We start from the raw sequence: 72089 nt of genomic DNA, 5'->3' as shown, positions 1-72089 counted from the left end.
GAAAGACAGAACTTTGTGCCCAAAGCAGAAAAATGCACATTCTTTTCAAGTGAATAAGAACATTCTCTAGAATAGATCACATGTCAGGTAAAAAAGTAAGTCTTAACAAACTTAAGTGGATTGATATTATACCAGTATCTTCTCTGACTACAATAGAATGAAACTAGAAATTAATAACAGTAAGAAAATGGGAAGATTCACAAATAAATATAAAATAAACATATTCTTGAATAAGCATTGAGTCAAAGAGGAAATCAAAAGGAAACGAAAGTATCTCAAGAAAAGCTAAAATGAAAACATAATACATTGGAGAGGAAAATGGTGGAGTAGTGATCAGCAGCAAAATACAGCCTCTCTGAGATCTGGAATTCTGACGATGGAAAATGAGAACTTGGCAAAGAGAAAAAGAGACATAGATTGCTGGAAATCAGGAAGGAGCTGACAGGAAAAGTTAGAAGCTACAGACAAGTTGGAAAAATGGTCCACATGGCAGAAAGATTGAAACAATCTGTACTCACTCTCAGCTTGCAGATTAATGGGGAGGGGAACCTGGCTCTCCTAAAGCAAAGTGCCCATGGCTGGGAGATACAGGAAGAAATGGTAACAGAGTCCCTGGTTGTTGTGAACTGCAAAAACAGCCTGGATTTTGCTCCGAGGGTTCTCCTTTCACATGGGAAGCAAGGGCTGGAGAGGGAAGCCAGCACAGGTGCCAGCCATATCGCTAGAGAGTGCTTAATCACGCTCCGTTTCTGAAGGGCGTTGATTATTTAATTCTGAGATTCAGAACAACTGAAAAGCAACTTCACTACCGGCCTCCCAGTGTTGCCAGTTTACAGTGACTGGGTGAGAGACAGCTACAGGAGACAGCTGTGGATACGAAGTGGGCTAGCAAGAGAGAGTTTAGAAGAAGTTTAAACTCAGGCCAGGACACAAGGCCCATCCTTTGCAGTAAGAAGCCAGGGTCTGCTTGAGTTGTGCTCAGAAATGACGGAGTCTGAAAATTCTCGCATTGAGTACTTGAATGCTTTTCCAGCTGCCTACATCTAGCACGGAGCTAAGATATGATTCCCTTCCCTACCTACCAATGTGAGCAAGGACACATTTTGCCACAGACACAGCCACAGTCTGAGATAAACAGAAGGGCCTCTGGAATGGGGTGCACCTCACAAACCCACAGGCTATAAGGTGAGGTGGAGAAAATCATGACTTGCCAGACTCCAAAACTGCAGATCTTAGAAGGAAACTACTCGTTCAAAACTAGAGAATGTTTTTCCTGTTTTTGGATTCTTTTTTCTTTTTTTAAATTCTTTACTAGGTTTTAGGGTTTGGGAAATTTTATTTTCTCTTTTTTCTTTTTCTTATTTCTTACTCCTTTTTCTTTTTTTCTCTTAAATTTTTATTCTCTATATTATTTATTTTCTACATTTTTTTCTTTTGTAGTTCTCATGTTTGTTCCTTTATCTAATTCTATAACTATCCTTCTGCTCCTTTATAGGCTCCTTTGTATCACTTTTCTCTCCTCCTCATCTACCATTGTTTAATTTTTCCAATTTTTTCTTGCATTCTCCCATTCCCAACCCCCTATATATTTAGTAATATAACCATTAAATTTTAGTAATCTTTAGGTAGTTATTGAACTCTGTTACTACTATTGAATTCTTTCTATCATTAGTAAAGATATAGTTGTTGAATTTAGTAGATACATGCTATATGTCAATATTGGGTTTGTCTTAGTGTTTTCATGATTATAGATTTTTTCCTATGTTGAGGGTGACACATTAATGCTTCTTGTGGTATGTCAATATCCAGTTTGTTTTGGACAATATCACTCTTGCTGATTTACTGATATTGCCAGGGTTACATAGTTGTTGCTATCAATAGGTTTTGACTGCCAATACCTGGATTACCTTTGTGACATTAACAATACTGTGGTCTAGTCCTTGAGAACAGGATGTTGGGCCAATTAAACTTCATCCTCTCTTCCCAAATTATCAGAGGTGGTTGGATCTTGGACAGAGGCAAGGGGCTATTGTTAGCCATACCTTGGGTGCATTACTGAAAAACAGACTAAAGACATTGCTACACTAGTTACAAAGTCTTTTACTGTAAGTGTCCATGAACCTAAGTACAAAACATAACAAGACAAAACAAACAAACAACAATGGAAACATCAGAAGACAAGGCAACAAAACACCTCCTAAAACTTCTAACTCCCCCAAAACCAACCCATGGGACATCAAGGGGGAGGAAAGCAAAAGCCACACAACTGAATTATTTGAAAAGAAAACAGAAGCAATTATAAACAGATCAATAAGATGTTTGGCAGGCTCACAGAAGATATAACTAAACAGATAATGGCTGTAAAAAACAAAATGAAAAATGATCAGGAATCTTACAGAAGACACTAATAAAAATCTAGGTGAGCTGAACAAAATGATACAAATCATGAAAGATGAGTTAGCAAAGAATTAGAGTCCACAAAAAGGGTCCAAATAGAAATACAGGATAATAATGTAGGGGCAGCTGAAACAAGCAGTGTGAGGCCAGAATATCAGACTTAGAAGACAGGGATGCTTTCAAAGACCAATTACCCAGGGATAACTTAAGAGCAATAAGAGAACATGAAAAATGGATCCAATGGCTATTAGACGATTCAAAGAAGACTAATCTCAGATAAATTGTATAAGTAAAATATCAGAAGACAGCACAAAGGGCATAAAAAACCTATTTATAGAAACAATAGTCGAAATCTTTCCAAATATAGGGAAAGAATTAAACGTATAAGTTAATAAGGAATATAGAAGGCCAAATAGCCATGACAGAAGAGAAACTCTCCATGTCACATCTTAGTCAAAATCCAGAATTCCAACAGAGGGACAAAAATCATAAAAACTGTTGGAAAAAAGCAATAAATCACTTATGAAAGTAAAACCATTGGAATTTCAGCAGAGTTTACAACACAAACCTTAAAAGCCACAAGAGTTTGGAGTAAAGCATTTCAAACCCTAAAAGATAACAACTTCCAACCTCAATTCATATATTCTGAAAAACTTTGCTCAAAACTGATGGAGAAATAAGATATTTTTATGACAAAGAGAACCCTAAGAAATTCATGACCACCAAACCAACAAAACAAAAAAATTCTCAAGGATATCCTAAAAGGAGACAATGAAGCCAAAAATCCCCCTCCCCCCCCAAAAAAAACCTAACAGGAGGAATATATTAGGGAGAGTGAGCAGTGAAGCAGAAAGGAGGAAAAAAAAAGAAATCAGCAATAGGAAAATAATTCAATGGCAGGAATAAGTCAGTACCTTTCATTAATAACTCTCAATGTGAATGGTCTCAATTCCCCAATCAAAAGATGCAGATTGGCAGAATGGATCAAGAAACAAAACCCAAATGTGATTTAATTTAAAAAGATATATAGATTAAAAAGCAAAGGATGAAAACCAATATTCCGTGCAATAGAAAGCCAGAAAAATCTGGAGTAGCTATCCCAATTTCAGACAAAGTGAATTTAAGCCAAAACTGATCATAAGAGGCAAAGAAGGTTAGTACATACTGGATAAAGGAAGATTCAACCTGAAGAGTTTATAATTATAAACATATATGCACCAAACACTGGTGCACCCAATTTCATGAAACAAACACTACTGACATAAAAAAAATCAGACAATCATGAACACAATTATAATGAGGGACCTAAATACTTCACTGTCACAAATAGATTAGCTAGATAAAAATCAACAAACCAATGTCATAGTTAAATCAAACCTTCAAGCAAATGGACTTAATAAATATGTAGAGTGTTCCATGTACTAAGCTAAAATCATAATGGATCACAGCTATACATATTAAAACAAAAACACGCTTCTGGAAGATGAAATAGGTAAAATTCTTGAAGACATAGTCATAGGCAAGGACTTTCTGAACAGAACTTCAGTTACACAAGAAGTAACACCAAGAATGGACAAATGAGATCATATCAAATTAAAAGTCTTCTGCACAGCAAAAAACAAAAACAAAACAACCAACAGAGTTCAGAGATAACATACAAAATGGAAAAATTTTGCCAGTCCCTTGGACAGAGAACTAATATGTAGAATATATAAAGAACTCAAAAAATTAGCCCCCCAGTAAAAGACTCAGTCAAAAAGTGAGCCACTGAAATGAACAGACACTTCTCAGAAGAATAAATTCAAATGGCCAATAAATATATGAAAACATTCAATATCTCTGGTCATTGAAGAAATGCAAATTAAGACAACAGTGAGATTCTTTCTTACTCCAGAAAGAATGGCTATCATCAAGAAATCATAGAACAACAAATACTGGCAAGGCTGTGGGGGAAAAAGGAACTCTTCTATATTGTTGGTGGGAATGTAAATAGCATAGTCATTATGGAAATCAGTATTGAGATTTCTTAGAAAACTAAAACAAAAAATTCCATTTGACCTAGCTATTCTCCTTCTTGTTATTTTCCCAAAAGGGTTAGAGATATCATACTATCCATTTCCATGTTTATAGCAGCACAATTCATAGTAGCTAAATCTTGGAAGCAGCCTATATGTCCTTCAACAGATAAATGGGTTTAAATATGGTATTTATACATAGTGGAGTCCTACTGTGCCATAAAGACAGATATGCTTGAGTTATTTATAGCAAAATGGATGCACCTGGAAAATATAATGATGAGTTAAATAAATCAGATACACAGGTTTAAACATCATATGGTTTCTCTTACATGAAAATCCAAAATATAAATTAGGAGCAGAATAGAAGATAGATAGTAGAAAAGAAATAGTGAGATAGGTCTTTTTGGATATGGGAAGCAGACCAGGAGATGGAGGGAAGGGAGGGGATTTAAAGGGAATAAAAAAATGAATTAAGATGTGTTTGCACACATACCCCTTCCCAAAGAGGAATGTGATAATTATTTACTCTATATGTGTACCAATAAAAAAAATTAGAAAAAAGAAAGCAGCATATTAAAACTCAAGGGATGCACAAAACTAATGCTAAGAAGAATAGTTATACTGATAAATGCTTCCATTAAAAAGGAGAAAGAATTCAACTAATCAAGTGAATCAAGAATACAAGTAAAATCTGAACATAACAATAACAAGCTAGGATATTAGTCAATTATATGTAAAAAAAACCTTTCCAACAAAGAAAATTCTAAAACCAGATGGCTTCATGGTGGAATTCTATAAAACATTCTCAATTAGGATCAGTTTTTCTTAAATGCTTCCTGAAAAAGATGGAATATTTCTAAATTTATTTCATGAAACCAGCATTATATTGATACAAAGCTAAATAAATAAACCATGAGAAGAGAAACTATAGCCCAATATATATGGTAAATATAGATGCAAAAATTACCGATAAAATACTAATAAAGTGAATTTGGTAGCACATGAGAAGGATCATATATGAAGTAGGATTTATGTCAGGGATGCTGGGATGTTTCAATATAAGCAAATTTATCAATATGATATGTCAGATTGATAAAATGAAAGATAAAAATCATGATCATCTCAGTAGATTTAGAAAAAAATTGAACAGAATTCAACATTCATTCATGACAAATCTCAAGAAAATAGGTACACAAATAACACAATAACTAACATCTCACAGCTAATAATATACTCAATGTTAAAAATTTGAATGCTTTTCTTGTGATGTACAGTTGAAGCCAAGCATGCTCTCTCTTGCTGCTTCTGTTGAACATAGTACTGAAAGTTCTAACAAGAGTAACTAGACCAAAAAGAAAGAAAGGAAGAAGAAAAAGAAAGGATGAAGGAAGAAAGATACTCAAATTAAAAAGATGTAAAATACTCTCATTCGCAGGTGTCAACCAACACAGACTCCAACAAAAAAATGTATACACACTGCAGGAAAAGAAAAACTTGCGTAGATATTTTAATTCTAAATTTATCGAGACATCATGAGATTAATACAAGTTACTTTTGGCCTCTACAGTTACAGGAGGTGCTCAAAGTGGTGGCCATTAGCTTCCAGATGTTTATTAGTATAGCAAACTGCTGCTTGTTTAACCTTGGTCATTGAGATTGCTGCACATGTGTTCTCAATTTCTTCTCTAAAGGCCATTAATGTAGTGGATTTTCTGTGATATACAACATCCTCTATGGTCACGTACATGAGAGTAACACCATCTACTGAAAAACATCATACTATTTTTCTTTTCCTGAAGTGTGTATACATTTTCATGGCAGATGCTGTATACGTAGGAAACTAAACATTTAAGAAAGATCATTAAAACTAATACTTCCTCTAAAGCTACAGGATAGAAAATCAGCAAAGGAAAATTCGTTTCGGGGTAAGTAAGGTGGCACATGGCAGTAATCCCGCACTCTGGAATTTGTGGCCTGAGGATAGTGAGTTTGAGCTCACTTAATGATGAGTGAGACCCTGACTCAAAAAATAAGAAAGGACTGGGGCTGTAGCTCAGAGCCAAGGCCCTAGGTTCAGTCCCAAGTACGGAAAAAAAGAAACTATTTTGATTTCTATATACTAATTGTAAATTATCAGAAATACAAATTAAGAAAATCATTCCATTCAACATTGCATAAAAAATTTGGGAGTGTGACCTGCTTGAAAGTAATCACCCCATCATTCTTGGCCCAAACAATGCCAATCTGCCCAAAATATTCAGTATAATTGCAGAAGGAGAAATGCATGAGGCCATTAAACATGAAGACCCTTGTGTCAAATGTCTGGCTAATGTAGTTCACCAGGTACAGACTTCTGGAGGACTGTGGACTGAATGCATATCGTAGGTCAGTCTTGCGGAGCCGGCAGCCATACAGGAGCTCCTGAACTCTGCTTGAAGGGCCTTAAAACTACCCACCAGAAAACTAACTCTAATAAGCATTTACCCTTAAAAAATTTTTTTAGGAATAAGTTAAAGTGGTAAAGGCTTGTTCAACTAAACTTATGAAGTGTTAATGAAGAAGACATAGATGAATTGAAAGATAGTCAATGTCCATGGAGAGGATAAATTAATATTATTATAATGTTCATACTACATGAAGCAGTTTACAGATTCAACATGATTCCTATCAAAATCACAATGACATTCTTTACAGAAATAGAAAATTAATACTAAAATTCACGTGGAACCAGGAAAGACCTCATATAGCCCAAACAATCTTGAACAAGAACAATGCTAATAGAAGCAACATACTTCCTGATTTCAAAATCCATTATAAAGCGATAGTACTGGCATCAAAATAATAATAGAGACATAAAAATAGTGATACAGACCAATGTAATTGGTTAAAGTGCCCAGAAATAAGTCCTTGCGTTTACTCAGTTGATCTTCCAAAAGGGTGTCAAGAACATGTAATAAAGTGCTGTTCAGAAAAAACTTGATATTCACATGCAGCATAATGAAATTATGTCTTATAAAATAGGCACATAACAACTCAAAATGGAGTAAAGACTTAAATGTTAGACCTGAAAACAAAATAAAACAAAAAGTACTATAAAATGACATAAGTGGAAAAGCTGTTTGACTTTGGTATTGGCAATGATTCTCTTGTATGTGTCACCAAAATTGCTGGCAACAAAATTAAATATGGGCAAATGGGATTATGTCAAGAGAAAATGCTTCTGTGCAGTAAGAGAAAATATATATTCGTAGAGAAGAAAGGAAACATATAAAGGAAGAAAAAGTGTGCAAAACATGTATTTGATAAGGGGTTAATATCCAAAATATACAAGGAACTCACTTATACAATTCAACAGCACCTGCACCCAAACAAAACCAAAAGAAAAACCCAGGAAAAAATAGATAAAAGACCCAAGTAAAAATACTTCAAAAGAAGGCATACAAACAGTCAACAGAAATATGAAAACGTGGTTGTTATGCTTTAAGTATGAAGTGTGCTCCAAAGCCTCAAGTATTAGGGCTTGATCCCCCATGCAGCAATGTTTAGAGGTCAGGCTTTGGGAAGGTGGTTCTGTCATGAGGGTGCTAACTTCATCAATGCATTAATACACTAATGAGTTCCTAGGTGAATGTGCTGTTAGGAGATGGAGACTGCTTGGAGGAAGTAGGGCTCTGGGGTGTATTCTTATCTCCAGCCCCTTCCTTTCTCTCTGACTCTTCCTTGCTCTCTATGTCCTGGCTGCTATGACTTGAGCAGCTTTCTTCCACCATATCCTTTCCCATGATATTTCTGTTGTGAAGCCAACTAATGATGGACTGAAACATCTGAAACCATAACCTAAAATAAACCTTTTCCCTCAAAGTTGCATATATAAAGTATTTTGTCCTAGCAGTGGAACAGTTGACCAATACAGTGGTCAACATCACTAATTATCAAGAAAATACAAGTCAAATCTGTTGGTGCCACCTGTGAGGATGGTAATTTTCAAAAAGTCAAGAGATAGCGAGTGTTGCTAAGGATGTGGAGAAAAGGGAATCCTGCTCTTAGGAATATAAATTGATACATCTGATATGGAAAAAATTATTGAGCTTTCCAATAAATTAAAAATACACTATCATATGATTCAGCAATCCTACTTCTGGGTATATATGATAAACAAACTGAAATCAGGATCTTGAAGAGATATAGAGATATTTGCACTTCTGGATTTGTAGCAGCATTATTCACAACTGTCAGATATGGTGAAACTTCAATTGTGGATGGGTAAGAAAACATGAATATAGAATATTAGTCTTAAAAAGAAGGAAATCTTCTCAATTTTGACAACATGGAACAGAGAAGGTATTGTCATGCCCGGCGACGTGACATAGCCTGGTCATCATCCACCAGAGTGGCTCTGGCAGGAAGAAGCATTACAGGGCCCCATCTGGGAGAGCCTCCTTGTGCACTGGCAGATTGCATGCTGTGGGAAGAGCTACTACACCTCCCTCAGTTCCAGGAAACATCTGTATCCCTCCCTGGCCGAGGAGCACAGTCCACCCTATCTCTGCCCCCAGACTCCTTACTCCAGACCAATGCCTAGCAACCATTTCCTTACTGAAGTCTTTGCTCTCCCATTGCTCTCTGCTGACTTCCTTTTCAGATTCAGCCTGCTCTCCAGGGTCCAAGAGTTACATAAATGGCCATGTGCTAAAGCAAAGCCTGCCATGGGTGGTCTCTTAGTTCCCCTCTTGCCCCCAATACAGGTATTAAGTAAAATAAGCAAGGCATGAAAAGAGAAACACTGCAGGATCTCATTTGTCAAACAAGAAATAGCCAATTTCACAGTGGAAGACAGTAGTAGAATGGACATTTTCAACAGGTGTGGGGAAGGTAAATATAGTGATGTTAATCAAATGGTATAAAATTTCAGCTATATAAGATGAACAATTTAGTACTTGAAATTTGTTAAGAGTATGGATATATGTTTTTAGCATACACATGCAGGAAGAAAGTACTAACTCAGTGAGGTGCTGAATATGTTAATTAGCTTGATTTTGATGATTATTTCACAGTGTTTGCATATTTGAAAACATCAACTCATAAGTCTTAAATATATGCAATTTGTATTTATCAAACATGACTTAAAGCTATTTAAAAAAACAGTATGAGTTATTTTGGAAGACTTTTGGGAACAGGGACTTTGATAGCGTGATGCTCTGTTCTATTTATTCTTCTCCAAAATTCATATATTTGATTGCTAACCCCCAGGGTGATGGTACTGGGAAGTGGGTCTTTTGAGAGGTGATAATGTCACAAGGGCAGAGGCCTTAAGAATAGAATGAGTGCTTTTATAAGAGGCCTGAGAAGAATCATTCAAGTGAGAAAATAGGCCCTTCTCAGACACCAAATCTGTTGGTGCCTGGAACTTGGACTTTCCCACCCCCCAGAACTGTGATTTCATAATCCACCCAGTCTTTAGTGTTTGGTTATAGGAACTCAAATGGACTAAGATAAATGAGTTAATGGGGACTAGTTGCTGTTTTTCAGGTATAAATGTGATTGCCACTGTTGATGCACCTGCTTACCTGCTCTGAATATTCCTGCTGTCTCCCTAAATCACTCATCTGTGATTTCAAATATCATCAAGATTTCCATGGTAAATTAGTTTCCAATTATTCTTGGTCTGTCTGCAGCCACAGCATGCCTGCTCAAACAAGACTACCAGCACTTGTTGATGAGACAAGATGAAAAGAAATCACTGAGAGGAGTCCGTCTTTGTCCTTCTTTAAAAAAAACTCACACTCACAAAGATGGCAGAGGCTGCACATGTTTACCGGACTATTCATGGCATGTGCCCTACAGGGCACTGCGAGGTGATGCTCTTGATTATATTGAGCGTTGCTGGGCTTGAGACCCCAACAGTGAAGTCATATTTTGATCTATTGTAGTTCAGAGCCCACACTATTTTGTGAAGAAAGGGCTGTAAGATGTTCAGGGCCAGTGTCCTTGTCAGTTTTCTCTGGTTTCTTCAAAGTAAACTCAGTGTAGCTTCATGCATAAAGCAAAAGGATTCATCAGTGAATTCAAGATTGTTTCATGGGTAACAGCATGGAGTCATCACAACACTCAACAAAGGCAGCTGCATTGATCTGCGTCATTTCACTCAGATTTCCCACAATGCTATGGAACATTTAGAAAGCTGAGCTGCAGGAAACCTGCTTCAACTGTTGCTCCTTGCTTTTTTTTTTTTAACTGAAAGAAAGAAAAAGTAGTCTAGGATTGCTCCATGTTGAGCTGGCCCAGATTTTTGTATTTTATCATAATTTTGTGTGTTCCAGAGAATGAACAAATATGAATATATCATTGATAATAAACTATATTATCACAAGCAAGAAAAATGAAAGAAAAAGGAAATGAATATAGCAAGAAAAGAGGAAAGCACAAGAGAAACATGTCAGTCTAAAATAGAAATAAATACTATTAGTATAAAAGATTGTAAACCTGCCCCAACAAGTTTACTGTTAATGTCTTTTCAACCTTGAACTTGACATTTTGTACAAAATGTTTACTAGAATTTGATGATTGCATTTAGTATTAAAATGGAATATGTTCTTTTACCACATTCTCAAAAATGTATGTATACTTTGGAATATACATTTACATACTCAGAATTTGTCATGAGTTAGACAGGTGTTGATCTACATTTTTTTCCCTGTAAAGGATAAACAGATCCTATATTCTGTGTATCTGCTCTCAAATTATGTTTTCCCACAGACTCAAATCACTACCATAGTTCAAGGAAGTGGATGTATGTGTGGCTGAGTTACAGTGAATGATCCATCCTTCAGTGTCTTATGTAAGGCTTGCCAGAAGAGATATGGAGGAAATAAGACAAACCCCACAGAAGAGGACAGAGTTTCTGGGCACTAGCTATTAGAGGCAGTTGTCATAGGAAGCAGTGAGACATTCTGACCTGTTTGGATCATTTAGGATATAGTGTGTGGGGTTATTGGTTCCAGACAGAGGAGAAAGAAAACTAATTATTGAGGTTTATTACAGTCAGACTGCTTGTGTGTATCTTCTCACATTATCATCTGGCCATGAAAAACGATATTTTTTAAAATCTTATTTTGTAGAAGAAGAAATAAACTGTGAGATTACCTTTCCAGGAGTTGCATAATTAAGAAGGAAAAGCCGTAGCATTTGGACCCATGTTTGTACAATTTGATCTCTTGTTCTCAAAAAATTAAAATAGAAATTCTAGATATCTTCCTAAAAGAGTTAAAATAAGCATATTACAGCCATACATGCATACTCATGTTTATAGCAGCACAATTTATAATAGCTAGATCTTGGAAACAGCATATATGTCCATCAACAGATGAATGGATAAAGAAAATGTGGTATTTATACACAATGGAGTACTACTGTGCCATAAAGAAAGATAAGCTTAAGTTATTCATTGGTAAACAGATGTGTTTTGAGAGCATAAAGTTAAGTGAAATAGATCAGACACAAAAGATTAAATATCTCGTGATTTCTCTTATGCGAAAAAAATTATATACATGTATATTATATACATTTATATGATAATATATACATATCATATACATATACATATACAAAAATAGCAAAATAGAAAATAGGTAAATAAGAAGTAGGGAGAGATTAAAATAATTCCCCAAATTACCAATTCTGTTGTCTCAAAACTATTTTAATACCTATGCTAATTTGTTTCATTTGTATTACTAGTTTCTCTTGGTTCATTGAAAAGAAAGTTTTATGTTATCTGTTTCTTCTTTGAAAGAATCTTTTTTGTCTATGTCTTGTACTCTGAGTAACTACTTTGAAGAAGATACACAATGTACTAACTATTGTTACTCTCCCATTATTTAATTTGTTTATTGAAATTTTGTTTTATTTTTTCATAAAATAAGAAAAATTTTAAAAACTTGATCTCTTTGGTATTGTTGCAGAGTATTTTCCAAAGATGGCCACAACATTATCTACCATCTCACAAGCTCTTCTACAATGTGATCTTGTTGCTCTCCCATTAAAAAGTAATTTCTAAATCCCCTCCCCTTGAATCTGGAATGACTTATGACTTACTCATAGCCAAGAAAATATTACAAAAGAGACAACTGAATTCTGAGGCTAGATCAGGAAAGCCTGAAGTTGTTTCCGCTTAGTTCTCTTTGAACATATGTTCTTGAGTAAGCCAGCAGCCAGTGCAGAAGTCTGACTACTCTAAGACTTTCATGTGGAAAGACAGTAGAAGCTCCTGTGAACAGTTCTCTCAGAGACTGACCTACCAGCCAACCTTGCCAAGGCACAAGATTTATATATATATATATATATATATATATATATATATATATATATATATAATCTTGTATTCTCCAGAGTGGCACACCCACTGCTGAGTACCACTAGGTGACTCCACAAACAGTGAAAGTAGCAGAATAGCTTATCTAAGTCCTTCTCATATGATAATCTACAGAATCATCAGATACAATAGATTTGGAGTAGTTTGTTACATGACACTAGTTGTTGGAATATCATATAATTGTGTGTGTATGTTTGTGTTTTACTGGGGATTGAATGCAGAGAGCCTTTACACTGACCTACATGACCAGCCCTTTTACATTTTTTTTTAAATTTTGAGACATGGTCTTGCTAAGTCACTAAGTTGCCAAGGGTAGGGTTGAACTTAAGATTCTGCTGCCTTTTTTTGCCCAAGACATGGCAAAAAAAGAAATGAAATATTTACACCTTAGTGGCTGTAAAAATTTTGATAGTGTCATCAGAGTCTACTCAGAAACAGGTTGAGACTAGTGAAAAGAGTTTTCAAGAGGGTAGGTAGAGAAGCAGTGGGGCTGAAGACAAGCTTATGATGAAATCAAGACTAAAAAGTAAGCCTAAATTTTAAATCCTTGCAATATCTCTGAATCTTGTCTCTAATCTTTAATTCCTTCCAGAAAAGGCTTCTCCATTCTAAACTTATATAATTACCTTTAAGCAGCAGAAAGATTCCATTTCTTTTAACCTTGTCATGTCAGGTTGTTCAGTATAAAGGGCACAAGTGATGGGTTTGAAGTCAGACTTGGGGTGAATAAATTTCTAACTAGAAAGCCTCATTGTGATTATCTTCGTGTCTAATATTTTTGATATGTATCATCTAATATGACCAAGATAATGTAATAAGTGTTTTCTGGAATAGTATGATTTTTCTCTGAAAGGTATCCTTATGGATCAATAACTCAAATTGATGGTTTATAAATTTTCTTGAGCTTCTCGTAAATTCACTGTTACTCTTTTGACATATAATTTAATGCCTATCAAGATCCCAACAATGATTTATAGCATTTGCTCCATCAAGAAGTGGATCTGGGAGGTGTATATAGTGTTAGGGGAGGTGGCCTAGATGATTCAGGGCTCTGCTCCTCTCCTAGGTTCATGGAGAAATGTGTTATCCACAGCACCTAGGGAAGTCCTCAAGCTTGCAACCACTGTGACATTGTTAGGGTGAGGAATGTTCCCAAGGAAACTATTATTATAGGCTTATGATATAAAGGAGCTGTAGAGTTTTTCAGGGGACTCTTTATTTCTCCCCACAACAGAAAAGTCCATTGTATGCCCTGGAGTTGTTAAGTGGTACCATTGCAGGAGGAGTAGTAACTCACTCCTATTCAATACTTGGTGACTAAGCTTGGAGGCGTAATGTGAGGCACCGCTGATAACAACATGGTGGGATAGAAACACCCTGTCTGAGACATTATTTGAAATACATGTGCAGGGCTAATACCATAGATCATTTTAAGGTACCCTATCAGAGAATGTTACTAAAGAAAATTTGTTTGGATCTTTGGTTTTCTATTTATATCACTCACTCATTAACCCCTATCATTTATCATTTAAGATTATGTTTTAGTATCAGATTTAGTATTATCTACCACACTTAAACTTGGCGTCCTTTAAATAGGTAACTTTGCCCTGTGTTCTACTTTTTTTGTTGTTGTTCTGGGTATCAAACTCAGGACCCTATGCTTGCGAGGCAGGCGACAGCACCACTGAGCTAAATCCCCAGTCTCCGTTTTCTACTTTGTTTCTTACTATATCCCAGATTACAAGAAGCCAGTATATCATGGGCTTTGAGTGTTTCCTCTTTGAATTGGATCATGTTGGCTTGACTTCAGTCTTGCCTTTTGTTAGTTCTATTTCCTGGGGTAAATTATTTTCTTTCTTTTAGCATAGTTTTGCATCACTTGGAAGGTGAATTTAATAAATGTACTTGCTTGAGGTGTTGTTATGGGAGTTAAAAATGATATGGTATGTAAAGTGCTGAGAATAAATTTTGTTGTTCTCTTAAATATATTATATTAGTTCACCTCTTGTTTTTGACTTTGCCATTCTAACTTTGTTTTACCTATTTGAGAGGGTCCCAGTCTGTTTCTTTGTTAATTACCCAATGTGGACAGGTCTAGTAATAATACATTAGTATAGATACACTGTTCAGTATAGATTAGGCTCTTGTAAGGATCTCTAGAACTATATTTTCATAAAGAAAGCAATGGTAGAAAACCCTAGGAGAGCTTAAATATTTTCAAAGAATTTGAGTGGTTTCATCACACATTGAAGATGAATTCCATGACTCTCGGTACATTTTCCTGAGAACAAGGATCGTGTCTGTCTTCATACACTTTCCTGTACATTGAATATACTCAATACACATTTAATGAAAAAAAGGAAGTTGTATGTGTGGCGCAAGGATTGTCCCAGTATCAGCAGTGCTATATTGTCTAAGAAAATGATCTGAAATCTCCAATTCATTTTCCCTCCTTTCCTGCTTTCTTTTTCCCACGCTTCCTCCCTGTCTACCCCTTCTTTCTTCCTCCATCCCTCCTTCCTTCCTCTTTCCTATTCTTTCCCCTTTTTCTCTTCTTCAGTCTGTTTCTCTTTCTTCCTCCTAAGAGAGCTGTAAACAGTGTGGGATGTTTGAAATTTCTCTTTTAGTATACTCTCTTGGTCTCACACTCAGGATCTCATCAAAACACATAATCAGTTTGAGGATTTTTAAAATTAAAACCATCAAGTGTTCGACTATTTTAGGAATAATAGACATTTTGAGCTGAAGAGTTGAGAGTCTTTGAACATGTAATATATTTTTTCAAATAGCTATAGAGAAGCTTGGTCAAAATTCAGTTTGCAAACATATCTCCTTCAGATAAAATTTAATTTGGTTACAGAATAGGGATACTGGAAACAGATGGGGAACAATGAACATAACCACTCAGTATTATGACAACAGGAAAGATGTTGGCATCCTCAGTCTGAGAACAACTATGAATATGACGGGACCGTATTCATATTTATATGGTAGGATCATACTTCAGTGACTGCTGGCCATTATTATCTAGCCTTATGTTGCAGTATTTATCTACCTATCACAGGTTATACTGAAAAACTTCAGTAGTACAGATTAGGTGACAAAACCATTCTGCTAATCTTCTCTTGGGTCAATACAATAGTCAAATGCAGTTTGTTTAAATAATTCTACTCAATGATTTTGTCAGAATTGGGATTCCACAGTATGTTTTATAATAAATAAAGTTAGTGTATTGAGTAAGCTAATGAAGCTTTGTGACAGAAACAGCAAGGTTGTGATCACATGTATGTGATTGATGCTTCTTATTAGAAATACTTTCCCAGAGATCCTAAAGGTTTATTAGAAGTCTCAGTATAAACTGAAAAGAGTCTGAATTTTATCCTTCATTGTTTATCCATCTCCTTGGAGTAGTAACACAATGAATTTGGAAGCTTGGGTACCCATGTTTTCCTGGAGAACAAGGAGATGTTGGGGCTGTGCCACAATTAAACAACAACAAAAGTAAAAAGAAAAAGAAAAAAAAAACTGTAGAAAAGCTGAAACCTAAAAATTGAAAGGAAAATTCATCCCGAAGTTTAGATGAAGGCAAACTCAGGCCTGGACCCATAGTACAGTGTCTGGGCTGGACAGTTTGTGTTTGAATTCTGACCTCTGTTCCTAGTGTGTGAGTCTAGTGAGGCTACTTAATCTATCTCAGTTTTTACATTGATGGTGAAAATACAACTAATTAAGTGATATGTGTATATGTATGATTTAGTTGTTAGCATTATTTTACTATTATTGTCATCATCATAATTATTTCTGTATGTATCTAAGGGCCAAAACCAGTGATTTGAGATTAAATTCTAGTCTCTTTACTAATTAACGGTAATCTTTTAACAAGCAGCAGCTCCTAGAAGGTTGTTAGCAACGCAGAATCGCAAGTCCTACTTAAGATCTTCTGATTCAGAATCTGCGTTTTAACAAGACCCTCTAAGTCTTTCATGTATACACTGAAGTTTGAAAAGACCTGTCTTATATCAAATGACAGGTAGCAGAAAAAGAAACAAGTACGAGTAGAGATTAAATAACTAAATTAGTGCTCTGAACAAAAATTGACTCTGCTTTATTCTTATGGGCTGACAGGAGTTGGCTGATGGGATCGATACCCTTGTCTTCCTTCAGGGAAAGGGAACACAAGAGATTGTGAAAGTAAATGAAAAATCACATTAAGAGACACATTGAGAAGTCTTTTAAAAATGGAGCTGGAAGTTCATTAGGGGAATAGGACTTAGGCGCATCTTGATCTGCCACAAGAGAGTGTGAAATTTGGTCCACCTTCTTCTGTTATCTTCAGGCATCTGGAACAATCAGAAAGACTATGATTACAATGTGTCTATAGACTCAAGATATGTGATAGAAAGTTATCAGGCTTGTTTTATAAATATATATACTAAGTATATATGTTCTTCCTCCAACCTTCTTGGTACTGGAGATTCACACATGTCACACGTTAGGCAGTAATGCCACCTCTGAGTTACATTGCCTTCCACCTTCTTTTCTTTACCTTCTGTCAGTCTCATAGCCCTGTCCCTTCTCTACATTTGGTAGAATTTTTGGAAAGGAACTTTTACCCTTTTCTAATGTATCAACACTGTCTACAGTAGCTCTCATTTTTTTTTTTTTAATCTCCTTTGGAACACTCAGAATTATCTGAGACTCTTTCTCCTGAATTGTAATTGCTAAGTCCCCAAATAAAGTTCTTTTATAGTCTCAAAGCTTGATTTGATCAACAAGATGAAAGATTTTAGAGAAAATACTGGGACCCAACTGCTTGGCTTTCTGTTCAAGTCTTTTGCTTATGTTTGCTTAAGAAGAAAATAAGAGTCTTATAATTGGAATCCTAGAATGGAGAACAGATCCCAAATCCTTCAGTGATCCCACAGTCACCTGACTGAGGCATCATCTGATCAAGTGCCAGAATGAAGGTCATAGCTGGTTGATTACCAATTATTCTTATAAATTTACTTTGTGTTAAATTAACATCTGTGTTTTATTCTGAATTTCATTAAAGTGTTCATCATTTGAAAAGATATGGCCCAATGTAGAAAGCTGAGCTTTACTGCTGTAAAAAATATTTCCCTGCCCAAACCAAAAATTAAGTGTTGCAGCACTTAATTAAAGAATATAGAAGATCACTAAAATAAATAGTGAACTATTCTTCTTCTCTCCCTTTTACCTAAGGATCTCCTCAGGGGAAAAAATAACAGGAGAGAAAGGTAATCAGAATCTTCCTTTTTCTGCTAGCTTTCTGATTGAAGAAGACATTGTTCAGCAAATTAAACAGGTAAACAAGATTTTTAAGGAGAATATTTAAGCTGCTTAATAGAACAAATTGTTTTTTAACACCCATAAGTAGCTGTTAGAGTCACAATTTGCATACAAATAACAAATATGCTAATTGAAAAAATCTTTCTCTCCTAGTCATTAAAATAGTTCTCCTTTGGGCTTCTAAGACAGCTTGTTGTTTTTCTGGTTATAGTTACTATATATACTTGGGTACATTCATTTAAAAAGACAGTTTATATATTTTACTAACTGATGTAGGTCTGCATTCATGTAGTTGAGTTTGAAATTCTACCACATATAAACATGTACAAACTTATAAATAAATTATAAACTTTATTATACTGCCAGGTAACTTAACCAGTGTAATCTTTCCACACTTACCTAGTTTGTCATAGCTGTGATGTACCCTGTGAAAGTGATTATTAGGGGCCCAGAGAATTGCAGTGTTATTGGTTTGGGTCATAATTTCATTGATTGAAAATATCTGTTTACTGTCAGGGTGTGATTGTTTTCAGTGTAACCAATTTTGTTTGGATCTTGAGCCTGTGGACTTATTAATCTGCATGGCTGATTTACATTAATGGGAATGGCAATACTGATTATAGATTATTCATCATTTGTGAAAGATATTCTGAGTAAAACTGTTGCTTTGAAAATAGCAAATGTAGCATTTATTTTGTAGGTGAATCTGTTCTTACATAGCTAAAACAATTAAAAGTAAATTCAGGAAAACTCAAAGGGAACAGAAGCATAGATGTTAACAGACACCTGTGGTAAGTGGCTGTCTCAATTAGGCACAAAGTTTGAGTATAAATTCAAAGTGGCTTCAAAGTGGCTGTATTACACTGTCATATCATTTCTCATTTCTATTCTCTGATTTAGAGCTTTGAGCAAAAAAACTCCACAAGTGCTAATAATTTATATTTTAAGAGACTTAATGTGGCCTGATTATTAAAATTCAGCTAAGAAAAAAAATTCAAAGAAGAAGGTTCCAAGTGAGTAGGGTGACAGGATTCAGAGCTGTAGATGAAATCTTTGAGTAATTTAGGTGAAATAAATTTTTTTTTTGGTACTAGGGATCGAATTCGGGACCTTGCGCTTGCAAGCCAGGCAGCGGAACCACTGAGATAAATCCCCGGCAAGGAGAAATAAATTTTTGGAAATAAAGTAATGTCCCTTTATATACAACATCTAATTATGTATTTATAATTCAAAAATGAATCTTTATGATAGATAATAGACTAATTTTAAAAGATGAGAGAATTAAAAACAAGTTTGATTTTTACAATTATATTAAAATTTCTCTTGAAAATTTACTCAAATTTTATTTAAGCCCTTTGCAACTCTGTTAATGAACTCTTTTTTTTTTCTTAAATTCTTTTATTGGTACATTGTAGGTATACAACACAATTACATTTCTCATTGGGAACTTGTACCTTTACATGATGCATCTTGGTTCTTATTTTTTCCCCATTCCTAGCCCTCCCTTTACCCCCTCCACCCTTCCCTATTTACAAAGACTTTATTTCCATTTTTTCCATTTCTCAGCATTTTTCCTTTCCCTTCTTTCCTTTGCCCTGCCCCTCCCATTACCCCTACCCCTTTGGACCTTTTCTTCCTATTTTGCATTATCGATTATTCATTCTAATCATTGGTACATTTTAGGTATACAATATAATGACATTCATCATTGGAAATTTGCACCTTTACATAATCTCTCTTGGTTGTTATTTTTCATCCTTGCCCAGCCCTCCCTTCAACCCCTCCATTCTTCCCTATTTACAAAAATTTTGTTCCTATTTTTCCATTTTCTCATATTAATTCCATACCCTTCTATCCTTTCCCCTACCCCTCCCACTTCCTTCCCCTTGGCCCCTTTTCTTCCTATTTCACATTACATATTATACATTTTAGTCCTTATTTACCCTTTCAGTTTCTCACACCAGAGAAACTATTTGGTATTTATTCATGTATGTCCTATTTATGAAAATCATTTCTTAAAAAGCTTGTAAGTTATTCTTTACTAAAAATTTCCTGTGGCCACTTTGTGAAAATATTTCTGGATATATGTTTTGGATGCATACTGTTGACTTCTTAATTGACAGTAATTTCTTAATTCTGGCTTATTGTCATTTTACATATGTAAAGCAGAGACTGTCTCAAGCAATTAAATTTGAACGTGTTGGAAAGCACTTGCTTGATCACATTTCCTTTACTAAATTTCCAGATGTTCTTCTGGAAGATACAAGATCTTGATGAATATAGTAACAGCCATTTATATGTCAGAGATCTTAGAGTTTGAACCTTGAGGAAGTAGACTCAGGATAGACATATGTTTCTGGAGGCTGAGGGAGAATGAATGTCAAGGCATAATGAGAAGAGAGCTATGGTACCTAAGAGAAGGTGTGACAGTGGGAGGGAGATGGCCATGCTTAGTGGGAAAGAAAGCAATGACAATGGCCAACATCAAGAAATCAAATAACAACAAATGTCGGAGAGGCTGCAGGGGAAACAGGAACACCTCTACATTGTTGGTGGGATGTAAACTAGTATAACCACTGTGGAAATCAGTATGGAGATTCCTCAAAAAACTAACACTAGAAATTCCATTTGACCCAACAATTCCCTTCTAGGTATCTTCTTGAAAGTGTTAAAGACATCATATTATAGTGATACATACATACTCATGTTTATAGCAGCACAACTCACAATAGTTAAACCCTGGAAGCAGCCTACATGTCCTTTAATAGATGAATAGATAAAGAAAATGTGGTATTTACACAATAGAGTACTCATATATGAGAAACTCAAATTATAATTAAAGAGCTAAATAAAAGTTAGATAATAGGAAGTAGGGAGATCTTTCTCAAATGGGAAGAGAGTGAAAAGATGGAGGGAAGCAGATGAAGGAAAGAGAAAGGAGATGATGAATAAAGGAATTAGGATGTACTATGTACATGTACCAACTCCACCCAAACAGTGTAAATATTATGTACTGCAAACACATACTAAAATCATTTATGACAGGTCAAGACAGCCTCAAAGTCAGAAGAGTACAGAAGGTTGCTATCAGGTAAGAAAATGTAATATGACATATAATTTCAGATTTTTTTCTGATTGGAGGGCTGAAATGGAAGTCATAACAGCTCCCTCAGGAAAGATTGGTTTTCTTGTTTCGTGTATTAATTACCTCTTTTTCTCTAAGCTGGATCCCATGTGGGAGAATGATTGCTTATTACTTAATTCAGTTCATACCTGTGCTGTTGCCTGAGAGTGATAACATCATAACATCAATCCACTCAATTGTTTCTTAAGCATTCAAGCACAAAAGGGCAATTTTAAAATTGAAAATTGGTCCTGAAGTTAAATGTGCCACAGTCTATTTTCAAGACTAAAGAAAGATCATGGAAAATGTACGGTGACTCTTAAGTCTTCTGGAACATAACCAGTGAGTCTTTATTTTTCCATTTTGATAGCTTCCTTATGTGAATTTTATAAACAGTCCTTAGAAAATTTTGATTCATTTTAATCTCGTAAGAAAACATAAGTATTAAGGAAAGTCAATTTAATTAACTTTTCATCTATGAATTGTCAATTGCAAATCATATACTTTTCTTTGGGTAGTATACAAATACATGCAGAGTTTAAAAATTATTTCTTTTATTAACCTGAAACAGGTACAATTTTCAGCAATGTAACTATCAATTTTTAAAAGTACTATTTGTACTGGAATTATAATTCAAAACATTTTAATGCTGGCTTACGCAATTTGGAAGGAATGAGCTTAAAGGGAAAATAAAGTCTCCATTGTTTACAGAGGTTAACTAAAACATCAGCCTTTGTAGGTAGTGCTTCTGAATACTATTTAATCAGAAATTCTCTGAAACCATCATCTGTGAGGGCCGCATGACACCACAAGTAAAGAACCTGACACCTTTTCTTGTGTAATGGCCTACAGTTAAAAAAGCAGGTAAACTAAAAAATGGTATGATATCATCTTCAGGCTATGTGTGTAATATATACAAAAAAGAATTTAATGTTTAGACATGGGCCCCATCCCCAAATATCTCATCTCACACACACACACACACACACACACACACACACACACACACACACACACACATATATATATATATATATCTGAAACATTTCTGGTTCTAAGCACTTCAGATAAGGGATCATTAACATATTAATAGCTGAGGTAGGACTAGTATGAGGCAAATTAAGAAACATACTAGATCTCAGTTTTGAGAGAAACCAAAGAATTCTTGATATGAAATTCTATTGTTTTCCTGCTTTGATGTTACCTGATTATTAAAAATAACAATTTTGTTGCAATATTATAATAATGATCAATATCAAAATAAGCATAAGCATTTTTCACCATTTACTAAGACCCAGGCAGGGAAATAAGAACTTATACATACTACCTCATTTAAGGTCCACAATAATCCCATAAGACAGATTATAAATTGAAGTAATTTGCCCAAGGCCATACTCTAAATGGCAAAGCTAAACTGAAACCCAACTTGTTTATGGTTTCGGTTGCGATGTCACCCAACCATCATCTCTTCAAATTCCCACCTGCTTAGCACTTTGTAGATTCAAAGGAAATTCACCAACATTAATCTTCATGTCACTACTCTAAGTCAAGCATCCCCATTACTAGTATTTTAGAGATGAGAACAGGGTTCAAAGAAGCAATTTTCCAAGTGAAAATAACTGATAGCTTATAGAAGGCGAGCTTTCATAAGATCTAAAAAATTTCATGCTGACAAATTCTAATCTGAGTTGAAGATTAGCAAAAGGCTGATTTTCAATTAGCTAGTTAGTTCAGGCTAATAATTGGAATGTACATCATGGTAGGTACCTAAGAAGCCAGTGTAGTGGAGAAAATTTGGTACTAGCAGGCCCCAAGGGAAGAAATTTCCATTTGGTGAATTTGAGGGATTCCATCTTTGTAATATGCAGTCAATAAACTACCTATGTGCTAATCTTTTCTTGGGATTTGGAGTTTTTAACAAGTTTCTTTAACGTTATTTAAGAGAGACAGACACAAGAATGAGAAATGTGATCATTGGGAATGTCATTCTCTACTCCAGGGTTTGGGAATGCACAAGATCAATCCTTTCCCAGAATGAAAATGTAGAAATTTAATTTAGTATTTCTTATGAAGAAATAACACAAAATAAATTTATGTACTTATTTGATAAAGCAAATTAAAAATTAATACAAATAACAGTTAACTACAAATAATATACAATTAAAAGTACAAAGAGAAGCTGGGGATTTAGCTCAGTGGTTTTGCTGCCTGCTATGTAAGTGCAAGGACCCGAGTTCGATCCCCGGTACCAAAAAAAATAAAAACAAACAAACAAATAAACAAAAGTACAAAGAGAAGACAGTGACTTTCATTTTTCTCACAATGTTTGACTTCATTCTTACCATTTTCAAATTCTTTTAGGTGACACAAAATATATCCAGCAATTGGTCTTTGTGGAAAATTTTCCTTATTTATCTTTTAGCCTTTGCAATAACAAGACTAATTAAGATATTCATCATGTACCTGGTCAATAAAGGATATAACATTGGCCCATTATTTTCCATATACCCCCAAATGATGGGGAACATATAGTAATTCATCCTGGAACAACTTTGTAATCCTACAGTCTTCAACATAATGGAACCAACTACTAGGACCATAACAAATGTATCCACAAATGTCACAGTAGGTAACTTTAATGCTTCAACTGAACCTATTATTGTAAAGCCAACCAATACCTGGTCTCCTGCACTTACAACCATCACACTTTTCTTCTTACTTTCCTACTCCAGTTTTGTTTGATACACAAATAAGTATTTCTCTTTCTATAATGACAAATGATTCAAATAATGCTGAATATAAATCACTGACTAATATGTGTTTTACATATGAAATAAATTACTTTAAAAAAAGCAAAAGAATAATGGCTATATATAAAAGGGACCTGGAATCCGTAAGTTGATTCCAAAAATGAAATGAGTTTATAAAATCTACAGTGAAACCAGAACATTCCACCTCTGTTCTGGAGAAGAGTTATTGTACAACACTCAGCTGAAGATAGATTGGTGGAGATGTCTATACATAAATTTCAAGTCAGTTTTGCTTGTGCAGAATCATCCAGATCTGCTCAAGATGGAATGGGCAGTCCCATGGCTTGCTTCCTTTTCTATATTCCCAACAAGGCTACGTGAAGTTCCACTCTTGATGAGCCACTTACAAGACCAGTTCCTTAAGAGACAATATGGCAGACGGTTCAATTTTCCTATGAGAAAAAAAAACTGGCCACCTACAATACAATATCAAAATGGAAAAATTCCTCCCTCCTCCTCCTGATTATGCACAATGTCTCCATTCCCATCATACTTCTTTCTTTAGAAGTCTAAACCTTGAGGGGATAGGGAGACCATCATCAAAAAAACAAGAAATGAAGAAACCCGGAAGGTACACAATATACCCCAGAACATCTCAAAGTCCATGCTACAGCACAATTCAGTGTACTGCTATGGTCCATAGATAAATAACTGCAGCTTGAATAAGGTCATTTTTTTCCCCTATTCAGGTGGTTAAAGGGCACCAAATAAATACTGAGCAAGAGGAACTTGCTGGGAGAGTTAGAAATTTTAAAAGTTGACCATTTTTTCTCCTTATGATAACTCAATGGCAGTAGGAGGTAAATATTGGAGAAGAGAAGAATTCCTCTAATCCACGGAATCCCAGAAGTAGAATATTAGGTTCTGGGGACCTCTGAGGCAACTTGAGAAACCTTTTTAAAGAGTACAATAATAATAGTTACTGCTTTTCAGAGGAGCTGAAGCATCCAAATTAGGCCCAAGGAATTATCTTCATATTTCAGGTTTCTTGAGCCATTTTTAAAGCTTAGTTGAAATCTCCAAATAACATTAAAAAGACATATGACTTAACATATACTATGTGGAGTTTTTTGTTTAGTGGTAGCATGAATTTTAGTCTATTTAACTGTCTTTGTTCATTTAAACATCTCAAGGAATCAGTACATTTCTTTCATCCTTTCATCTCAGATCTCCCTCTCAGTCTCTTTCTTTCTGGAGAGAAGGACATTATAGAACTTTTTTTTCCTCAAATATGCTTAACTATGGCATCAAATGGACAAAATGGTTAGCAAGGGACTTGAAAAATCTAACCTCAAGGAATCCATGGAGATAATTCAGAAGCATACTTCTGATTTGGAGAAAATTCAGGAATAAAGAAATAATTCTCTCAGGTACATGTTATAATAGGTGAAATTAAGTCTTTTTATGGTGAGGTTGTTTTTTTAAAATAAATTCTTTTATTGGTACATTGTAGGTCAACACAATTACATTTCTCATTGGGAATTGTACCTTTACATAATGCATCTTGGTTCTTATTTTTTCCCTATTCCTAGCCCTCCCTTCACGCCCTCCACCCTTCCCTATTTACCAAGATTTTGTTCCTATTTTTCCATTTTCTCATAGTAATCCCATTCCCTTCTATCCTTTCCCCTAGCCCTCCCACTTCCTTCCCCGTTGCCCTTTTTCTTCTTATTTCACATGACCTATTATACATTTAGCACGGTGAATTTTTTTTTAAGTGTTCTTACTGCTATTTACTGCTACCTTTAGCTATCAATCAGTTCTGAGAGTTCACGCAGAAGTTCATCTTCATTTTTTTCAGCATCTGGTTCTATTTCAGCTTCTAAGTTGTCTCCGAAAATCTCCCATATTATTTTCTCAAAATCATCCTCTGGGGGGAGTGGAGGTTCTCGTGTCGAGGCAGAGCTGGCTTGGCAAGTTTCTGTAGCCATTTGGGACGAGGAAGGGCCAGATACTTCTAAGGATGACTGGTCTGGAGAAGACCGGCTTGGAGGCAGCACAAAACTGTCTCTAGGTTTTTCTGTCTCAGGCACAGTGCCTGATTTGGTGTCCTCAGAGAGGAGCGGACCAACAGCCACAGCTGCTTTTTTGGCCGGCCTTGCCTGCAGGGCACTGGTGGAGCTCAGCAGCTTCACAGATCCAGTATCAGGATCCATCTCCACGGCCTTGCGCTTTTGGGCCAACTGGGGAGATGAAACAACTTTAACCCCAGATGGCTTCATATTTACTGTGGGTTTAGCTTTCCTCTCTTTTGCCGAAGATTGTGCTGCACAATTCACATCCACATTCAGTATTGAGTTTCCAGTCTCTGAGGTTTCGACCTTCATCTTCTGGCATGACTTGGTTGGAAACTGACTGGTAAGGAGTCGTGTGACACCTGCCACAGTGGTAAGGGCAGGTTTCTCCACCACATGGGTTTTGTGAGAGGCTGCATCTCCCTGAAGGGGTTTTAAGGCTGATTTTTCCTTCTGGGAGGCTTCCCTCTCCCGCTGTTTCTGCATATGATTTTCTCTCACGGTCTCACATCTCTGGACTGGAAGTGTGGTATCAACTCCTATGGTCTCATCTGAACTCTCATTAGCCTTTGTTCGAGTAACTCTGCTCTGAGAAGCAATCGCACTTCCTTGCTGAAGCTTCTCTTCTTTCATACCTGGTCTTTTGAGGACCTGGAGCAGCACCCTTTTTCCTGGGGTGGCCTCGGGTTGGGGCTGGGAGCTGGTGCTCCTCTCAGTGTTCTGCTTCATTCTCAGTGCCTTTTCCAGCTTGATTTCCTCCAGTGTCTTAATGTGCACCTCCTCCAGAGATTTTCTCATACCTGCAGGCCCCTCTGATTGTCCTTTGCTAACAGTAACAGGTGCCAAAATGACTGTTTTTTTAATGTCATTATCAGTCTTTATTTTATTTTTTATTTTTTGGGGACCGGGGATTGGACTCGGGACCTTGGGCTTGCAAGGCAGGCGGTGCAACCACTGAGCTAAATCCCCGGCCCTGCCAGTCTTTATTTTGATGCAAGTAAGGTCCTTTTCACTTTTTTGTCTCTCTGTTTCCAGCTGCTGATTTTTTTTTTCAGCCAGGATTTCCGTGAAGGTTTTGATTTGCATGGTGGAGGAGCGTCTGATTTTTGATGTAGAATCGTCAGCTTTTGAAGGACAGGCTCTCTTGGGTTTAGTTTGCAACTCTCCACGTTTTTGACTGGCTCTCTCAAGAAGAATTTCTTCTAATGTCTTCACGTGGATCTCTTTGACTTTATTCCCTCTCAGTGTTGCTTCATCATTGCTTGGCCTAGTTGGTATGCCTAATCGCTCCTTCAGAGACTTGGAAATCTGCGCTTTCTTTGGTGCTTTGTTAGTATTTGATTCTGGAGCTTCGATTTTCTTTCCTAGCCGCTCTGCCAGGCTCTGCTTTAACGGGGGATCACGGTCACCATCAGCTGAAAATTTTCGTTTCCCCAGTCTGTCAGAAAGACTCAGTTTAATCAAAGGTTCTCCTTTGTTTGACAAAACTACCGTCTTCACCACAGTCTGGACACACTCTTTTTCAGGACCTGGAGTGAGCTGAGGTTGGTGTAGAAGCCTGGAAACTCCTGAAGAAACTTCTTGTTGTGAATCGGCCATTGGTTTCTGTGGAGAAGCCACCTGTAATGCAGTCTGGACTTCAGGAGTTGATGGTAGAGAAGATGTTTTGATTTCATTACCCTCCTTAGAAGACTGGTCATCATCATTTTCTTCATCATAATCATCTTGATCATCATTATCATCATCATTATCTGCGGCATTGATTGTAACCTGTGGATGTTTGGGGCAAAGAAAATGTTGGTAACTTCCTCCTTTCACACCCGGAACACGCCGCAGCGGAGGGGAGGGGCCAGACTGGACAGAGAGTTTGCTCAGTTGAGCTGCTAGCTGGTCGACTATTCCCTCTTCCGGTGACGGGAGCGCAGAGGGCACCATGGTTTTGCTTGGAGGCAGGAACAGGTCACCGACATAGGGACCTCTGTCGTGGTGGAAAGCACAGCTTAGTTTTTGACGTTCCCTTGGCTGATTTTCCCAGTAATGCGAAATTTCACTGCTTTTTTTATCAGTCCTCATGTGCCGATACCTGCACCGGGGCTGAAAACAGCGTCCTTCTTGCCATAATGGGCAAATGGTTTCATTTCCCAGAGCGGCTTCACAGTGACGGAATGGACACATGTCACCTTTGGTACAGGTGGAGTAGAAAAAAAAATAGCAGTCTTCTCCTCGATTAGACATGCTGAATAAATTCTCAGATCAAAGGTGAGATGGCTGCCTGAAATAAGCCACTGCTTCCTCGAGGGGAGGACCAGCTCCAAGTCCTCCTAAAATGGGCTTGATCTCCTGATCTTTCAAATGACAAGCACAGAAATGGTTTTTAAACGTAATCATTAGCGGTTGCTCTCAACAGGAACATCTGGGTCTTCGCTGAGTTCCAATCTATTCCTCTCTTAATACTAGTTAGTCAATTTTCTAGGAATTATTTGAGCAGGGACTATCCCCCAATTAATCTGCTTCTTCAGCTTTGAAGAACAATTGGTTTCCAGGGACGCTCAGTCTCCAGGTTTCCCAAGCATCACAAATGGGGGAGGGGAGGACGCCGTTCTGGAAGGCGTCATGGGGTGGGGGTGGGGCAGATGGGAAAAGCGAGGGGAGCCAGAAGCCAGCCCACCCTGCAAGGCCTGGAGTCAACAACACAATATCTTAATCTACAACCATAACCACGGCAATCTCCACTTAAACTGAAATTACTACCATAATGAGAAAAAAAACACACAACCAAAACAAACAACAAAAATATTCGACCAGCCTTTCAAATGAACCTTCTATGACAATGCATAGTGACACCTCTCCAACCAAACATACACTTCAATTGAGCACAATACCACCCAGTACCTAAAACTCTGACAAAAGTTACACCTAGCATTACTGCAGACCTTTAACAATAACCACCTCTGTGGAACATAACTCCGGAACCCACATTGTAACTTTTTCTCTACCATAATGGGTAGATGCTGGAATCCATTTAACTATGGCTGCTGAACTTATGACTACAACAGAAACAAACACTCCCACTGACTCTGAAAACACTTTCTACTGAACTGCTATAACTATACCCACCTCATTCATTTGAAATTACAACAAATGGCATCAGGCCCACCTTATCCACTCAAACTAAAAGCACAATAATTTGTAGTAGGCATATTCCGGTTAGAGATAGCAGAACCACTTCTGGAGAAACTACAAGCAAAACAACTCCAACTCCGTCTTCTGCTGAGCCCTCAACCACAGCACCAGCTGTCACCGAACTGAACCTCAACCCCCAATTCTTCTGAGCCGAAAACCAAGGCAGCTATTCCCACTCACATTACATCCACAGCTACCGCTCTCTGGAAAGGCACAAAACGAGGACCAAAGCTTCAGATGCATGTATAATCACTTGTTATTTGTTCAGAAGCTGCTATCAAAAGAAACAATAGCATTCAGAACTAGTATCACTTCAAATAAGTCTACAAACACCCATGATTCTGGCCTCTTCAAATGAATGTGGACCAGCACTTCAGCTGAGTTCTGCTGCTACCACAGCCACGACCATGGCCGCCTGTCTGAGCCTATGTCACTCAATGGTTGTAGCAAACATACTGTTTTCACAATTTTGACAGTTTACACTCCTCTCACTAACTGCCTCTTCTTATCAGCTAAACTTAATTCTCACAATACAGCCCCGTCAACATCATGTATGCACTGCCTCATACTTGCTATTACCCCTAGTTAATTGAAATGACAATTACTATCCAGGTAACAAAGACTAAAACTAAAACTGTAATCTCAAATATTTTTCAGGTTTTCTAAAGTTTCAAATTATGTAATTTTCATAAGAAGTGAATCTAGTTTGCTGTCTGAAAAGACTTATTTAAGAAGTAAGTTAAACAAGCTTATAAAGAAGACTTAATTATAATGGTTTGTTTCTTACGTATGTAATATAAAAATATGGTTATTTTCTTCTCAGATTGTTTTGTTTTTTAGCATATTTACTGCTACTAACATTACTATAAATGTGTGTTTGATATTTCAAATGGAAACATTAAATACTGGAGAAGATACAAAAGAGTATAAAGTAACTGCAGGAAAAGAAATCAAATTATGAATTTGGACACTTATTACTTAAATTCCTATTAATTGATGAAATAAAACTTGGTACAATGGTACATTAACTTCAATAATCCCTCCAGATTGTACACATTCTAATCTTCTATGCCACTTTATATAGCAAAGGGGACTTTGTGTATATGGTTTAAAGATTTTTAAATGGGATGATTTTCCTGGATAGTAAAACTGGATGAAATGTAATCACAAAAATAATCAATTGTAAGAACTAGGCACAAAAGTCATAATAAGAGAAAGAGATGTTATTACAAAAGCAGAGGTTGAAGTAAAGTATTCATGGGCCACAAAATGCAGAAATCCTCAAGAATCTGAACAAGGCAAGGAAATGTACTCTTCCCAGAAATAATCATATTTATTACCACTATTTTATGTTCAACATAATAAATTTGTGTTATTTTAAGGCCTTAAGTTTTGGATAGTTTCAGCAGCAATAGTAAACTAATATACAAATCCATTAATGTTTGTCTATTTAGATAGTCATAAAACAGATTTTTATTAAGCATTTTGTTACAAATCAAAGTATAAAATCAACATTTCTTAATCATGTTCTTAAAATTTTGGTACCCAAGGAAAATAGTCACCACAGACATCCCTGTACTTGCACCTTCATTAAGATATTTTTTGAAAGTTTAAATTTAGGGTCATCACAAAATTACATATTTCACATGGCAAAATAGAATCTAATCATACCCATAAATGCTAGAGATTTCCTGTTTTCTCAAAAAGTTTTTTCAGAGTTGAAACATTCATCCAAATTGAATTAATTCCAATATTCTCAAGATTAGAAATAAAGGCCATTATATTTGCATTGCTTTTACTGTTCGGTACACAAATCCTTCAGACTAATCTAATTTCATTTCATTTTTGCATAATCTATGTTTACTTTCACTTGGTGAGACTTATTTAACACTAAAATTTTCAATATAAGAAGACGTTGTATTTTTCTTTAAAGTGCAGATACCCTTGCTATGGATCGACACAGAACTGATACTGAGAACCCATTTGTGAAATTAAGCTCCATTATCCATCCAATTCCTTGTAAAGGGAAGAATCCAAGAGGAAGAGATGACAATCATAAATATCTATGCACCAAACACTAGTGCACCCAACTATATAAAACAAATACTAATGGACATGAAAAGTCATATATGCACTAATACAATTGGAGTGGGGGACCTCAACAGCCCACTGTCACAAATAGATAGATCAACTAGGCTAAAAATAAGTAATGAAATACTAGAACTCAATCGAACTCTTGAACAAATGAACTTAACAGATGTTTACAGAGTCTTCCACCCCACAAAATCAGCATACACATTCTTCTCAGCTGCACATAACAAATAGTTCACATGGGAAGATAAAAATAGTACAAATAAAGGGATTCAGCAAAAATCCAAGCAAGGATATAAATGATCAATACGTTTCCTATGGCTGATCAAATAGTAAATTTGTTTATGTTTCCTATGGCTGATCAAATAAAATATTTATATATATGGAAAAAGTAAATGAATCTGTTTATTAGGCAAATAAAACTTTTGACTAATATGATTTTCTGCATCTCTATGTTTATTTTCTTCTTATAAAGTCTAGAACATTCTAGAGCATTTATAAAGTTTTCTTTTTTTGTTGTTTTTATAGCCTTGAGCATCAGTTTTACTTTGTCTACACAATTCATATGTTTCCAAGCACAGCATTAGAAGTATTTCTGATACAACTTGCATATCTTCTTACACATAGTATATTGAAGAGAAATATCAACAAACTTTCCTCCATATTTAATATCTCTGGGGCTATTTATTCCTATGCTAAGTGTCCACAAGCTACTAGGATTAGAATTAATATGTATGCCTTTTTTGCTTTTCCTTCCTTCCTTCCTTCCTTCCTTCCTTCCTTCCTTCCTTCCTTCCTTCCTGTTCTACATTATGTCAATTTGTTTACCATTAGCAGCCAGTCTTATCTTTCTCCCCTAAATTGCCATTTTAATCTGTTATGAATGGAGAAACTAAATAAATAAGCTTTAAAAAACTGGCTCCAAAGTACACAACAAAATTCTGCCTGATCTCAGTGCTTCCTTAAATAAATTATACAATATTTAATGTTTTGATTTTGTGGCAGCTGTTTTGAATGCTCAGAGTTTTTATTTATTTATTCATGATTTATCTTTCTCCTTTAGAGAATTGAGATTGCTAGATGAGCGCTGAGTGACTGACTCAGCTGTTGGCACATTTGCTTTAGAGGAAATACATATTCTGTAATGCCGAAACTCCTGTTATCTGCTTCTCTTTGATTGGGATTAATTTGACTTAAAGGACCAGATTTTTTTCAGCATCGTTCAAGTATTTTTGGTTTATTGAATCAGTCAAACTGATTCCTGAATAGGTCTTAAATTCACTGGTGGGAGGCTTCTTAGATAATTAGTGATTATAATACATTGCTTCTCTAATGTTACCTAAAATATTCTGACCATAAGAACTCTGTCTCATTAACCCAAACACCAATCAGTCTGAACTTAAGGTATACTTTTTTTTTTTGAGGCAGGGTCTCCCTTTGTAGTTCAAGCTGGCCCCAAACTCACTATATAGCCCAGGCTCTCAGTGATCCTCCTGCCTCAGCCTGCCGATTGCTGGGATTACAGGTGTGCACCACCATACCCGGCAACTCAGGGTATACTTTGTTATTTCACTGTTAATATGAGTGGTACTAAATAAATGTCTTTAAGAGGCTAATTACTTTTTTGATGATTTTATAGTCCTAAGAGGTGTATTTAACTATCATTGGAGTCTTTAACAAGAGTAATGGCAGTAATGTCTTCATGAAAATTCTTGTAGTAAGAATTATCCTGTATTCTGTTCCATTTTGGAGAACATGATTCAATGTACAGTGCCCTTAATGCAAGAGAATATGTAATAATGCCTATGCTTTAAAGAAATTCCACTGTATTTATTTAAATAGCAACACTTCTATGATTTTTTTTAAAGAAATGGTGCTCATATCAGTGTTCTTAATCTCCACCTAAAATATATGGATATAAAATAAAAATTGTTGGCATCACAGTTATTATTTTTTTTCCTCCCTGTCTCAAGTAAACAACCACAAGATTCATACAGCATCCATGCCTCCAGCTGTTTTTCTATTCTTTGTTTTTATCATTTTTCACACTATTTAGTGCTCTACTCACTCTGATACTCTTGCAAAGTTCATTTTGGGGTGAATTATTGAGAAAAAAAGGTGAAACAAAATTTCTTCTGTAATTTTCTATAGTTCCCATCAGAAAGAAATGAGATATTGGAAAGGACAAACCAGGTAGAAATGTGTACTTAGGGCGAGAGCCCACAATATATAGAAAATTAAGTAAAAATGATGGTTGCAAAATAATATTAGGATTTCATGTTTATACAGCATACGGGAATAGCAACGTATAAGAGAACACTGGATATATTTATCCAACACATAGGAATAATAATGCAGTGATGCATGAGAATATGTCTGGAAAAAGTCACCCTACTGTCAAAGGTGCTATGATTACTATGGGGGAGACCAAGAGGGAAGGATTTGAGGAATGTATATTTTTGCATTGCATGACTTTGTAAAAAAATCCCCACACATCAACTTTGTTATATAATAATTCTTTTTAGGGGGGTTATTTTATCTACAAGTTTATAAAATCACAGATGGATGTCTCTGGGTACATAAAGAAGAATGACTGGGAAAGGATGGGTTTTCCTGGCTGGGATCACTGATAGAGGCACACTCTGTCTATAAAAACAACATTGTATTCTATGGGCTTAGCCAAGAGACTGTCTAGCTTTGGGCAGTTAAGTGATAGGATTGGGAGACAGACTTTCTGACACCCACAAAATCATTGAAAATAATTGGACTGGCACTTTTCTTGGACCTGAAAAAATTCTCACAGTGATACACTGACCGAGTTATCTATCATTTTCTGATAGTAGTTGGGTTTGCTTGTATTTAGTTGGACTAGAGAGATAGAGTTGGAGTTATATATTTAGAATCATGTCCATCTTGAGAAAGGCTCCTTTGCTGCATGTGTGGACCAGAGGTCAGCCCCAGATTGACCACTGGAAAGTGATCCAGAATTATTTTTATAATTCTCCTTTTGAATATCATGGTCTGGGCTTCAAGGTAAACAAATATTACAATTATCATGAGCTGTTATCTTAGTTTTGAATATAAAAAGCTCTTTAATTCATTTATTTGAGAAAGGAGAGAGTCTCATCTATTTGTTGAGCAAAAGAAATAGTAAAACTTTCTCATTACAAATGGAAATTACAAAAGCTTCTTTGGCTTTAGTAGCAAAGTAGTGTGGCTAGAAAAATGCTCATAAGCTTCTCAGTGTAAAAGAGAAATTACAAGGACATAGGAATTTTCATATACTGGTGATAGGAAACTGAAAGATACAGACATCATGAACAATGATTGGAAATACTTATTAAAAATAAAAATTGGCATGTACCATCATTCTAGTTATCTATTGCTATATTAAAACTTCTCAAAAATTAGTGCTTAGTTCTCATTGGGGTCTTTCATGTGGCTGCACCTAAATTGCAAATAGGGCTTATGTTATACAAATCTCTACTGAGAAAAATATACAAAAGGCTTTTTCAATCCTAACATGACTGATGCTTCCACTAGGACAGCTGAACAGAAGTGGATTGCCTGGTCTCTCTCTAAACACGTATGATCTTTTCACACACCCAGGTTGGGCTTCTTAAAACATAAGAATCTTAGGTAGTCATGTATGTTACGAAAGACAGGCATTCTCAGAACCAGCATGTATACGTCAAGGGTCCCAGGCAGAAATTGAAAGGATTCTTTTGACCTGACCTCAAAAGTTCAAAAACATCATTTTTATTGTATTCTTTATCCTTTATTAAGTCACTAAGGCCAGGCTCATTTTCTAGGAAATTTAGATTACCTATTGATGTGGAAAGCAGTATCAGTTTATAAGGAGGTAAGGAGTTTGTTGTAGTAGCAATGAAACATCCCTAGACCATGGTTACTCATCTTTAGAGACCATGACGCTTATGTATATGCAACTCTATGTCTTGTTTCATAAAAGTTAATGCTCAGGGCTGGGGATTTAGCTCAGTGGTTCCGCCGCCTGCCTCGCAAGAGCAAGGACCTGAGTTCCATCCCCGGTACTAAAAAAAAAAAAAAGTTAATGCTCAGTGCTCAAGAAGATATGCAGAAGACTATTCATGATAACATTATTTATATTCTCCCAAATCATTAATTCAAATAGCCATCAGTAGGTGTATGAGTAAATAAACAGGTAAATTCATGCTAATATTAGAAAGAATGTATTAAATCTGAACAAAATAACATCAGTGTACTTCAACTATACATTATTAATGAAAGAAAGAAATTGTGTATTTACTCGTGTGATATGGCACTATTTATGTAGTACTAATAATCTCCATGAAATGTTTCACTCTATATATTCAAAATCATGGACAAAAGTTTTGGAAGGAAATATGGTACAAAGTAAGGTCTTGATAAGAATAAAAGGATTGGAGGTTTTCATTAGAGAATTTAGCCTTATCTGTCTCAATTTGTTAAAAGCAATCTAGTATTACCCAACTAAGTAAAAATTAATAAAGAATATATAAAATATATTTGAACAATTTAAGTATGAAAACTCACATATAGTCCAAGGCCAGAAAAATGCTTCATGTGCTTTTTCCCCGTAAAAGAATTGGCAAGGAGTTTCTAAAAAAACTTAGGTAGACAAACTGTACCTCTAGGAATAATGTAGAAACAGTCTTTATTTAAGTAGAAGGGGACTGCCTATAAAGTATTACGCATTGCTTTGTGAATAACCAGATGTATAACCAGCAAATAAGAAGTAACATTAGAGTATCTTATAATTTTTCTATAGTTTAGATCTAGAAATAACTTTTTAAAGTAGTCTAAAAGAATGCTGCAATTTTCATGGGAGAGAAATTGGCTTCTCATTTTCATTGTCCTCCACTTTCTTTATCACCAACTCTGTTCTTTTGCATCTCTCACAAAAACTCAAAATTGCTCCTGTTAGTGTTCTGGAGGCTTAATGATTGTTGAAGGTAAAAGGGCTTTGATTTTGCTTTCTCTTTATTTCTCTTTCCCCATCAGACCATGACAAGATTTTCACAAATAAACATACTTTTCAGAATGTTAACCAGCTTGATCAAATCCTTTCTTCTTATACAACTCTATTTGGGCCTGAGGTAAGCCTCTCCAGATCCATTGTCTTCTCTTCCCCTTTTGTTCTCCATGGGCTGATCTGTATGGATTTCATCAAGGGGCCTCCTGTATCCTCTATGTTCTTATTAGATTTGACCAATGGGAGGCTTAGTTTAGATCAGAGAGGAGGAAAGGGAGGCCAAGAAAATAAATCCTTCCATTAAAAATCACTTTAAGATGGTTGTGTCACTTAAGCCAAGGTCACTTAGTGGGCAGCTTTCTCTACAGTATTTGATGCTCTCCCATTTCCTTTACCCTTATACCCTAGGGAAAGCAATGACTTGGTTGTTACTGCTCCTAGTTGCTGCATCATTCTTTGATGTGATCCCACCTTCACACTTTTGTCATAGCCGCTTACACAGCCTCCTCAAATTATTTCATACTTTTGTTCAATTTTGAGTATGCTGTTTGTTTTCTGTTGGAAAGCAAATGTCTGATCCATGGAGTATGTATGTGGTAACGATACCATTCCAATCTTTACCCTAAAGCTTTAAGGAAGAGAATTCCACCTCCATTGTTCCTTTATTTTTTGTTATGCATCATGATAAAGGAATCCAGTGTATACAGTAAAAACATGTATTTTTATTTACATTGAATGTTTCTGATGGATTATGGCAGATATTGTAGTGAAGATGAAGAGCATAATGTATAATCAGTACCAAAAGTCTAAAAATGGCTGGAGAACTGTGAAACTTTGACAATCTATTTAGAATGTTATAGAATAAGAGATGTCAATAAATTTGTCAAAATATGAGCATTTGAAGAAGTTCTCCCCAAAGGCAGACATTAACTTACCTCATCTGGGTAAGTAAAGGGAGAAAAGATCAACTGATAAGAGTGTAAAGAACTGGTTGAATGAGTTGCCTTTTGTCCTAGTCACTTTCCTGTTGCTGAGACACAATATCAAACACCTACAACTTGAAGAAAGAGAGATTTATTTTGTCTCATGGTTTCAGTTCATTTTAGGGACGTTCCAAGGCGGAAACAGGATGGTAGCAGGGCTTGGTGGAGGAAAAGATGTTCAACCCATGGTAGCCAGGAAACAGGGAGAGAAGGGAGGAGCCAGGGGAAAGAATATACCAATTGCTTTCCAAAAGCCCTACCTCTGAATACATGAGACTTTGGGGCAGGGGCATCTATATCTAAACTATAAAAACTTTGTCAGCCAACTTCTTTGACCTGCTTCGGTTTTTGACCAGATCCTTTAAAATCAATTGAATGTTGAAAGATTTTACATGTCAAATTTATCATTGTTTGTAGTTTCCCAGGCTTTTAGAGATATAATAAGTAAGTGGGTGGGGGGTATGGGTAGCTGCTGACTGCTTTATTTATTTTCTAAACAATCAAGAAAATCTTGGCTCCTGCAATTCCTGTTTTTTAGATAACATCAAGGGAAGAAGCGACTAATTTCAGGCAAGAACCTACTTCCTTCTGATAGCCAAGATTCGTCATAGAGCATTAGTATTTGCTGAAACCACTGATAATAATAATAATTTAGTTAGCATTTGTTGATCACCCTATTATTTGCTTTTTTTTTTCTTTCAAACAGCAGAATAGTCAATTAAAATGGCTTACAGTAAGGACATTTAAGTTTGTCACACACTGAAATGTCTACAGACAGATAGTTTCAGGACCAGTTAATACAACAATTTAAGGATCTCAAGTCCTTTTGGTTGGCTTATCTGTAACAATCTTAGCTTTCCTATCACGGAAGCAAAATGGAGGCCACAGGTCATAAAACAATATACATGGAAAGAAAAAGGAAAAAAGGGATGGTCTTTTTCCTCCTGAGTATCTCTTCTGTCAAAGAAGAAAATTAAAGATACCCTCAGCAGAATTCCCTCAGCTTTTATTTACTAGAGCTGAGTTTTATGTTTATCTTTAAACTAGTCATTATCAAAATAATTCCCCATCTGTATGGAAAGGATGGATGTACCTTCCCCAAACATATCACTGACTCACTTGAGGGTATCATTTAACATCTATTGGCAAGAAAAATGGTTTAGGGGTAGACAATCAGAATAGTCTGTCATAGGCTTGGCCTAGCATGTTGGTAAGCATTTTGCTTAGTGGATTTTCATTTAATTCTATTCACAACCTAGTAAAGTTTGTATTTGTAGGTACATTATGGAGATGCAGAGGCATGGAGAGGTTACATAAAGCATCCAGGGTCGTGTAGCCAGCTAGTAATGGGGTTGAGAATCATTAACTCATCAGACATTTACTAAGCAACTGATGTGTGCAAAAAGATATAAAGAGAAATGAAGAACAATCCTTTTTAATGTCATCATATTGTATACCTAAAATGTACCAATAGACTTAATGAAAAAAACAATCCTTTCTCTCAAGGTGTTCACGGTATACTGGGAGAGTTTTGCTGAGCAAATTAATAATGGCACAATAGGTGGTGAGGCAGATCATGTAAGTGTATACCAAATTCATCAATGATACAAAATAGAAAATAATTACCTGCATGAATGGATCTGGAGAGGTTTCTTTACAAAGGTTTCCCAGAAAACCTGACCCTAACAGGTAGATCTACCAAAGCCCCCATAGAAATATGGAACAGTTAATAATACACAGTGTCCTAACTATTGTTATTCTCTTATTACTTCGTCATGAAAATTTGTTTTATTTTTCATCAAATAAAAAATAAAAATAAAGAAATATGGAACAGAGTAGAAAGGGGACTTCAGGCCAAGGGAAGAGCATTAGAGAGATATTACTCAACATGGGAAAGAAATTCCTTCTTATTTGTCAAGCTTTCCACTGTTAATTGGAAATTGTGTCTTTCAGGGAATTAGAGCAGATATAAGATGCAGTGATCCTAAACCAATTTAGAAATGTGCTCTGCACCTTTGGTGAAATGACTGGTTCCAAACTACATTAAAAATACTCTTTCTTTTGCTCACAAAAATTCAAAGAAAGGGAAAATTTCTTTCCTAGACATGCTCTTTAATAATACCGAAAGGGTGAAAATACTGATCAGTTCTCCTGTGGAGTAGATTTCCTTGAGGAAATTTTATTGAGGACATTTCTGAAATTTTTTTCCAGTTCATTAGGGGAGAGATTTGGTAGACGTGTAGAAGAAAAGGAAAGAGAGATGAGAATTAATTTAAGAAAAACTAAAGTGACATTTTCAATTAAGACAATTTTAAGAGCTTTAAGTTAACCTTCAGCTGGGCCTAAAAGACCATTGTTATTGCTTGCATATGAAGTAGTACTTCTCAGGGAGGCAAATCATTTAAAACAGGAGAAGTTACTACAAGAAACAATAGCACTTTCCTTTTCACCTCTATGTTCTGAGAATGTTCCAATGTGATAACCTTTGCCTTTTCTATACTAGAGTTAATGACTTCTAAATGACTGCCATATCACTCTGTCCTCCTTGCCTGTCCTTCCTACCATTTTCTTGCCCCAATTCCTTCTGTGAATGGGCCAAAAGCATAGTGTATATTGGTTGGTAGTGTATATACGAGGAGATTGGTTTCTAAGCACAAACTACTAGAAGAATCCAATAAGCATATATAGGAAAATGGGTAATCCCCCAGTCTTTAATTTATCATCAGTTTCAGCTTTTTGTTCATATTCATGGACTTTCAACATTTTTGTTGCAATAGGAGATTTGGAACTGCTAATGAAAATCAACCCCCTCCATCCTTCCTGGGTACTTTGTTCTTATAGAGATCCACACCAACCAAAGAGGCAGGAAGCCATTATCAGTATTAAACTGATTTCCCATATCAATAATCTCCAACACAGATTCAAGTGAATCTAACATGCTTTAAATCCAAATGGGGAATAATGAGTCACGAAGGAGGGCATAGAGCAGTGGTGACAAATGTATGGCAAGCATGTTGCAGCCAGCTGCTATCACTGAAAGCTCTGAAGGTTTGTGATCATTGGCATAGAGATGAAATAAGGAGCAGGAAAGGATGTGTGAGATGTAATTTCAGTATCTCACAATATCATGGATCTATCAATTATTTAAAAGAAATTATAATTTAACAGTAATACAGTAAGGATCCTGAGAAAATAAATTTAATTTCCTTCATTGAAAATGACAATTACATCTAATCAGTTTTTTTTTTAATTCATCAAAAAATCCTTCACTTGGAAGTATGTTAATTGAGACTGGGACAGGTCTGTGCTAGTTTATCCTGTTAGATAATTTGAAAAATAGTGATGAACTGCATAAATGAAGCTAATGATTACGCATTTCAGTACTGAGCGTTATTTCTTATTTCTTCAGTAAACACAGGAATTAGCCTGAGTGATATTAGAATGAATTTTTTGTCTCAGAGGTATTTTGGTACAATTGCCCATCAACAGGTACTAAACAAAACAAAATGAACGAAAAATAGCAGAGTGGATTCAGGGCCTTGTTGCTTATTCCATTTACTCCTATAGGGTTTGATTCACCTTGTATAAGCCAGAGTTTGGAGTTAACGATGATGAATATTCTCTGGAAATTTGGCTCTACAATTCCTGTCCTGATTCCTTCTGCTTACATTCACTGCAATCCTTGAGGGGTCAGGAAATACTGAGATACAACAGCAATCTCACCTGCAGTTAGGTACCACAGAAGACCAGAAGTTACAAATACATATTCAGGGGCCTCATGAAGCTCTGTTTCAATTGTGTCAACAAGACCTAAAGTAAGAAGCACCTAGAGACCAAACTAATACATGATAGAGTACCAAATGCATATTGCATAGAACTTTTAGAATTTAGAGAAACGAGAAATTCATGAAGCCTGAGGCAGATACATGAATTTCCAAAGAACTCAGGGATTCCTGAAGAAGGTGATAGTCCACTCTTAAAATTGATGAGGACTAGAAATACAAAGAAAATGGAGATTCAATGAGGGAAAGAGCTCTAGTGGTCAGATTCTCTGAATCCCCACAACTATTTTAGGGGATTCATGTTTTACAGGTTGTCTCAGTCTAGGTTTTCTACTGGCATTTCACCTCTTTGGAGTAGTGATCATGAGTTCTCTATCTTCCCTGCGTGTCCTAGACACTTTTGTCACACTGAGACACAATATTCAAAACCCACAAGGTAAAGGCAGATAGGTTTATTTTTGGTTCACAGTTACATTCCGTGATTGGCTGGCTCCAAGGCAGAAATGGCATGGGGGAGGTGCCTAGTGACTGGAAAGCTGCTCACATGGGTGGCCAGGGAGCAGAGAGTAAAAGGAGCTGGGGAGGGAGATCTATCCTGCCATAGCACTCCCATTATTCAATCACCTTCAGAAACTCCACCTCTGAACACCGGAGTCGCTTGGGGGACGTTCCAGATCCAAACCATAACACTGCTGCTCTCATAGGGCACTTCCTCCACTGGGACCTGGGTCCTACTCTCTCACATTCTAAAGATGTCACTTCCTTGCCAGTCCCTGTCTATCCCCTTCTTAACCTGTGTTTCCTGACTTTCTGAATTCAACCTGTGCATGTACAAACTGTCTTTCCTAGCTCCAAATAATAGCAACAACAAGATACCCTTAGACTATGGGTCCTCCCTGCACAGCACCACAGCTGTGTTCTCTTTCACTCACAAAACATTGAAGAAATTAAGACAGCATTATCATTGTTTCTTTTTCCCCATTCAGCCTCCTTAGCTATCATTAAACCTCTTTTCTTACGAGTTCTCTGGAACTTTTCTTTAAAAGTCTTGAGTGACCTCTTTATTACCAAATCTATGGCTATTTGCTGTCCTTCTCCTCATCAACTTTTCCAAACTTTTGAATATAGTTGCTCTGCTTGCTTTCCTGAACCATTTTGTTTTCTCGGTTTATGTGATACTATACACTGGCCTCTAGGTGTAGTTTCCTTTTCTCTCTCTTCCTCTTATCTTCTCTTTTGGATTCTCTTGCAGCAGTTATAGTTTACCAATTATGTATCTCTATTCTTAAGGGATCTCACCTAATCTCATGACTTTAAAAATACAATACAGTATATGTTGTATAAACTAGATACTTTGCCTAACCTCTCCTGAGCTCCAGATTCATTTGTGTAGTGCTTATTGAGTACCTATATCTACTCATAGGCCCCTGAAACTTACCATGATTAAGTCAGAACTCTTGACTTGATTTTTAACCTCTCAGTTTCTCCAGTTTCCAGTCTTATTGTAGAGTACTACTGTCTACCTATGCTAAAGTCAAAACCACAGAAGTCATCCCTTATTACTCATTTTTACACATTTGCAGTCAATCCTAGAAAGTTTTTTCAGCTCTCTCTCTAAAGAATATTTGAAATAATCTACTTCTCTTCACTTCCACAGCCATCTTCCATGTACAGGTCACCATGAGCTCTCACATGAGCTCTACTCCCCCAGTAGCTTCCTAACTGATTTCCCCAAGACTGTTCCTGTCTCCCCACAACCATTTTCAATGCAGCAGTGATCTTTTAAGATGTAAAATGGATCTGTCACCCTCCCACTTAAAATGCTCCAAATGAATTGTCATTGCTCTAAGAATGAAAGATGAGCTCTGACCATGTCCAGGCATGTCTCTGTACTAGTCTAACTGCCCAAGGTGCCCCGCCTTGCTTAACCATATTCTGGACACAGAAGGCATCTTTCTGTACCTTCAATGCTTCTGAGCTCATGGCCTTTGAACTGGTTGCTGAACATTCCAGACACTGGGTTGGCTCCTTCTTATGTACATATCAGCTCATATGTTTCCACCTTGCTGAGACCTTCCCATGTGACTGATTTTTAATTACCTCTTTTCTTGTTTTAGTTTCTCAATAAATCAGACACTGTCTCTCTTACGTCTTAAAAAAAATTATTCAGACAATAGTTTAAAAAAGAAGAGGAGGAAAATTGAGAGGAAAAAGAGAATGTAAACTTACCACCTGCCTCAGGAGTTAATCTGTATTGTCTATAAATAAAAATTATAAAAATTGAGACACAATAAAATTGGTGACCCAACCACTTAGAAAGCTTTAAATAAAAGTGTTCCCAGATGCTCTATTCTCTGATTTCCACTGGCAAAAATAGCCCAACATTATCTGTTTATTTGATTTTACTAGTTGGAAACAAAATGTTGAGGTAGCTTAGTGCTTTTTTTGAAAGGGTCAGAAAATGCTCACATTAATCTGCTATATTTTGAGCATGGAATAGGCCCTTTGTGACATTATATGTTCTCAAATGCTGTATCTTTGGTAAAATGGAAATAATATTGGATGAAATACTATACAATGTTCATCCTCACTTATTTAGATAAATAGATTCAGTTCTTTTGTTGTTGTTGCTGAGATAAAATACTCGACATCCCAAGTTAAAGGAGGAAAGGTTTGTTTGGCTTAGAGTTCATAGAAGTTTCAGTTTATAGTTGGCTGGCTCCAAGGCAGGGTGACATAGCACAGAGGCATCGCAGAGGAGAAATAGTCTATGGCACACAAGCAAGCAAGAGCAAGACCTTAGCAGCTTCTTTCTGCCCTTTTTGTATTCTACCTAGGCTACTGAGATTAGGGCCTGCCAAGCCAATCAGTGGACTGATTTAGTAATCACACACCTTTAATCCTAGCATCACACACTCTAGATCCAGTCACTTTAAGCCCCACCTATGACTGCATGGGGACATCTAGATACAAATCTTAGCAAATTCCTTTGGTAATATGTCACATTCCCTGTGGTGAGCCTAGAGAGCTGTCTGTGACAGGTTGCTGTGTCCAGTTTTGCTTGGTGGCTGAGTGTGACAGTTAAGTGAAATTGTTAATTGAGTTGGAAACTTCCTAGGGGATTAGTACAACACACTTCTGGGTGTGCCTGTGTGAGTCATGGAGTCATAACCTTGAGGTTTATATCTGGTCCCTCTCTCCTTCTTCCCTCATACTATTATTTCCCTGGTGTACTTCTAGCCACTATGAACTAAGCAGCTTAGTCTACCATAGAATTTCATTATTGTATTTCTGCTTTGACCATGGAATGAATCCCCGGAAATCATGATCCAAATTAAACCTCTCCCCCTTTAAATTGGAGTGGGGGGTACTATGTTGTAGTGACAGGAAAAATGGACTAATATAATGAGTAAGTTCTTGCATGGTTTGTGGATTAATTAGGACACATTCCCCATATTGAGTACAGTTTTTCTAGAAGTAAGTGTTACTCTTGATTGTCAGAGACTAAGTTAGGCTCCCAAGTTTCTTGATGTACATGCTTGTGTGTCTGACATATGCCTGTTACTTGACAGATGCACTCTCTATTCCTTCTGAATTAGCAGGCAAAGCAGGTGGAGCTGCATTTGACTGTCACTTTATAAAGCTAAGGGTGAAAAAGAAAATGCACAGAAGACAGTAAGCTAACAAACTGTTTATGCTGCTGAAACCAGTTTCTGATACACCTAGAACACCTAGGTTCAAAACACCTAAGAAAAATTTTATCAAGTGGACAGAATTGAAAATTCAAAAGCAATGTGAATCTGGAATATAGCCCTTTCTTTTTTTCTAATAGCTTGCCTTTGAGGGTTTTTCTCCTCTAAGGAGTAAAGACAGAATAGAAATAATTTTTCTCTTCTACCCAAAAGTAGCTAGGAATTTGAGAATATAAAGCCAGGCCTCTCAAATCCATTTGTGACATCTATTTTCTTTTCCCACCTAATTTTTTTTTTTTTTGGTATGGGGGTTCAAACTCAGGTCCTTGAACTAGTGAGGCAGGCGTTGGAACCACTAAGCTAAATCCCCCGCCTTTCCCACCTAAGTTTTTCAGTTTACTAAATCATGAGAAATTTCAGGTTGTCTTTATAATAAAACTCAGAAGACTGTCTCAAGTCCCATGAGTATGAAGGGTCTGAAATCGAAAGTTCTACATCATGCTTTTAGCTATTTACCTTTTTGTTCAATGAATATCCAAATGTAAGAATCAAAGGTAGAGGAAATATATTTCCAAAATGTTATAGAAGAGACTTAGTTTATCAACTATTTGTCATAATATAATATGTTTCTTGTACTATGAAGAATCATGGAACTCAGGTAACAGATTTTTGTTTGTGGTGGTGGTAGTTTTCAAAAATGAATCATCATAACACATTTTTCCCCTTGAGATGTAAAAGATAAACACTGTTTTTAAATGAGTTAATGACAAGAGCAATTGCTTAAGACTGGTGATTTGGTTACAGCTAGAACCTAGACTAGGAGACAGCTGTGTCTCCTGAAAAAAACAAACAAACCAGCAATCATTGGCCTTAACCATAATCACACAGACTTAGCAGAAACAAATGGTTCTGCTGAATCAAGACGCATCATGTAAAGTCACAAATTCCCTATTATGCATTATATAAATCTAAGTTGTATCAATAAAATTAAAAATTAAAAGAAGAAGAGAGGAGAGAAAACAGAATGCATAAGTCTCAGTCTAACTGTTGTTCTTGAATGAAATCTAAGTTCACTTTAACATTTAGGAGAAGAATATGATAAAAATTCTTACAGATGTGACAAAATATGGATGTGTGCTAAAGGAAACATTACCCACCAAAATATTACTTGATAATATAGACTATTCAGATGCACTATTAATTACACTGTTATTACACAGCATCAATTTAAAATGGTGAAAGCTTAGCAACAGTGTAGATTTCCAACAATAAGTAAATGGCTAAATAAATTACATAACATTCACTCAGAAGTTTCTTTAATTAAATTCAGTTCAAAAGACTATGGAACAATGGAAAAAATGCTATTAGTATTATCTGAGCATATCTTTATAAAACCCTCAAATATAATACATGAAAATATAAGAACAAAACATAGAAAAACAAACTGGAAGAAAATATGTTAATTTAGCCAACAAATTCTTATTTAGTGTTGAGTATTGTTTTGGGTAGTGTAGGCAGTGCTAAGAAACTCTGAAGTATATAGTGGTTTCAATACTTGTCCAACGTAGATACTTCTGATTGCAGGAAGGTATTGCTCCATATAATGACCCACCATTCCCTAGATCCTGAGTAGTCCCTGTTGCCAGTGAAAACCTGGAAGTCCTTCCCAAGACTCTCCTTTAGTGAGGACAGAGGAATTCACTGCTCTGTAAGCAGAAGCTTCATAGCTCTGAGATCCTGAAGTAGCATCTCGAAGAAGAATAAAGAGCCAGTCTGCAAGAGTGGAATTTGCTGAGATAATTATTGGATCCCAGCTACAAAACATTGCCCAGTCTCATTAGCAGCCCTTCACTCTTTCCTGAAAGGTTTCTTTGCTTAGGGAGGCAGACTACAGTGGGTATTTCTTTCTCAACTGCAAAACACAATGGACTCCCTCTCCCTCCCCCCCTCCCTCCCCCTCTCCCTCTCCCCCTTTCTTTCCCCCTCTCCATCCCCTCCTCTGACCAATCCTGGAGTTGGGCCTTTCAGAGGGCTCTGGATTAAGTTTTCCCTCCAGAACCCCCTTCAGGACAATGCTATTGAAGTGATGAGTTTTTAAAGGAGCAATTTTAAGATTAGGAAAGAGATTGTTTCAGCAGATGTTTCCAGTCTGTCTTCTGGAATCTGAGTTGCTGGTAATGATAGTTCACAGCTACTCTGTGATGGCTTTTGTGCTAGAGGGTTTCTGTGCGCATTTTAAAAATTTGATCCTTGAAAGAATTTTACAAAGCAGAAAATCATTTCATCATCATAATCATTATTTTACAGATTGAAAAACCAAAATTTGGAGAGAGAGGAAGTGATTTGTTCAAGGTCACATACTTAGTAAATTGAGTCTGTCTAACTTTAAAGCTGTCATGCTTCTCTTTTGTTAGATCATTCGTCATTTTAATTTATCCAGCATCCATCCCAATTTCTCTTAATACTCTAACTTCTTTTGGAGTTTACTTGCTTTACATTCTTTTGGAGTGAAGCTGCTCATTTCCTATTATGAAAATGAATCATTTTTTCTGATCATTCCTGCTCCCTGCAAATCTCAATGGTACATGTGTGATGTAAGTGAAGTACATCAGAATGGGTGGGACATTTGAGTCTATAATACAGAGACTATAATTGAGACTATAACTAGTAGTACTCTTATAGTTTTCTAAATCGCATCTCTCTATCATTTCTTAGGTTTCTACTAGTTTCCAAGCCTTATCCCCAAACTCTAATCAGTCCTATAATCTCTCAGACATATGTTTAATACATTTCCTTTTGGGTATGTGAGCCAGAGTTGGATTTTGTTGTTTGTAATTCAGTATACTATATTATGTATCTGGATGCTATTGACTGTGAGTAACGAGGGTCCCACATTTAAATTGGCTTACACAAAAAGACAACATATTACATCCCATAAAGAATCACAGGGAAAACTAAGATTTCATCCTTGTAGAAACAGGCCAATTTACTATTGATCAAATACTTGTTATATAACTCTTCTTGGTTACCTTAGTTTCTTGTCTTAAAACTCATGGAAATGATGAATCATTTTTGAAGTCAATGTTGATCACTAAAAGTCATTTTTTTATTGTGGCACACACATCATTTTAATGAGAAGTTGACTTATATTGTCTTCTCTAATAACAATAGGCCCTATAAAACCTGAAATACATACTTATAGTCTTGCAAGAGAAAATGACAGAGTTGGAGACATTTAAAAGAGGTTTTATATTGTTGCTTTTTCTCAAGCATCAAATTATAAATATTCAAGGAAAAAGCATATTTTCAAAATACAAAAAACAAGATGAGAAATAGTTGTAGGGATTCTGTAAAATAGAAGCTTTAACTTTTTAATTAACCAAATGTGTGTAGAAGGCCCTCATTTCTCAGGCTCTACCAGCAAGGTGTGCGGGATGCGTGCTGTGAGGTTTTTCTCCCTCAAGTCACTAAATGCACAGATTACATTCCCTCCTGGGGAGCATTTCAGCGGGGAAAGAACTTCTTTTCTTCTTTTTCTTTTGTATGAAAGGCCTCTGAGAAGGAAATACTGTAAATTCATAGAAGTGAACATGATTGCCTTTTCTTTTACTTTAAAAAAGAGAAATATAAACCAGTGTTCACTTTTCAAACTAAGATCCAGAACTATAAATATAAAAGTAGGAAATACAATGTTCTCATTTGACAGTTTTATTAGTTAAAGGCACAGATTGCAGAGAAAGTCAGGGAGGGAAAATAACACCAAGACGAAAGGACAGCAAAGAAAGGTGCAAGTGGTGCCTTCCACTTATCTCCTTCTTCCAAACAAGCATACACCACGAAGGCCGGGGAAGAGTGCCTGCAGGACAGATGTATGCACATGGAGAAGCACAGTCACAGTGACTTGGGTGCATGGGAAACTGACAGGCTTTGAAATAACTGCCATCTTAGGTGTTTTCAGGCTAGTGCTAGTATCTCCATGGGAAATTGGGTTTTGCCTTTGAAGTCATGCATATATATGAGACCAGTGATGCTGAATTTCATTCTATCTTCTTGATAGGTATTTATATGAAGTCTGGGGAAACTCATTCCAAAAATAATGCTTCATCAGCCTCTCAGTATCAGAATTCATGAACAAGAAGAAGCAAATAATGTTTCTAGTTTGTGACTGACAAGTTGATAGGAGCGTTTATAAATAACTGAGGTTAAAGTAGGTCCCAGGTTCGACAAAAGAAAACTAAGATTTCCTTTTTGAAGACCAGAAATTCTGGTCAAAGCCACAAAGTTATAGCCATTTGATGAAGATAGAGGTCTATGGAGCAGAGAAATAGAATATAACTTAATCTTGGGACTGAATAAGCTTTTATACTTGATTTGCAAAATAGCCCAATTTTACCTTGTGAATGTGTTTTGCTGAAGACATGACTAAAATCTGTTAAAAGATGTGAATGGTCCTAAGAAGTATTCAGTCTTCAAGCAAAATACTGCTGTTTTAAAAATTTTTCTGCCTAAGACACAAAAGTATAACAACAATCAAACACTATGATCTCTTTTGCTCTCTATCCTTATTTCTCTATTAACTAACATAATTCTCAGATATGTTAGGAGATGAATGGTTTTCTTTTCTTTAAAGGAAACAAAGCATGCTATTTCTTAACCAAGAGAATATTTTATAATAAATACATAGCTCTCTTAGCTCCCAAAATACCCATCAACTACCACTAAGTATGTCCTGTACAAAGGAGGCTTTGAAAAAAATAGCGTTATGTCATTAGTTTGACATGATAGGTATGTGATACTTATAGTATTTAGTTCTACATTAATTGACACATTGGAAAATGTATTAATTAATGGAAAAGGATCCAATAAATAACTTGGAACTACAGCAATCACTGGAAAAGTTGAAATTGGAAATATTTTAATGGACACTTTTAGTTGGCATTAATACTTTCTCCAGTTATTAGCAGTTGCTTTTCTGCACATTTAGCTGTTTTTCCACTTTTATTCCACAACAACACAACCATCTACATAGTGCAACAAAAATAAAAGAATTTAGAAGTCCTAACTTTATGACAACATCCTCAAAATTAACAGAATCATTTTATGAATTCTACATTATATCCTCTCAAAGGTGTGGATGATTATTTTTCTCTATCAATCACATGAATATGGTTTGACATGATTCCATATCATAAAATGTAGTAGTCTTCGAAGGAGAGGACTAAGGAATTAGATGTATTTAGAAAACAGAGTATAATGAGATGGCTTAGCAAGCTCTTATTACTGAGGATATAAGTGAAGCTAACATAACCACAGAACTCTTGACCATCTGATGTTACTTCAGAAGCAATTTGAAAAAGACAGTCCCCTAAATAGTTCCCTAGTGGTTAGGAATTTATTGATTTGTTCAGCCTTTTGGATTTTAAAGTTTAAACAATTTCTTCAGGTGTTTATTTTCACAGCAGTCATTCTTTATCCAATCATCTTTTCACTAAAAGTATTTCCCATATATAACATTTTCTCTTAAAGTACTTTCTTTAAATATATTTTATTTCTAATTTATGAATATTACCCTCACTTTATCACATTGAGAAGATGGATACTCAGCATGTTTGAGAGTTGTTTATAGCCTGAAGTCTCATGTAAGAACCCAAGACTTTTGGCTTCTGGTCTAGGTGTTTTTGCTACACAGTTCATGGTTAAAACCTCCATGAAGGAGACCTGGGTTAGGCACAAGTGTGAGTGAGAGTAAGGAGAAAAATGAGAGTAGAGGGGAACTGAAAGTGTAATGAAGCCAGGTATGAGAAGCAGAAGAATATAAACATTTCTCCCATGACCCTTCAGCCATCTCAGATTGAACTTTTCAGAACTATTGTTCATTAAGGAAAAACTTGTATTTTTTTTAAACTTTAATGGATAGCTGTTAATATTAATGGGTTGAAATCTTGGCTCTTATATTCCCCAATGTGTGATCTTGTGCAAGTCCTACAATCTCTTTAACCCTTGATTTTCTCATCAATTTTGGGAGTAATAGTGAAAGCTAGTTCATGGAGTCAATTCAATGAGATGAGGTATGTATGGAAATTTGATAACATTTGTGCCTGCAACATGGTAACTATTTGAAAAATATTAGCTACTAATATATATATGTCAATTTTTGCCTGCTTCATATCTGAATCGTTCTCATATATTTGAGAATTCACTATATGCTGTTCATTAGTGCTGTCCACCAAATTTTTTTCTCTTTTTTGAGCACTTGATGGGATTGGCTGCTGTATACTCCTCCTCTCCCCTAGAGTTTGGGTGTGGCTATAAGAGCTTTGGTCACTAGTGTGAAGCAGGACTGACACATGTGTCTTCCATTTAGAAGCTTTAAGGGCCTTCATGCTTCACAACTGCTGGAATGATCTTCAGTGTTCCATCTCAGTGTAATGGTCTTAGTTAATGTTCTTGAGTGAGAAAGAGAAAATGACACAGAGCAGAGCCCCCAGATAATTTGTTAAATATAGAAAGTGTGACTTAGAAAAATAAAAAGCAAAGAAAGAAACAAAAAAATGTTGTGTTATTAAAATTTAGGGGCTCTTCGTATTGCATCATAACCTAGCTTACACTGACAATTAACTCTATACCTATGCATCTGTTTTTCTGGTAGGAAACAGATTCTTCTTCATTTTATAGAAATGGCCAGATAGTTGCTTTCACAGCCTCTTTTGTTAGGCACTTAATCTAAAGTTGACCAATTTGCCCACCTTCATACATAAATCGGGAGCTAGAAATGCAAAGAAGTGGAAACAATAGGCAATTTATCCCACTTATTCTGGTGGTGGCAGTGAAGGAAGAAATATTCATTTCATGGAAACCAAGGCCAGAGGGTACAGCAGTAATGTCTGGGATCTAGGAACATTGGTAGAGACTTTTGTAGACTATGGGTCTGGGTTTCAGGGACATCAGCAGCAGAGATCCTATTAGGTATTTATACCCCTGTGGTATAACTCTGGTACTGATCAGAGTGCTCTCTAGCCTCCCTGTTCCTACTCATTTTTAAACCTTTTGAGTGACTCAACTCTTCAAGGAGATAATATAATCAAGTCATTCATTTTCTGATTAAATCAACCAGAGTGTGATGGTTCCAAATAGGATTCCCAAGTAACACAATGTATCAGTTAATTTTGTAAATCTCTTTGTTAATGTGCAGTTATTGCAGTATATTCCCAGCAGTATGAATTAGTTGCTCTGAGTGCCATTGCCTGACAATGTCAACAGTACCCTTATTTTAGAGATGCTCACATTTTATGTAAGCAATTTATTTTCAAGGTATTAAGTTTCTAGTTCTTAAAGGATCAATGTACACATTTCATCTTTAGGATTTAAATTATATTAAAAATCGGGCAGACAAAATTCTTTCTCTCCAAAAAATGTGTGATTTTCCGGTATTAATCCAGTAAAAAACAGCATTGTATTACTGAAAGAGACTGAGTCTTTGTTTTAAAGTCACATTGTTTTCTTTCTGTGAATTTTGTTCAATTTAGATATGAAGATGACCTAGAACAGCTCTGAAGATTTTTTTCTGTCTTCATGATTTGTAAGACCATGGTTCAACTTCAAGAGTCAAAATTCCCACTGGAGGAAATGCATTGAGTTAGGTGGGTAAGATGATTACTGTACTCTTCCAAAGGGCAATTAATCTTTGTAGGACTTGACAACTAAATTGAACTGGAACATATTTACTGGGGGGTGGAGGGGTGGAAAGAGAAATTCATTACAGATGCCCAGCAGGGACATACTCTTACATATTCTGGGTTTACTTTTTGAACCTGTTAGGAAAAAATAGGAAGGGTAACTTTACTCCCGGTGGTCACACCAACACTAGAATTTCCTTTCTGAAGTTCAAACTCAGGAAAAAGCCTGGTTTGCTTGGCTGTCCCCTCTCAATCTGTAAGTCAAAAAAAAATTTTAAAAACAACAACAAATATTTATATGTAAGCAGCCACAGAGAGCTAGCATAGATTATCCAAAGAAGAGATGGGATGAGCAATTGTATCCTTTGTTCTGAACTATTTGTCTCTGGAAAGGTGGAGAAACAGAGTAAGGGAAAAGAGATTTTCCCATGGGATATTGGGTCCTTTCCATTGATTGTTTAAACAAGAAAAAGTAAAACCTCATGAAGAAATGAGACTCAGAGCAGTAAGTAAGCTAAGGATAGACACTAAAGTGGGGAGAAAGTGATTGCTCTACATTTAAACAAATAATGGAATAATCAGTTAAATGTATTTTATAATTTTCTAACTTGTGGGAGGTGCTATAAAAGAAACAAAAAACAAAACCTACTTGCAATATGCAGTATGTAAATGTAGAATTTTAAGGTTGAGAAAAGTCTATATTCTTGGAAAACACAAGTTCCAGGTGCCTACTACTAAAATTGATTACTTCTCCAACTTTACTACACTTTGTTTTGCAAATATAAAGAGCCTGAGTTGCAAATCAGCCTATCTCCCTAAAGAGTCAAGTGATAGGAGAAAAGTCAGAGGTTTTTGTCCTGAGGGAAGGAATTTTATCTTAATTTATAGATAATGGCCTAGAGACATCAAGTGACTTTCTCAATGCCATAGAGCTGGTGCAGAATGGCATTTGGTCTAGTGTTCAGGTTCTGATGATGAATCCTGTGACCCTGATGTCAGAGCCCAGGCCTAGTCTGGCCTCTGTGGACCTGAGGGGTACAGAGGGTATTCTTCAAATTAACCTTTGGGGTTCACTCCTCTGCTTGAAGGAATATATTACAGCCTACAAAGGTCACATTAAGGAATGTCTTCCAAAAAGCATTAAAGGCATCATACCACAGCGATGTATGTGCACCGATGTTCATAGTGGAACAATTTGTAATTGCTAAAACTTGGAAACAGCCTAATTGACTATCAACTGGAGACTGGATAAAGAAGATGTGTGTGTGGTTTACTACTCAGCCATAAAGAATGAGAAATTAGAGACATTTATAACTAAATGGATCCACATGGAGGCCATACTCTTAAGTGAAATACATAGGACACAGGTGTGTAAATACCAAATAGTTTCTCTGGTGTGAGAAACTGAAAGTGTAAATAAGGATAAAAATGTATAATAGATAATGTGAAATAGGAAGAAAAGGTCAAAAGAGGAAGGGGAAGTAGGAGGGGTAGGGGAAAGGAAAGAAGGGAAAGGAATAAATATAAGAAAAGGAAAAAAATGGAAACAAAGTCTTTGTAAATAGGGAAGGGTGGAGGGGTTGAAGAGAGGGCAGGGGAAGGGGGAAAAAATAAGAACCAAGATGCATCATGTAAAGGTACAAGTTTCCAACGATGAATGTCATTATATTGTGTACCTAAAATGTACTAATAAACTTAATGAATAAAAAAAGGAATAGTCAAAGTCCTTTACAGGCTTTCTAAATCTCAGACTTATTTTAATTTAACAATTTAAAAAGAAAATGTGAGCGATGTGCCATACTTAAGTATTTAAGCACCTGTCTCTGGATTCAGCTATTTTTTAATTTCAGTTCAACTCTGCCTCGGTATCATTTTGGTAATTTTAATTAATGTCCATAAACCTAGTTTCTTTCCTATAAGGTGGAGATAATAATGGTGCCTACCTTGTATGATTCTTGTGGGGTTTATTCATACAAATAAAAAATGATGAGATATATGAGATAGGAGATAAATAGAGTAAAGGGAGCTGGTTATGAAAAATAAAAAGTGTAATGCATACTAATATAAGGCAGAATATTAGTATTTATTAAACTGATTTTCCTTACTATTTATTAAAATCTATTCCTTTTCCTTCTTCCATTGCTAGAATACATTCCTCTCAAATGTGTTTGGCCTGGTTATTATCTTTAAGGACATCAATCACACACTCTGTTCAAAGAGAGACTGAAAATTGTTTTAATCTACAAAACTTTTATCCTGGGAGAGTCAGCAGGAAAATCTACCCAGAAATTAAGAAGTGGTTATTAAAACCACAGGAGCTCAGTACAGCTAAGGGAAGGAAGATCCTGGCTGCAATGAAAGATCTGCAAAGAGTTCTAGAACTGAAATTGGCATTGGAAGTCATTGAGCTGACTCATTCTTTCTAAAGAGGAAAAAGAAGTCCAGAGAGGCTACTCATGTCTCTGGGGTCTCATGGAACTTCCACTCAGAGAATATTAATCCTGATTCTCTACCTTTCTGTTTAGTTTCCTTATTTCAGTTTTATTTTACATTTTCTTTACTGTTTCGCACGCTAGATTGGTAGGGGCATATTGGTACTTCTACATAATTTGGTTCCTATTCTTTGGCTGTGCTGTAATTGTTTTCAGGATCCTACCAGGGTGATTTCAGGCCAGCAGTGCTGGTTGAATGAATTTCTTTTTGGTGGTTCTTGTTCCATTCCTGACTCCCAAAGTTGGCAAAGATTTTGTACCAGAGAGTGCAGTCTGGCCCTTGTCCATGACAATGTCTCCTCCTGTTATCCTTTCGTTACCTCAACCTTGTCTCCCAATAACTTATGAGAAGCAAATTAAGAAACAAAGACAGCAGCTGGAATCATTTGGAGAGCCCTCTCTTCCAAACAGGAAACATTTCATCTTTGGAAGAATTTCCACATAATATGGTAAAGTGTTTATGGGAGGAGTGAAACCCAGCCAATAATTGCACTATTGACCAAGATGAGGACTACCTTGTGCCTAATTCATGTACTAGGCAGTGATCAATCTGGATGTGCAGACCTTGACCTTCCTCTTCAAGACTCAAAATCAACAGTAGTAAAACCTGCAACCAAAAGAGATCAATAGCAGACCTGAAAAGTTTTAACCATTTATTCCCAGAGCACCAGTATGTACAGAATGGTAACAGCTAATCATTTGGTAGTGCTTCAGTTTCTTTGAGATTTATAACTTAGACTAGTGACTCAATCTTCAGGGCTCATCTAAATTACCTGGAAGATTTTGTAAAACACAGGTTGCTGGGCCCACATCCTAAGAGGTTTGGGGTGGGGCCCAAGGATTTGCATTTCTATCAAGTTCCCAGCAGCTGACCAAGGACCATATTTCTAAAAATATTTTTATAGGCAAAAGTAGCTTGTCTTTTTTGACCTTTCACCCTAATTTTCTGCCCCGGCATACTTTGTTTTTATCTTCAGTTTTTCAGAATTTCTTTCTAGTGAAAATTTGCTTGTTTGCAAATCTTTCCACACTCAAACACAAATGGTTAATGCAGAGCAAAATTTATATCTGTCTCTTTCCATACATTCCTTCAGTCAGGAAGCATTTTGATTAATAATGTTAGAAATTGCAGGTCAAGACCCTTCTCCAGTACCTTTCCCAGTATCTCGTTGTGTTGATGTTCCTGGGGACTCCTGATCTGTGTAACTGAGGAAGGTGGGTGGGGTGAGACTTACTGCAGCTAGGGTTCTCAAAGTGTGACATAGAAAATGACATTTTCTTTGTTCTCCAGCTGCTTCCTTGGACTGGGTTTGATCCCTTGTGTTTACAAGAACAAAAGAAAGAAAAAGAGATTGTTTAATGAAAACCTTTATGGGATTATATGCACAAAAGACTGATTTGGGGATCCAGGGAAGGGGATAGAATTTTCATGCTCTGACACCTGTTCAGTCACAGGTTAAGGGATCTTTAAGGGGTTCTCTGAATTTTCAGGAGCTTCAGCCTTTCCCTGCTAGTAGTCTTGGGGTATCTCTGAAAAAATATGCTGGCTGTTGGAATCTAAAGCACACCAAATGAAGAGGGGTCATATACCAACATGGTTAAAAGCTATTACAGGGGATTGAGGAGGATCTGATGTTGCCTAATAGAAGAGAGAGGCCTTCAGAAAGTAGATTAAGCCTGTTGGGAATGGAATACATAAGAATCTTTGAAGACATGTATTTATTTCAAATGAGGACTCCTCATCATCATTGTCCTTGAAAACTGTGTTTATGAATCTCTAAGGTAGTAGGGGCTCTCTGGTTCAAAACTGTCCTGTGTAGAAGCTCTGTTTCTTTGGCTCATCAGTGGCATGGAGAGCCCAGCTCATTTATTACATTTGAGAATCTTGGTAAGGATGCCAAACTCAAGGTTCCTACAGAGTGAGGTTGGCAACTGAGTATTTAAATCTTTTTGCTATGTTGTCTAATTGTGCCAGGCAGTGAGCCTGTGAGTCTAGGAACAGCCTGCCTGTTTCTTTTCATGCTTATTGTCTTTTATCCCGGGTAGCCAAGTGCCCCCTAAAGCAGCAGGCTGAGTATTCAGATGCATGCACGATAGTGAATTTTGCAGCATCATTTGCATGTTTAACCTTCCTCTGCTTCTCTTATTCTCAAACAGATGCAAGCAAAGTCATTTATGTAGAAATTTCTATGCTGCTGAATAAGGCTGAGATTTGGGTGAAATAAACAATTGTTAGGACTATTTGAGTCTTGCCCCTTAGGTCTCTTTCAAGAAGGGCATTTTTAGCAGCTGTGTTATAATGATGTTCCATCAGTGACTATATCTTAGACTTGTATTTCACGTCACCCCAGGACCGCATTATGATTTATCTTTCACATTGATGCATGAGTTGTGAAGTTGTGCTTTTCCATTTCATAGAAACAATATTCGAAAACCAGAAGACATGAGTTTTGATTAGGTCCTCTCACTGCAAACTAGGTGACCTCTGAGACATGGCCAAGATTGGATTTGCTTATTCATCAAAGTAATTGTGGGGGTGAAAAGGAAGTAAGTCAATTTGGAGGGTTGTTAAGCATAATGCAAAAATACACAATTTATGGGATATAAAATACTATCCAATTATCAATCATTCTGGACCATTGTGAGCAATATCAGCATACTCATCTAAAAAGGTCAAACCTTCTAGGAGGTTTTTGTTTTGTTCTTAGATTCACCTGGGCTCAAATCCAGGCTATTTCTTTTATGAACCATTTAATCTAAGCCTTACTTTGTCCATATTTTCCTTTTAGGATATGGTGAGGTCTCTAGCTAATTTATAAATGCCTGGAATAGTTCCTGCTACCCAATCAATAATATTTTATTATTGGTTTATTTTTTGACCCATGCCAACTATAAGAACTCTTTGGTATATTGTAGAAAAAACTCTTGTCTGGCAGTGAGTGCTATTGCCAAGACAGAAGACTCATTATGGAACTTCTGTCTTTAGCTCAAGTACTCTGATTCCATAAAGAAGTGCTGAGTTTCCTAAGGAAAAAATGCCTCATAGGAAAGCCATCACTGATTCTCAAATGTTGGCATCTATTTCTCTTTCTTTTTTTGACCAAAGGACCTACTTTTAGGGCCCATGTTCCATTTTGTGCCTGCTTAGTCCTGCTCAAACCTGAGCTCCTGGCAGAGCAGTCTGTTCTTAACCTAGAGTCGTGAATAACAGAGTTTTTGCAGCAGAGGGATGGAACCCAAGCTATCTTTGGCAACAAGCCTAAATCAAGCTTTTTCCTCTATAAAGTGCTTTACAATTAGTCTGTAACTCAAGCGATCATGGTCGAAACTCAAGTAGCACCTTCTGGTTCTTTTCTCGAGTTATGCAGACCACATGGTGTAGTACCAGAAATACACACACACACGTCTAGAGCTTTATGTCTTTTTTAGTACACTGACCTCTCCAGATACATTCTAAGTTTTTTTCTGGGTATGGGCCATGTCTTTTCTACTCCTTAGTTCTAATGTGGAGCTGAAAGCCTAATGGAATTTGGCACCTAGTGGGTATTTCAGGTGAGCTTGTCTGATGGAAAGGCAGAAATGGTTTCCATAGACAAGATTTGCCACTCTCATGTTATAGGCTGTTGCCAAAATTTCTCAGGAGACAGATCAATTTGTTGTACTGACCACTTTGCAAGTGTTTGATTAATGACAGTATTGTGTGAGTTTGGAGTGTACCAGATGAGCATTTATATATTAAAATTTATTTCAATATTTTTACTCTGAAAGGCATCAGGCACAAAAGAGTCCACACAACATTATTTTATTTGTAGAAGGATCAAAAAAAGCAACACTCTGCCCTTATCCCTACCTGGGAGGATAGTGACTGAAGAATATCAAAGGAGGTTTTTGAAATGATGTTATATTTTGTGTCCTGATCTGGAGGTTGGTGAGAACAGATCTCTTCAACTCTGTGAAAATTCACCCAACTGATTACTTATTATTTGAGTACTTACATTTTTGTTTATTCTTCCTTCCTAAAAGAAAAATTCTTGTTCCCGTTTCTTATTTGTGTAGAACAAGAGTAAAAGCAATGCTTTTTGCCCAGCAAACCTTGGAAATGAGAAAACCTAGTCATATGGAATTGTCTCTGGGCTTTAGAACGAGATTTTACAGAAAAATTCAGCCACTTATTTGAGGTAGACAACCTAGAATACATCTTGTTTAGACACAGGATACCTAACCCGAAGTGGCATGTGACTCTTAGCTATTGTTTGCTGGGAGCATAGCTTTGAGTGCAGTCAGATGGCTCAGCTCCTGCTGTAGGTGTGCAGAAGACATGGTTGTCTCATGGGGCTCACAGATACACAGATGTTTATGGGGAATGTTAACACGACATTGGTGTGTCCAAGCAGACATTCAAATCTCAGTTTATTAGGGGATCCAAACGCACTTGTGGCTGGCTTTACTTTTGAGAGAGCCTATCTTTAAATATACATAAACTAAGGTTTGGTAGACCAACAGCATTCTTGCAAAGCACAAACTTTCCAGTGAGCAATAAGTCATTTAAAATATGTTTCTTCTTTTTGTGGAAGTTTGCATAAATCTCCTGTAACACTATTTTATATTGTCTTTCTGCCAAATCTGTCTTTGAAGAAAGAAATTTTGAATGCCATCATAAAATAAATCTTGTGATCAAATGATGCCAGTTTCTCAGTTTCATTCAGAAATACCCCGGGTGATGTTTCTGAACAATGCGACAGAATCACCCATATTTCTTATTAAAAATGTGAGCTGCTGGGTCCAGCCCACAAATAACAAAGCTCTGGTGTACAAGTGTAGGATGTTACATTTAAAATTAATTTTCACATACACTAAATGTTGAAAACCATTAGTGCTGAGGCACTGGCAGCTATAAAACATACTTTGAGATTGACCCAGGAAACTTCCCAAGAGTTACTGGGGGAAGAATATGAGTGGTAGAATTTGTGTGGAAGAATTATCTGGGGAAGAATTTGTTGTGCTTTTACGACATTGGGATCATGATGCCACAAAGAGGAAGTTCCTCTGAACTTAGATGTGAAAGATGTGCAAAACCTCCCTAGCCTATCTTCCCAGCAAGGGGACACAAGAAGCTCTTTGTGAGTAGAGAGAGCCTGGTGACCTTTCCTTCAGTGTTTTTCACCTCTGTCCTTCTGTGTTGGCAGAAATTCTGACTTTTGCATTCCCTTTGAATCACAAAATTGTTCTTTTCTGTGCATTCTGTTTTGCCACAGCAGGCTATTTCTAAAGGTACATTGTTGCTTTTCTTTTTGTGGATTGTTTTCTTTCCAAAAGACATTTGAAAGAGTCCTCCCCTCTGGGTTTTGCTCAGTTGATTTTATTACAAGGACGCGCCACTGAAAAGTACATCTTTTCATGATGTTCTAGTTAAAGGGGGCAGAAGAAAAACTTTGTTGGAGAGGTAACTAGAAATAAACCACCAGGGCTGAAAAAAAAATCACCAGTGGTATAAATCAGTACTTTGAGAAAATGTTTGCAAGGAATAACCCAAGGCAAAGTGGTTAGTCTCTTCCATTCTCAGAGTCAGTGTGGATACTTAAATTAGAAGCAGTAAGAGCTTCAGAGTATTGTCTCATGACTTCACTATTTTTGTATTAATATTGCAATTTGAGCAGCTTTGTTTAACTTTGGGGAATGGAATAAAAATGGAAGCTTTGCAAATGAAGTAAGGAAGATACCAAATTCAGGAGAAAGTTTCTAAGAGCTATAGATGTTGGTGTGGTGTTTGGCATCCACACAGAGACATGTCCATGTAACAGGGGGTGATTGGCAGAGGCCAGAAATGCAATGAAGTATATTCCATGTTCTGGACAGTCCCTCACTCACTAACAAAAATTATCTGATCTCAGATGTCAAATGACCAAAGTAGAATTTGAAAGCATGGCATGGTACCATCCAGATTAAGGAAATCCCCAGATTTATGGTGGTTCAGACAGCCATTTCAGTTTTGTTTGGAACACAAGATACCAAAGAAGTACACTGCAGGAAGTATCAATCCTGCAGCCTGAACAAAAAATTTGTGTTAACATGATGGAAAGAAGAGAGAACTCACCATTCCTATTTTTGTTTCATTGTCTATAAAAGGAAAGCATTTTTTTCCAGTGGAAAAGACAACTAAAAACAGAACAAGCCTGTATTGTGGACTAAGTACATGAGATTAGTAAAAGAAGATTCAATAGATCTAAAATAATTCAATACCTGTGAATAAAAATAATCATGCCTTTAAAATGCTACCAGAATTTAGAAATGTGATTTCCAAGTCTGTCATTGTCAATAACTTCTGAAGACTTGTAAAGAAATTGCAGAAAAATAGAGACAGTCAAATACTTCCCTTATTCTCACAAAGCAACATTCTTTTTGATATAAACTGGTAAGCTTGACATTTACAACTTCACAAATATTTTAAAATAGATTATTATATTGTTTATTACCTTTAGGAGAGACAAGATGCACAGTCTTAGTTGAATGCACTAAGAGGAAGACAACTGAAGCTAACCTCGGTTTATTTCTAGGTACCTTTATGAGGTTGAGAGATACAAGGAGCTCTCCAATTAGGATTTCTTTTAGAGGTCTCTATGGAAATGAAATTTCAACCTTCACCATTGGTCTTACAAAACATTTTTTAAGCCAGTAAATGAATAAGATGACTGAAAGCAAGGAAGACCAATGCAAATGTCAATTACAATAAAAATTCTATATGGATTACCTCAATAGGTTATAATGATAAGTTTAAGTCTTCAAAAGGAAATTTGAAAGTAGGGAAAATATTGTCCTAATTTTGTTCCCAAAGTTAAACAAGGGTATAAAAGCAAGGAAGATGTGGTTTGGCAGCAGTTTCTGAAAAGCATCTGATTGCGGTAGACTACAACCTGAACAATATTAGATATGTATCAGAAGATAGAAACTAATTAATCAAACATTATATTGCTTAGTGGGATACCATAAAAACAATCATTTGTGCTAATTAGGCCGCACAGAATTCTATTACCTTCTGGTATGACCTTTTAAGGAGAAATATTAAATTGAGCATCTATGAAGATGAGAATGATGATGAGTTGGTTTAGAAACCATCTTCTAGAAGAGCTATTTGAAAAAGCAAGCAAAAAAAAGTGCAGCACAGACCTGATGACTAGATCCCTTCAGATTTCAGAAAGTTATATAAAAAGGGTTGTTGCATACTAAAGACTCATATGGGGGTGTAGAAATGAGAAGATGTTTACATTTAATGGAAAGTTACTATCTTACCACAGCATGACATGACAGACAATCTTGGTTGTATGAGAGCGCTGAAGTGCCCTGAAGAGGTTGAAGTAGGATGTTGAGAAAGGATCCATTTATGTGACGGGAAAATGATTAAGTCATGAGGTACCATACCTGGTTGCTTACCTGAATCCCCAGGACTGTATCTTCTAAAAATACTACTGTAAGTGATTCATTCCAGAAATTCTAATTTGATAGATATAGGGCAGGGCTCAATAATTTTAATGTTTTAAATAGAAAATTTCTTAGATTATTGAGATGTACTGTCCAATTTGAAATTAACAAGGGCTTCTAAACTCCCTCTTAACTCTCAGCTATGTGCTTGGAAATGTAGATGAAGACCTGGTGGGTATTGTCTCCATGCCTGCCAATTGGCTCTATGGTGTACCACACTCGACTTGCACTTGCTTTCTCTGATTATATGTTGTACAGTCTCTATCAAAGCCAAGAACCGGGTGAGTATTTTATACAAATTACCTCACAAGTCTCACAACAAACACATGAGGAAGATCTTATTTTTATAATCACTTAATGCTTGTGGAAACTGAGGTAATGTGTTAGACAATGACCTAGTAGCAGAATTGGAATTTGGGTCCATCTTATATGATGGCAAAGTTGGTTTTCTCTATGGAGTCACCCTTTCCCTTCCACAGTGGTATTTTGAAAACAAAAAATGTTGAGACATATCAACAAATGTATCGGGAAAAGGTAGGAAAATGAAAAATGTGAGAGATACTTCTTTTGTTTTTCTTTTCTACTACTCTGTTTGGAAACATGTCTTTTCTACGGGCTCTTCATTCTCCCCTCTTCCCATACCTCAACGAAGCATGCATTTCTTTCACTGTTTACTTAGGATGCCTTTATTTATTAAATTGTCAAAACCTTCTTGGATCTTTTTTTCAAATCAATACTAACAATATTTTTGTGATGTATTGAGAGCATTATTTATCTTTGAAGAATTTGCTGAGCTGATAGGAAGGAAAGAAGCTGTTTTAAGAAACAGTCTCAGTGGGCGTGACCACCATGATTTTGTTCTCAATGTATATATTTTTGTTACAGATGACAATCCATAATAGGCTGCAGATGAAAAGAGTACACCAGAAATACCCGTGAAGAACTCCTCAGCCAACCCCTTGCATTATGTCAGAAAAATTATGCACAAATTAAGCTCAGTATGCTTGGGTGCATGTCTCTTTCCAAAGCTTTAGATTACAAATGATCTGCATCATCAAATATTTGCTCAGAAAATCATGTTTTTAGCTGTAACAATATCCCGTCTCTTTCTTTGTGTACTTGACTGGGGTTATTAAAACACTTGAGTTGGGATTCTAATTTCCCCAAACACAACTGCTATAGCAGCAGGTATTCTGAAAGTATTTGTAATCAATATTCTTTTGAATAAAGCATGGACACAGAGGGAAAACTGTACAGCATTTGTTAGCTCTCAACCACACTCATCCAAGTCTCCTCTGACTACTTGCCACACAGCTAATGACCTTCGATATATAAATCATACAAATTAAAAGGCTCCTTCATTACAAGCATAGAATGACTATTGTTTGTAAAACATTTCTTTGAAAAAAATGGTAAATGTAAGTAAAACTAGCAGGCATACTGTTAGTTTTGCCTGACCTTTCTGTAAATATGATGGATCAAGTTCCACTGCAAACCCTCCACCTGATAAGGTCCACGTGTGCAGTGGCAGTTCTCCAAGCAGAGGTAGATTGGTTTTACTGAGCTGTTTCAAAGGGAAGCAGAAAGGTGAGAGCCAACTGTCAAGCTGGTGCAGCCTTGCTGGGGGCTTTTCAATAAGCCATTATTAGGCTGTAGAATTCTTTTCAAGTTTTCAACTCTGCTCACATTTAACTGTTCTCACGCCCTCTTCACAGCTGCTTCTCACGTAACATCCTCAAGCACTTGCTGGAGACACAGTGAGGTTTGAATTTTATTCAAGCATTGGATTTCCATTAAATTAAACAAGGAGCAAAAAGTGGAAGGGGGAAGGTGTGTTTGATGGAGACTGAGCATGCTGTCTGATTTTCATGTTCTTTGAGAAATCTTGTTTCTTTTCAGTCACTTAATGGCTATTGAGCTCTGAAATGGGGAGTAGAATGATAGGAGGCTTGAGGAGTCAGTCCTAATTCTTGGGGAAAGTGGGGTGTAGGCCCCCTCCTTCTCTGAATAATCAAGATAATGAATAGAAAATGTTTCTAACTGCTTTTATTTTCTTAATTCTAGTGCAGGGTTTAGTATATTTTCTCCATAAAGGGCACTATAGTATGTTATATATACTGTGGGTCCCAAAGCAAAATTGAGGACCTTGTGTAAGTATTTGTAGATCAAGAGAGAAAGAAAATGTCCATACAATTTTTTGAGGCAATCCAGTATATTAATGATAATTGAGTACAATTTTTAGCAATCCAAAAATAAATGTTGTTGCTCTTGAGGAAGTGGTGGATAACTTCTTGCTAAATTAGGATTTAAAGTTAGTGTTCCCCACCATCACATTGATTACCAATGTTCATCAATAGAATATTCTTAGCTGACAAGTGCATTACACAAAAATCCAGGGGTGAACCAGAGTGTGCCATCCCCTACCTGGTGGTGCATTATGACTCTTGAACTAGGCAACATAGGAAGTAGGTTCAGATAGCTAGAAAATAAAGTGTTTTAAGCAGATGGGCATGCATGAACGTAAGCACAATAACACATGGCAAATCTCTAGGTCAAAGGACAATGGAAACTCAGAAAAAGATGAGTGAGGACATTGGTTCTATGTGAACAGGTTTGCAGCCAAATGTCACCCAAAATGTAAAATGCATTCATTTACAGCCAAAAAATCAAAAATTTTTTTTGCTTAATCTGATTCAAATTTTTCATACTCATTACATTCTCTCTATGATCATTTTAATGATTATTTTTATTGTTTGTCATTCATTATACAAGGCCAATTTACTTTTTTAGTTTTCTTCTGTAGCTTATAAAATTCTGCATACCCTAGTGTCAAAACTTAGTTATTGAGTTCTGATAGATGATTTATACAAGCAAAGAATTTCTGAATTTTGTTTGCATGAAGTAATTTGTCCAGTGGTTAGTTTACATATCAGTCATTCAGGGAGTGATATGTATTCAGGAAGCTGGGATTTTGCATTGGCTGGGAAGTCACGTTCTGTGGTATCTAGATTTTATATGTTATATAATAATATTACCTTTTCAAAGTAAATATCCAGTTTAATACATTAAGTTGCAGATATATCCCTAAACAAAATCAAATCTTCCTCCCCAGTGGCCTGGAACTGTCTAGTCAGTTTTATTACATTGTTTATAAAAGCTTTGCCTATGAGACAGAAGACAGAATGTCTCACATTCCACTTTAGGATGAGCAAATATCTGGTGGTCCAAAGAGGAATGTATCCACAGCTTTCTCTGAGGTCTGTCAGAAGCTGAGTTCTGAGAAGTCAGAGCCTGAGGCAAAGGTGATGTACTGAGGTTTTACTTGGGAGGTGTAGTCTACAGCATGAGAGAGAAGGAAAAATAAAGTCAAGAATTATGTGAAGCAGTGTGAAGGGTTGCGTTACCTCATTGGTTCTTACTTTGCAATCAACTGGGGAAAAACATCCTACACTGCTTACCTAGTGCATTTAAAAAGATATCTCCAGTCTGTTTGGAGAAACCCTGGTGCAGAAAAACCCACGAGAGCAATAAAAGGAAGGTGTTATCTGTCAGCTCCTATTTCTCCTTTGGTCCATATTTCTCTCATGGGCAGTTAACTCCCCACTACTTCTACATCATTTGGCCCTTTTGGTGGCTTTGTGGGATGCCAGGGTATGTCATTTGCCATGTGATGTTTTATGTAAATCCAGCAGAGGAGAGACAACCAGAAATATCAGGTATGTGGATGACTGAGCTAAAGGCACAGCAGTACTTGGGGGGAAGGTTAACATTCTCCAAGCAACTGGTTGTTCAGCTCCTTTTGTGGCCGCAGAGTATCAACAGTGGGTGAGATGCCAAGTTAGCCTTACAGGAAAGTTGCCTTCAGAAAGAGAGAGGTTAATAAACTGAAGGTGCAATTGAGCTGACTAAACATTGGGTAAAATTCAGATTTCTAGAGAAGTAGCAAGTAGGCCATTTCCCATAAGGCAGTTAATGCTAACAGGATACAGACCCAAAAATCTGGGAGCCAAATGCTAGGAACAATAGTGGACTGGTCTGACTGGAGTGATCTTGGACTAGTTTCCTTATGTTAAATGATTATCATTGATGGTACGTTCCCAACTTTTCTCTTGCCTTCATCTTTATGTTATGAAATATTTACAATTTTGTTCAAGTCTCATGTCTTCTCCACATGCCTCAGTGCTTCACGGAAAGCTATCCTAACCCCAGTTCTGGAGATTGGATCTTAATTGGTCCAAATCAATCAAAGAGGTTCCATGTCTCTTGCTGGGGACGGGTTGAGAAAGATGAACATATGACTCAATTTTGCCAGATGAACAGAATTCTGCTATAGAGTTCTGCAAGAGTTCTCTTGTTCATTAGGAAGAGATACAGGCATGTATGTTGTCAAGTGTTGATATGAAGCCTATATTAGCTATGGCTGTCTCGAGACCATGAAGGAGGCTAGACTGGGGTCTGGGGTAAGGCAGCAGAGATCACAACTGAGAGAGAAGTAAAAAACTTTAGTTTACAATGAGATTTGGTTTATTGTGCCAATCAAACCAGAATCCAGCTTGTCTTTAGAGCTCATTTTATGTGAGGTTATACTTTTGTTTTAGAAAATTTGAGTTGGGTCTTGGTTACTTTCAACTAAAAATGTTTTGACAAATAATTATATACTCAGCAGAAGGTAAATAATTTTGAGGGGAAACTGAACTAACTGTCCATTGTTCAAAAGACACATGTAGGGTGTGACAGAATAAGCATAAGTAAATCTTTACTTCTCACAGTTAAGAGGCATGGAGGGACTGCAACAGGCCAGCTGGATGCAACACAAGCGGTGTCAAATAATAGACCAATTTTTTATAATCCCCAGGCTTTATCTTTTCTTGTTACCAATTTTTCTTTTCCCACTACAGACAGAGATAATTGCAAATACCTTAGAGATTTGATGAAAAAGATGTTTTTTACAAAGGTCTAGGAACAACACAATCACCATGTCCCCTTTCCCTGACAACATGCTTGTTGACATCCCTCAGACTGACAAAAATGTAATTTTTTTTTACCACAGCAAAAGTCTTGACTTTTTCTAACTAACTAGATGTGAGGATATTGTAGACAAGTTGCTAGCTTCCTCTGGTTTTGTCTCCACTCAGTGAACAGGAAAGTACTCCTCAGACATGAGAGCCTATTTTTCTGTGATCATTTTAATTTAATTATAATAAAAGTATACATTCATCTGTCTGAGATCATTTCAGATATATATTACAGAATTTTTGCCATAGGTGGAAGTAAATACCCAAAATATGGATAGTAGCTCTTAGTACATTTCTACTCATATGATAAGCTACATTTCCTAAAGCACAGAAATTTTGCAAATTTCATTACCCTAAAGCTAAGAATTATATACCTTCTCCTATCAAAAATTAATTTTAAGACTTGCACCAGGCTGTGCCAACTTGGGATGAATAATTTACTTGAAGCACACTTGGTACATATTATACCAAGCAGTTTAAATTTTGTAATGATCTTGGCTTAAATCAGCCTGATTAGGTTTGCTCCATTTTGGATATAATGTCATGGTAAAACTTCATGAGCTGATTCCTTAGCTTGAACGTTGTCCAGCTCATTTGTCCTATGATGAATCCTCCATTAGCATTTTTTCTGATGTTCTCTACTCCAGTGGATCTCACAGAGCCTGGGTCTATAGGTCAGAATGGCATGGCCGTTCACACAGAGAGGGTGGCTCATCACATAATAATGGTTGTGGATAATAACAAGCCATCCAAACACATCCATCTGAAAAATAGCCTTTATTATTGTCTTCTTATTGTAAAAGTAATATATTGTCATTGCAGGCCTTTTAGGAAAAATAATTCCTGAAGACGACCATTTTAAACATGTGAATGTGTAGCTGTCCAATTTTCTTTTCTCTTAGTTTTGCACATGCATAAAAGAAAGTTTTGTGTAAGACTAGTAAAATTGGGTTAAAATATGTATGCTATCTTGTATATTGCTTTTTTACGTATGGACGTCTTTCCATACATGTTTATTTTCAAAGATTGTGTAGTTCTTTATCATCTGTATGAATCATAACTTATTTAATTTATTTCTCATTTTGTGTTGATGGAGATTCATATTATCTTCCACTATTCTCCATTACACACAATATAGGAATGAAAATAGTGATACAAATATTTTACACCATGCCATGATCATCTCTCTGGCAACTCTAGGAGAATCAATTGAAAAAAAATTAGAAAAAATAAAAGCACTGAACAAGGTGGTCAGTTATAAAATGAATATATCAAAATCAATAGTTTTCCCAATATACCAAAAGGAATTGGTTAGAATTTTTAATGCAAAGGTAGATTCCATCCACAATAGCAACAAAGGCATAAATAAATAATAAAATTGGCTCAGACCAATTATTGGTCTGGTTATTGTGGGTGGATATGATTTGAGTTTGTCCTCAAAATATTCATGTGCTAGAACATAGCAGAGTGGCGATTTTGAGAAATGGTAAAACCTTTAAGAGGTAGGCCTAGTGGGAGAGATTATACTTTTAAGAAGTATTAAAGTTTTTCTTGGGGAGGAGCAGCATTTTTATTTTGGGGAAGTCTCTTGAAAACAGATTATTATAAAACTTGACTACCTAACAGTTTTGACTTCTTTTGTATGTGGCTGGTTATCTTTCTGTTTCTCTGCATGTACAGACACAGCCAGGGGGATCTCAAGAGAGGCTAAATAGATAAGGCAGCCCAATCTTGGACTTTCAGCCTCCAAATCTGTGAGCTGAATAAACCTTTTTTAACAATAAAGACCAAGTATCAGGCATTTTGCTGCAGCAATATAAAGTGGATTAAGACATGTTGAACAGAATAATATTCTATAGAGAAAATTTATAGAAAGAAATACTTACTTATGTATTACAAATAAATATTGTAAGGATGTAAATGCGCCTTACATTAATCCATAGCTTCCTAGGAAGTCCTAGATTTTTATGGATGAGGGGCTAAACACTGTTTGCATGTGTACCTGCAGAGCATGCATTCAGCACATACTATGAGCTGCTTCCTATTCTTATTCCAAATTTCTAGAAATGATATAAAGCAAAGCACAGTATTTAAAAAGAAATTTATAACAATGCTGGAAAACCATAGGAGGGTCTTCCAAATGGACATGTGTTACAAAAAATCCTTGAAATAATTAGTTCAAATTGGATTGGAATAGGAAACCCACAGTCAAAAAGTGAACAAGGTAGTTTTTACACCAATAAGACCTCAAGGACAGGTTCAGAGTCAGAAGAGGCCAATAGAAAGAAGAAGAGGCTCTGAGATGCCATAGAAGGAGAAACCAGGAGACACAGCAACATTCCCATACCCAAATTGTGCATTCAACAGACAGAACAAGTATCTTACCCTCTTCCTCTCCCTTAGAGGAAATTAGTGTGATCACTTGGACCTGAGGAAAAGGACAGTGTCACGGTAACTTATTACACAAGGAGAAACCCAAGTGAATCAGCTACAGGCCTGTCTTGCCAGGTGGCATGACTTTCTACCCCGATGAATGGTGACAGTATTCACAGAAGGCTAATAGTCTCAAAATAAAGAATGCGTGCACCACTAAGACACACTAAGAAGTTTGGAAACACTAACTTTACAAAAGAAAGACACCTGAATTAACAAATAGAAAATGGAATGCAAAGGATCATAACTAATAAAGGAAACTGAAAAAGAATGCAGATATATTTTAGTATCTTCTCATGAGAGTCCATTCAGCCCCACTTTGTTCTTTGTAGTATATGCATGCATTCTAGGATGTTCTGCATTTTGCCTAACCATTACAATGTTGAAGGACACCAAAGCACGTGGAAATATTCCATTATGATAAGCAGTGTGCAAAGACGATTCATGAACAAGCCTCTTTGAACAGATGTGTGAGTATAACTGATGTCTTCAGAGAAATGTGATAAGACACTGGGACCTTTAAAAATCAACTAACTAAATATATAATTTTGAAAAGGAAACATACCAATCATTCTAGGATAAAGATATTTAACATTGATTTTCCTAAAATTTTGTTTTCATTTACCCACTAACCACATGCAATTTAATAAAATAAACATAGAGAGCATTTACAGTTTTTTTCTTGGCAGAATTATAGTTATTCAAAATTAGGCATTCTTTGTTGAAATCTTATTTTGATAAAGGCAGGGATCTTGCTTCATATCCCCGATGTATTTAAAACTAGGAGTATTGGAGTGATATTCTACGGAGTAATTCAACATGGAGCAGAATTTAGGATCTCATTCTTTCAGTCACCCATGATGTAGAATTAATTCAAAGATGCTGTCTGAGGGGAAGCGTGACTGGCCCTGCCTATGGACTAATGGGAAAAAGTAAACTCCATATGATACGTCATTCTTCCTGAGCCAATGATTTGCTGCTTTTCTTATAAACATTGTGGATTGTGTAACTGACCTGCTTTTCTTTTTCCAGTTGGCTGGCAGCCACACTGCAGGTCACAAGTTCAAAAGCTGACGTGCATGTTCAACCTCCTTCCCCTTCTCTGTTTGTATCCCTGATGTATTTTTCTTTTGTATTCTTTCTTTTGCTTCATCTCATATTTTGGTCTTCCCTGTGTTTTGGTGTCTCTTTATACAATGTTTTAAGTTCTTGCCGAAGCAAAGTGTTACAAAGATAAATAAATGAGTGGTCCCTAAACAAACAAACAAACAAAAAATAAACATATAACACACAGGCCAGAAGTTATATTTCCTAATGAGCATAACTTCAAAATATTTATCTTGCAAGATAATTAACTTGTTTGCAATTGATGTTTTCACCAATGAAAACATTTTCAAACCTCTTTTAGAATTTCCTCCTTAGCTTTTGGCATGGTGTGAAAATGTCCTCTATGGTTAAAAGACTTTATGGGTCACTTTCGTTTTTGGAAAAAGCCCAGTGTTTAATAGGAAAGCCTGCAAATCTAGATGGCTCATTAAGCTAGGTAATCAAGTTGGTGCTTTTATTTTTTCTAAATATATTGTATTATACAATATAAACTGATAAGATTTTTTTGTACATACAGGTAATGAACTGGCATTGAAAGTATTTCTCAAGAAGAGTTTGTGTGCGAGTGTGTTGGCACTGTTAAGCGAAGGTCATGCCCTTTAAGGAAGTCCATTCATTCAGATGTATTTGTTCTGATGAACTTCTTCAAATGCATCTTACCGGCTGCTACTGCATCCCCACAATTCAAAGGAAGAAGAAGGTTCAGTGAAGTGTTAGTTATGGTGATTAACTCATCACAAGGAGACTAGCTATGGGCTCTCACTCATTTTTAGGGAATAAAGAAATTGCTCAGAATCCTAGGCTTTTTCAGTCATTTTGCAATTTGCCTATATGCTGCAGAAGAGTTGTAAGTTTGTTGTACATTCTAGGGGCAGGAGCTTCATATTTATATTAAGATTGTTGTTAACAGTATCATATAGTTATGAATGGAAAATCTGAAACCATTTGCCCCTTATGAAGGATTAGTTTTGAAAGTCTGCTCATGATCTAGCCCTTCAACTATTGCTCAGCAGGTCTTTTATATTGTATGTTATATTTTTAACATCACTGCTACAGCACCATGGCATCAAAGTATATTATCAGTGGAATGGGCCTTAGATGTTTTTTAGGCTGTTGTGCTGTGC

General features: G+C 36.3%; 1 pseudogene across 1 annotated transcript; it reads right to left on the bottom strand.

The window, feature by feature from the left end:
• Positions 1-16872: 16872 nt before the first annotated feature.
• On the bottom strand, positions 16873-28571 carry LOC147826417 (zinc finger CCCH domain-containing protein 11A pseudogene; annotated as a pseudogene). Its single transcript, XR_015439533.1, has 2 exons — positions 25771-28571; positions 16873-17123 (listed from the first exon to the last, which is right to left on the bottom strand). The product of XR_015439533.1 is annotated as a zinc finger CCCH domain-containing protein 11A pseudogene (transcript).
• Between the last annotated feature and the right edge of the window lie 43518 nt (positions 28572-72089).

The sequence above is a fragment of the Heterocephalus glaber genome, unplaced genomic scaffold, assembly GCF_053883595.1.
Source record: "Heterocephalus glaber isolate CG9 unplaced genomic scaffold, H.glaber_assembly_v1.0 deba00001472, whole genome shotgun sequence".
Taxonomy (NCBI): domain Eukaryota; kingdom Metazoa; phylum Chordata; class Mammalia; order Rodentia; family Bathyergidae; genus Heterocephalus; species Heterocephalus glaber.
The sequence above is the reverse complement of the archived record's forward strand: the minus strand, read 5'-3'. Positions and strand labels throughout refer to the sequence as shown.